This window comes from Triplophysa dalaica, chromosome 25 (assembly GCF_015846415.1).
Source record: "Triplophysa dalaica isolate WHDGS20190420 chromosome 25, ASM1584641v1, whole genome shotgun sequence".
Lineage (NCBI taxonomy): Eukaryota > Metazoa > Chordata > Actinopteri > Cypriniformes > Nemacheilidae > Triplophysa > Triplophysa dalaica.
The window spans coordinates 14,691,691-14,763,779 of NC_079566.1; the positions used below are offsets into that span (position 1 = coordinate 14,691,691).

A 72,089-nucleotide genomic window follows, 5' to 3' on the forward strand; every position below is an offset into this window, starting at 1 on the left:
TATTTTATTGCTTTTAGAAGCTGATAATAAGACAAGATCAAGAGATGTGCGATAGGCAAGTAAAAATGAGGCCAGCTTTCATATCGACTAAGAATTCATGCAAGAGTAAAAAGTGCGCTAAGAACGAGATTAATAGCCTTTAAAACAAGTTAAGAAAAGTTTTAAGATTCACAAACTTGTGAGTGAGAAGCAGAGCAGAGGCACACTATGCAGGATGCCATTTTGTAATGGTGGCAGTTGAGAGTGAATGAGTCACAGCAATAGAATATGGAGAGTGTGCGGGCGGCTGGCTGTCACCGAGGCATCTTTGAATAAAACTTCACCCCCTCAAATTCAGACGGGTGCATAGGGACCTCAAGACTACGTGCGATGTGACGTTTCCCTGTTTCGTCTTTGGGGTTTGCGACAGCAGTTTGTGGGGGTTTGTTTTGTTCTACGTGCCCAACAGAAATGAAAAAAGCTGATATATGCAGTAGCTCTTAAAACTCGCAGCAACTTTTTGCATCCTTTCTTGTAAACTACATTTCGTTACACTGTACTTGTATATGTGTAATGACAATAAGGTTGAATCTAATCTAATCTAATCTAATCGGCATGACGAAGTAAATACATCGAAATAAAGTATTGGGTGTCAAGTCTCTTTTTTTTGCTTCAACGTTAGTGTAAACTTGTGCACAACATGATTTGTGTTATCCCAGCATGATCTAAGAAATGTTTCTTAACCCTTCATTGTTCATTGTACTTTTCAAATATAAATGAAGATGATCAGACACGGACTTGCGGGTTACATTCATTCCTGCAACATATACGGAGGAGGGGAAGATATAGGGAGAGCGAATGCATATTAGCCCAGGAAGAAAAATCTGTACCGTGATGCTATGCTTTCGTCACTGGCATACGTATATATCTCTCTCCCTGTGGGCTTGTTGTTGGAGAAAGCACATAACAGATAGTCACCTCTGCACCATCATTAAAGAGCTATTTATATTCCCCGGGCGGAAATTCTCTGACCTTTCTCATTAATCGATGTGTCATTTGTGAACACAAATACCGGCAGACATATTGTGTGATGCTTTGGATGTGGATTTAAAAATAGCCGAGAAGCATGATTTGTGCATACTGTGTGTCTGGTGATGTCTTCGGGTGGCTTAGCACAGTTGTTAATGGATGTTTGGTGTCCTGTGAAATCAGTGATGCACGGTAGTTAATAATCGTTTTGGTTCTGCACTCTATAGTCATTCAATAAACCATTTGCCGCATTCAAATCAAATAATGGCATCAATCATTGGGAAAAACAAAACATCAATCAATGATTCAGGTTTTCTCAAGTGCTTAGTTTGTGAGAAAGAATGTTTAATTCAATTCTCAACTCCGGTGTTTTGTCTTGGTATGAGTTGTGGCTGAGAACAAGGACAGACACGTGGAAGGAATGAAAACAGTCTTATCCTTACTGCTAGTCATAAAAATTAAAATGTGCACATGTATCATGTTAAATCATGCCATCCGATTGCTAAAACACCTGGAATACTAAATTTGATTCTTAAATTTCAAAAGACTTAATATTTAGAAATATAAATCAATCCCTTTATACAAAATCCAATTGTTTTTGTAGTAAAGTAACAAACATAAGTCACAGTGGGGTGCACAACACTGAGGTTTATAAACTCAGCTCATCCTCCTCGTCACTTCTCTGCGCACTCCAACAAACCTCACAGTCTTTCGGCGCAAAAATAAACAGTTATTATGTGTCTTAAACATCTGTGCAATGAATGCTAATCATTATAAATGAAAAAAAAAAACAGCACGGATAGCGACATCTTTAAGTGTTTAGAAACGCGCATACTAAACTGCAAAGAGTCTCGCGCGTTTGAACATTGCGTTTCGTGCATCTCCACTGGTGTGTTTTGCGCAGAAGCACATGTCAGACAAACGCAAGCTGCGTGCTGTGTGCGCCATTGTTGGTGTGGATCTGTGCGGGAAAGCCCAGCGCTGGTTGAGGGGCACAACGTGACCTAACAAACAAGGAACCTCCGGGAACACCGTCAGTCCTGAACTATGCGCACAAGGGACCCTGCCGAGGGGAATAACGACAAGCGCCGCTTTTGAAATTTCGTGCCACACGCTTTTTTCCGCGTGCTTTTTGGAAAACGCGGATTAATTTGACTTTATTTGAACTTTTAAAAGAATATTTCTAACAATTACAGCTCAGGGGGTGCGTAACGCAATTTAATATAGTGTTTTATCGGCCGTCGAGACACTCCCTGACGCCATTCGCTCTGGTTGGGAGGCGGAGACGGGACCCCCGTTGACGTCAGTGGGCCTGTCGGTTTCCTGCAATAGAAAGTGAGAGAAGATAGAGCGAGAGAGAAGGAAAAAAACACAGACCTCTGACCGTTACAAGTTGAATTCCTTTGACAACAGTTCAGACTGCACCTGTAAGTACACAAAGTTAAGAAACAGACGCGTTTCTATGTCTTAATAAGCGCTTGGATGCGCAGCGCAGTGCGTTGTATGGACACGTGAGGTGCGTTAACGTGTCTCCTAGCGCTGTTGTTTTGGGGTACATTGTTGCAAGTACACTTATGCGCATGTTTGTGTGAGTTTGCGTTAAGCTGGTTTTGGCAAGCTGTTGCTGGGTCCGGCCCGTGTTTTGTATCTCGCCGAGAGTGCACGTCTCCAGAATGTTAATACGCGGGGTGTAAATGTTTATCAAGCGCGCAACACTGTTGCAGAGAGTCGCCGATAGCGACGGCAGGTAAGCATAAAACATCCCCGTCCGAGCGCATGACACAAACTATCGTGTATCGGATGCGCGTTGCGCTCCTTCGGCCGGTTTAAAGCGCATTTTTGTATCGAATTAGGGAAGTGTAAGTGTTTCTTCTTTCGCGTCCTGTTGCAGAGGACTCACAGGGGTTTTCCCCGGCTCCGCCCTCTTCGCGTGTTCCTAAAGGCATTAATGCGCCATTCACCTGAATTGGGCATTACAAATGTTTCGCGAGAGCGCGGTGGTCACATTTGGAGGCAAATGTAGCGTTTTGGTTCCAGTCGAAGATTTAGACACGTGGTGACTCATCGCATGCGGATCTTAGTATATGCGCGACTCATCCTATATGGGCTCTTGCGGGAGCTACCCCTGTGCCATCTTTTTTTGCCAATGCATGCCAAGCAAGCTACGTATGTGACCCATGTGACTCTTGTGCAGCAGTTTCTGTTAGACTGGTTTCGGGGTGTTTCCTAAAATCTGTAGACTGATATTTTGGACATTGTGTTTTATTGTGTACTTGGCAGACGCATTGTGCATTGACGGCATGCATTGTGGTTCGAACCCCTGACCTTGACATTGCATTGTGACCATTGCGTTACAGTAGCAGGTGTGACGTGTTGCGGCGGCAACATTGTAACGTTGTATTCGCGTTGTGGGATTGTTAAAAGTCCTGCGAGTGTGCGAGACCTGGTGCATGCGCTGTGTGTGTGCTCGAATCCACGGGGAGGTGATGTCATTGCCGTAGAGATCCACACGGAGAAATCATACACACTCGTAGTAAGTGTTATGTAATGTGGTGAGGCGAAACATTTGTGCGGAATCTGGCGCGCGGTGTGAATGGATGCATGCGGGGATGTTTGGGCGAGGCATCTTTGCAACAGAGCGGAAAAAAAACGTGTATATAGAATACAACTTAAAGGATCTTCATCTAATGTGAGGGTTTACTATACCATCATGTAATGTCAAGAAACGCATTTGCTGCTTGAGACCTGCAGTTGTAATCTATTTATCATCATACATAAACAAGTTGTTATTGTCGACCAGACCAGACTGAAGTTATTTGTCTCCGTATTAAAAAATATCAGTCTACCACTAGTCAATAGTTTCTGACATTGTGTATTGCATTTATGGTTTGTATATTTTGCACCGTTACCTTATTAGTAGTACATCATCCCACCATCCCATTTTCATCATCCCACTGTTATTAAGATTTAGAAATATGCATTTGGTAGACACTTTAGCGACTCACATTGCATTGTACATTTTGTTTCTGACTATGTGCAATCCCCTGGGATCGAACCCATAACCTTGGCATTGCTGATGCCATAGTATAACCACTGATTTATTCATCTTTTTAAATCTAGTTGCGCATCATTTGGAATTAAAGTGAGTGCCTAATTCTCTGCTTAATATGCTTGATTTGAGAATTGAGGTACAAGCATGCTGCATTCTACAGAATTGCTAATTTTTATTATTTAAAAGCATGTGCATTGTTTCCAGAAACTGTAGATCAGTGTATTTTATATCTATAATGGTACACTAAATGTGGTCATTTCATAGAGAAGCAGGTGTGTGTATTCAAGTTATGCTCATCCTTCAGTCCAGACATCAAGAATAACAGGCCATTTATGTTGATCAGATTCGCGATGAAAGCACCAGACGTGTCTTTAAAATCCTGCATCTCTGGCCGTTTCTACATAGTCTGTTTTGCATTGACTTCAGTCTGTTTGTTGTCTCCATTAGATGTGCTGTGGGTGTTCCTGCAGCTTTTCCTCACGGTGATCGGCCGCAATCCATCCAGCATCGTTCCGGATGATGTTTCTCTGAGCCAGCCGGAAAAGTCTGAAAATGCCACGTACAAAGCAAAACAACCCCAAAAATCTGAAGGGTGAGATTTGAGTGTTTTTTTTATTTGGACATGCTTTGGACCGCACTGAAAAAAGTTGTGTGGAAAGTGTCTCTCATTTCTTACAAAACATTATTAAAAATATTAGTAGGTCAACAATGCTTTTAGAAAGGGGCTAACTCTAAGTCTAACTGTTACAATTGTTTTGTAAACGTTGGTGATGACTTTTGTGACTTTGTGCGTTCGTGAGGAGAATTATATTAGTGTTATGGAATCAGTTTTGCTTGTGCTGCTTGTGATCATTTCAAAGACCTAATCAAATCAGTGGATGAACACAGTTTATGTCCTGTATTGACCTTTTTCCTGTTCAGACAGGAAGTTGAAGGTATTTCACGTCACTTTCATAGAGAGCTGAGCAGCGGTAGAGTTATGATGCACTTGCTGGTTGTCATTTACAAATAACTACAAATCATGTGTTGTTTATTTACGTTGCACGTGGTCTCTAAGGTCACGCTAAATGTTGTCTTGGATTGAGACGGGACAAAAAGTGCTGCAAGCAAGTTGGTACATGCAAGAATTGCGCTTCCATGCCTGACGTCACTGTGGAATCTTAGACATTTCCTCTGTAACAGACCCCCCCACCCCACCCGTAACCCACCACTTGAACTGTACATGTTGTGACCTATGTTCTGTCATTTCAAGAGGCATGAATATTTCCTTACGCAACCAAAGTGAGATGAAGAATCTTACAAAACCCGTCATGAATATGTCGAGGTCGTATTTGACTGCAAAAGCACAAAATTATGTTTTGCATGAAGAAACTGAAGCGTTTTAACATCAATGATTTTAAAATGTGTCATTTTTTTGAATGTTTTTAACCCCCCGCGATTTTGAATATGTGTGAAAAACGAACAAAAGGCCTATATTTTTTTATTCTTGTAAATTATGTATACATCATAAAATTATTTGCTCTTCTATAGCTTGCGCATTTAAAGTCCCCGTGAAGCGGAAGTTGTGATCGTTTTTACTTGTGTATTTTGAGGCATTTCTGAGTGAAAAGGAATTTTTTATGATAAATATAGTGGGCTTTCGTCTTTCTCTGCAATTTGATAGGATGTACAAAACCAGCAGTTTCATTTTAAAATGGAACTGGGGCAGACGGACATTTGAAGGGGAGGAGTTAAAGGATGCTCCGCCCAAGCCGTCTAACATACCTCATCTATGGATGGTCATTACAGGACCGATATGCAGAGATTATGAGGACACATCCTTTTTTTAAAGAGAATGACATACATTGGTAAACTATTTAAAATAAACGCAGCAATATTTCATGAAAAACTGGCATTGCCATTTTTTATTTCACTTGGACTTTAAATAAAAAGAATCATAAATTAATACCATATTAGTAAATTAATACTAAAAATCATAAAAAAACATCTTGATGCATTTCAGATATACAAGTTTTTTTAATTGTCATGAAAATAACCCCAGAGTACAACATGCTTAGATTTCTTTAAACAAAATAGTATATATATTCTTTATGATGTGAAATTCGACACAGGCATGTTTTCATTGAATCTTGAACAGGTTCACAGTAAGAAATGGAGGACAATAACATGTTTGGAGTATGGCTTCAGGCCATAACACATAAAAATGTCAGCATGACAATGTTTTGAAATAAAGGGAACTAATTACACCGGGAGGAGGAACTAGAGAGGATTCCCTGGTTTGTGTTGGGTCACTGTGTTTTTGATGTCATGGTTACAGAGGCGACCACTGTCTATCAGCCAGGTACACGCCCTTCCTAAAACACATGTCACAATCCCATCAGACAGTCCGAGTTTAAGAGCATAAAGCTTTTATTGTTCTCAGAGGCGGGTTACCAGGGTGTATTAACTGTAAGGTAGCGTGTTGAAAATATTGCTAAGTGTCAGGCCGTGTTTGCCATCTCGTGAGCTATGCACTGTGCAGGAACGCTTTGGTGACGCAGTTTGCGGGTAAACGGGCAGGAAGTATGGAACCTCTTCCCCCCCGCCGGGCTCAATGTTTACTTTTTTGAAACAGCTGGTCTCCAAGCACACAGACGCTCGTGCTACTGTAACCCGTATGTCACACGATTCTCAGCATTTACATAAACACAAACCACTGAAGAACGGTTTCGCAGAAACCGACAAACAGGTCACGAATGCAACACAAACGTTTGTTTTCTGCTACTGTTTTGAAGTCGACACTCATTTAAAGGGACAGTTCACCTAAAATAAACTTCTCTCATCATTTATTCACCCTCATGTCCAAACCTGCATGACTTTCTTTATATTCCCCAACACAAAAGAAGATATTTTGAAGAATGTTAGTAACCTAACTACATTGAACCCCATTGACTTCCATTGTATGAACACAAAACCACATTTCTCAAAATATGTGACTAGAATAAATGATGACAGAATTTGTATTTTTGGATGAACATTTTCTTTAACGCAATGAAAAGTCCATTTAGTTTCTGTCAACATAATGCACGGCTTGATGATTTTTTTAATTCTTGATATTTTAAAATGACGCGGACCTCTTTTCTACGGTGTGTACTGTGTAAGTTAGTGTGTGAATCATTTTGCGATGTAAATTAGCATGCGCAAAGTCGTCTACTTCCTCTAAGCCGCAGCTTTGAACACGTCAAGCTTTCCTATGAAATGCATTATCCCTTGTTTATTTGCATGCACGGACACATATTCTTATTTCACAGCCTTTAAACATGGCTTGAATGTCTTGACCACGTTGCTCTTGAACATTCCTCCAATGGAAGCGGTTGGCATAGTGATTGTAGTTGCCTAAATAGTTCCTCCGGGACGTCCTCCACTTCCCATTTGTAAAACACCTCTTAACACACTTCCTCCCGAAATAGTCGCTCCGTCTCTGTCTGAGATATTGAATCAACCTGCCGTTGGGTTAACGCGCATCTCCCAAGCGCAGGTGCTCGGCTAACTGTGTCACACTGTTGCAGCTCTGTTCATGGGAGATGACCACAGAATGCTAAAATGCAAAAGTCGTAGCAGTTGTGCGACAAAGGCGCTGATTTCGTGACCTGGAACGTCCCTGTATAACTGCTCTGGTAAATGTTTTACCCAGAATGCTCAACTAGAGTGTGCGACCCGGAAAGCCTGTTAATAATCGACTCTTGGGTTGGGTCATTGACCTTCAGAGAGTCCCGGCGTGCACAGGGTCCGATTGTGCAACCCGGCGCTGATAATCTCAGGTCTGGTGACATTGATGGATCGCTTGATTCACAGTTTGCACATATATTTATTTTGTGGCAGCGGAGGAAGACTGCTCAGAGGTTGTTCTTTTGTCGTTTCAGGGATTTAATGGAGGTCTCAGTTGTGTTTAATTTCAGTATCAACTTGGTCTTAGATGTTTCTCCTGAAATTGCATAAGGAAAATAAAAGAAACGAATGAAACTGTGGCCTACACCGCAAAAAATGACGTTCTTTCTTAGTAACTTTGTATTGTTTTCCAGTACAAATGGCTAACAATTCTTGAATCAAGATGCATTTTCTTGATGAGCAAAATGACCTAAGAAAGTAAGTCTTGTTTTTCAACAAAAAATCTGAAATTTCAGTGAATTTGTAATTAAAGCAAGATAAAATCTGCCAATGGGGTAAGAAAAATAATCTTGAATTTAGTGACAGAAAAAGGTACAGCTTAATTCAAGATTATTCTTCCTACCCCATTGGCAGATTTATTTGCTTGTTTTAATCAAAAATTCACTGAAATTAAATATTTTTCTCATCGAGAAGATGCATCTTGATTGATTAATTTTTTGACATTTGTACTGGAAAACAAGATGAAAATACAAAGTAAGAAAGTCATTTTTTTTGCTGTGTAATTGTTGAAATGAAGAGTGTGGATGTGTGAAATGAATGTTTTTTGCTAAGGTAAATTAATCTGGATAGGGTTAATTTAATGAGAAAGGTTTGAGATCTTCAATAATATTGACAGACTTGACAAATCTAAGATCACTTTGAGGCATTGTTGACATCATTTTTGAGATAAAATAGAATAAATAATTGATTTATTTTATTGAATGATGATCTGAATGATTTCGTAGCTGACAGCTCATCAGGTGGAGAAATCTTTAAAGAATTATTCTGTGTCCTCAAGGCTGTATTGAGTCGGCAAAGAAACCTCGGCCATTGGCGTGAATCTATAGAAAAACTGTTCGGGTTTATTAGGGTGTGTTTGGATGGACTTTCAAAACAAAGCAAGAAGAATCCAGCAAACATTTTTTAAATGATCGCTCTGTTAAAGTCAACATCAAGTTAAACCAGTGAGTTGGGCTGGGACTACTTTGACTTGAGCCATTGAGGAACACCCTAGCAACCGCATCGCAACACTCAGAACACAATTGTGGAGGCGAGTTTCGCATTGGCAAAAACCACACACTTATTTTCTAATTCAATATCAGAATTCAGAAGGACAGAAAGGTGATTTTTTTGGATGTTGTATTGGCTAATTTTCTTTAATGTTCTTCTCCGGTCCCAACTCTCTGCTTCCACTTACCATCAGATGTCAAAAGGTCTAGATGGGGTTAAGAGGGGTCCATGCACCCGCTGGTTTCCAGAAACTTACAGTCTTTTGTAGCACTAAACAGGAAGTTGACAGATGGTTCTGGGCTCACCTGACCTGATTTGGTACGTCATCTCAAAAAGCAACATTTTTTTTTAAGAAGCAAAACATTTGTATGACAATCAGCCATTTATTTTCCCAGTTGTCAAGAAAAATCTAAATTTTATTGATGCAATGCAAAGGCCTTTATATGATAAGATACAGTAAGTATATACTTTAGTAGAAGATGTAGGTGAACATTATATAATGAAATGCATTGAAGAGATTTAAGATTTTCGGATGAGATTTTAAATGACATTAATATAATGTTGATAATACACATCTTAATTGTTCTAAGAATTATTTATGTCGCAAACTTATTATTTTAATATGAATTATTATGAATCATTTAATTTATTTTTATTTAAGGGTGCTTAAAGTTGTGATGGAAGTTTGTTGCACGTTTGAGGATGGCAGAATTTTACCTGTTGTTTCATGTTTTACAAGTGCAAACCAGTTTTTTTTTTTTGCATTTCCGCACTTTTCCATACAGCTGTGAAACTCTCTCTTTCTCCCTCCCTCTCTCTCTCTCTCTCACTCTCTCTGTTCTTGTTCCCTGCGGCTGGGATCACCCTCCGTTTTAGCAACAGTAACTATAACAGAAGCACAGTAACAGGTTTGGCCATGTCTGATCGACTATCAGGAAACTGTGTGTGTGTATGAGAGAGAGAGGGCAAGAAATTGAACGTGAGAGGTTGTTTTTCATATGGCATAAAGAGTTTTGGTGTGGATGTCACATGCACTGGTCTCTTTTAAATGGCCTGTACTGTTTTTATTTTCATAGTTTTTTTTCCGCCTTCATCCATGGAAACGCTGACTGCTTCCAGTAATACAGCTATAAATGTTTTTCAAGAAGGAAGGGTGTCCAACACACATTGGTTTGCAGTATATTTCTTTGTTTGCTTGCTGTGGGTTTTTCTGACATCATTGGGGGCTACAGACGGGTCCTTCTGCTCTGTTATCACAAGGTTTCAATGTAGAGTCAGTTTAGGGTAATGGTCAGCATAGATACAGTTAACTTTTCATTAATCGAGATATGAGATTAAGGGGGGACTTTGTGGTAATATCTCGCATGCTTTCCACGTTTGTTCAGTCAGATGATGAGAATTTCAAATCCACGACTCAACAAAATACTTGGTGACACAATACTTGTTTTCAGTTACAAAATCAAAGTCTATGAATTTAACTTCTTAGGAGTCAACAGCTTTTGTTATTATGCCACTGTCAAAATATTTGACATTGTTCTTTTTTTTTATTTTAGAAACAATGACCAACTTTTTCAGGTGTAGGTAATATCAGGTACTGTCAAAATACATGGTTAGAAGTGTTTTGTGATGTCCTTGAAACAGGCAAATTGTTAGACAAACTGGCTTGAAAATGAAAAACAAAATTTACATTTTGGAGTTGAATTAATGTTAATATGTATAATATATTTAATGATGAAACCAATTATATAAATAACTAGATGCCGCATTAGCATCTTTTTCTATGGGCTGTTGGTACTGTTTAGGGTGTTAACAAAATATTATATGCTTTCCTACTTTAAGTCGCTTTGGATGAGCCAAATTAATAATGTAAATGTAGGTCGTCCGCCATGTTGGAACTGTGTTGCCAAGTCTGCATCTTTCTGTGAAATGGGTAACTTTGTAACTTTTGTTCTGGTTTGTTTTATCCACATGTTAGGAGTGGAAGAATATTATTGTTATAAAATTGTTATATAGCTGTCAATCTTAAAATTATTTTATTTATGAATGTAAAGTTCTGTTATTTGGACTAGGGACGTAACCTTGTGAAGAAGTATTTTGATTCGCTGATCTGGCAACCCTGCCAAGCCGGTCTGTTCCACTCAAGAGCAAGCTGACTGTGACTGATTATGAAAACATATTTGTTGTTGCGCAAACTCAAACGTTATATTTGCTACACCAACACATGGAAGAGTATCCAATTTTTCGGAAATCACAAAGCACAGCTATATCGAACTGTGAGTGGACTGTTCAAAAATGGCTGACGATTCTACGTTCCTGAAGCGCTTGATGTGGCATCTAGTTATTTATATCTATAGATGACACTACTTCCTCCTATCTTATCGATGTCAATGTTTAAAATTCTGGATCAACATACCGCTGGCTTCAAACTTTATTTCAAATATCTTAGTCGTAGACTTTGTGCTAACCCTCTCTAGAGTAGATCCCTATCAATTTTGTTTTATAGGAGATGAATCTTGGCAAAAACCATTGTAACCATGGTACATTTTTTTAAAGAAAAGTTAACTTCACTCCTGAGTTTTTGTGCTTTTCTTTGAGGCTGTTAGCTGGCCTTAAATTGCTTTGTGCCGTAGGTGTCTACACCTGAATCCATCTGAAACTTAAGCCTAGCTGCTTAATACACTCGAGCCCCCCCTCTTCCCTCCACCCCCTCGCTGTGTCTGAGCACTTTCATTCTGACTGTCTGTCAAGCTCTGACTGTGTATCTGACCGAAGTGACTAATACTGGACTAACACCACCCACCGGCTTTACTCTGAGAAGCTTCTGCAAGTGTGCGTTTGTGTGTTCGATGAGGTATATCACATGCAATGCTTTAAAAAACGCTTGTGTTTCAGTAGCTCAGTTTTTTTGAGAATTGCGTCAGCCGATGAAAAGGTTGAAAAGTTGAATATCCAGTAAGCGCATGTATGTGATAAAAACTTACACCGAATTTACTGTAAGTCGCTTTGAATAAAAGTGCCAAATGCGTTAATGTAAATACACCAGCACATTTTCAGAAAATTCATTTACACCCACGTGTGATCTCGGCCTGTATATCAGGATTAGACGACTGTGTGGTCAGGAAAAAAAAATCAGCTACATTTGGTTTGTCGCTGTTTAAATAATGACAGAAGATTGTGTATATCTTTCTGGGGTTTTCTGCATGCCTTCATTCACCGCGTTGTGTCTCAGTTTTTAAAATTCAAGTTTAAACACTGATTCAGACTAGCAAACAGAAACTGTAGTGCTTGTGGTTTTGAAGATTGCTGGTGATTTAAAAGCATTACAATTTACTTTTGTCATGTTTTAATTTCATGTGGAACATTTTTCAGTGTAAAAATTTAGGTGGGGTTAGATGTTATCCGCTTGGAACCGATTGGACCGCGAAAATTGGGCATTTGATATACCAGACTTGAACCAGTACTAAATGTGAGAGTGGAGTGTGGAGGACTTAGTCATCTTCTGAAACACAGAACACCCACTTCTGAAGAGCCTTTTAAAGTGGGACATGAAGGCTGAAGGTCAAGTTCACCTTCAAGAGCATCTCCATGTATCACGATGTTCACGCACACTCAAATATTGTCTTAACTTTTATGGTTTACTGAATTAAGTATCTTTACTATTGGCATGATATTAACAGGCTGAATAACCTATATAGCGACAGGAAAGCCTTATAAGGTCGTTGCGTGGGGCATGCGTGTTTGTGTGCGAGGTTTACACGAGTGAAGAGCTAGCTGTTGCTACGGCAACAGGAACAGCACGTATCTGTGTGCAGACTGACTGCAGAATGAGAACTACGATTTTTCTTTTTTGGGGAAAAAGGTGGATTGACTTGAACAATTGATTATATGTGGGAGAGACCCCAGAGGGGATCAGGGGATAGTGATGGAGGAAAAGAATGGGCACGAGAGAAGGAGAGAGAGAGAGAGAGGATGCAGAAGGCAGTTTGGCAGCTGTGAACATGAGCCCAAGGACCCAACATGAATCCGGTAACCTCTCATACGGAGAGTGAAGGAAAGAAAAAAGGTTTAAAGTCCCGGTTAAATAAAAAAATGACAATGCCTATTTTATAGGAAATATTGCAGCGTTTACTGTAAATAGTTTATCAATGTGGGTCATTCTCTTTTAAAATTCGTGTGCCCTCTTCCTTTCCCGTAATTACTATCCATCTTAAATTATGTGTTAGACGGCTTGGGCGGAGCATCCGTTGACTCCTCCCCTTCAATTGTCACTCTGCTGCCTGTTCCATTTGAAAATGCAATGGCTGTTTTTATACATCCAATCAAATCACAGAAAAAGACAAAAAAAATTCTCATTAGAAATTCAGTTTCACCCAGAAATGCGTCAAAATTCAGAAGCAAAAATAATCGAGACTTCTGCTTCACGGGGACTTTAAAAGAAAAAAGGATTTGATAAAAGACTTGTGAATAGATAGAAAAAAGTCAGTACACAATTAGTTGCACTCATGTCTTTGCATGACTTTCATTGTTTGGAGGAAGCAGAAGGAGATATTTTTGCAAGCCTGGCATGACGTACCTTGATATGGCATATTTGAACACAAACACAAACAAGATTTGAAAGCTGCGACGGAGTAGAAGATTATCAGTCAACTGATAATAAAAATAGAATTCCAGTCTGTTTTTGGCACACAAAGCTATCACAAAGTCTCAGATGCACAAATCGGATGGCCACATTTTTTGCGTGTTTTATGCCTCTTTTGTTATCTGGTTTTATACGAGGGTGAGTAAATTATGAAATATTTTTGGGGTGAACTGTCCCTTTAATAGCAGATTTTTCTTTGTGTGTGTGTTCTTCTATCTCACCACCAGAAAAAAATATGTTCTCCCGCGTGTGTGTTTGTGCTTTTGTATGCTTTGGAAGCGAATGAACGAAAAAGAAGATTCACGCAGCACAATGCCAGATTCACCTCATGTGTTTGCGTTTCTCTGAGAATCTTTTCATTCAGATGTTGCTGGTCCCTCATGTGACGATCATCACAGATCATTAGATTCAAATAAATTTGTGCTTTAGACAAATACTGTAGAAATGCTACTAATATTGACTCATTTTACTGCAGTGACACATGAAAGAGATTATTTATTAGTTGTGTGCAATAAAATAAGACACAAAGCAAAACATTTTTTTATATTATGTTATAATATGAATCCGTGCCCTTATGGTATACAGTAAATGGAAAAGGGCAAAGTTTATACACACACACATACTCTCTGTCTTTCACAGGAAAGTATTTGTGTGTGTTAGATTATAAAACATGACTGTTCCCATTTAAAACATAGACCTCTCTCTCTCTTTCATTCTCTGTGTCTGTCTCTCTCTGTCTCCAGCCTTGACTTTGTCCTTAAAGGGATAGACAGTTTTTGACTATTTGCTTTTATTTAATTTACTCATACTCAGATTTAGACTTCAAGCGATTGATAATTTAATGGTCTCACAAATTATTACTTGTGGAAATATGACTTCTTTATGCTATTATCCACACACAGATATTTAGAAAGGCTTCTGTTGTTTTAATGTAAATATAATTACCCCAGACTCTACCCCTAAAGGAACATTTTGCAATTTTAGAAACTGGGACATAGTTAGCGTTGAAGAGCATCTGAGTACCAAAGGAAGTTATTTTCATATTTTGCTCATATCTGGAGAATATTTGCTTCCTGAAGAGGTTCTCTAAATTCTGTTTCTCTTTTATAAGTGTGTTCGGATAGTGGTTAATAATACAAAGAATATGATTTAGCATTTAATAGCTTGTGGATGTAATCTGACTTTTGACGTGATACAGAAATAAGATAAAAGCACAGATTTTTTGCCTTTCTTTTTATTCCTCCAAAACATCTGTCATTTCTCTTCTGCTTTAAAATTTAGCTGCAATGATTTGCCACAACATATTGCGTTTGTTGTATTCTTCACCGAGGTGGAAAAACAACAACATTACAAAAAAATATATTTTTATGTCACCGAAGCCGTGTTCTTAGATGATAAATCCTCTTTCTTGTGTTCTAAATGATTTCTTCCGTTTTGTTAGTTTTCACCATATTTACAGCCCCTGCTGTGAACCATATGCCCTCTCTTTAGAGCTCCGCCTACCACAGACAAAAGTGCAAAATGATTGACAGGCAAAAAGCTTGTCTAATTGGCTAGAAGCAATTATGGTCTACGATCAGAATCTTTTTTTGTGTGTGTTTATAAAGCCTATAGGGCTGTCACAGACATGTGATTTATATTCTGTTTCAATCTGTTGCATAGATATCTGTCAGATATGAAGCAGTTTTTTATTATTTTATATATTGGGTTGTGATTAGAATGATAAAAATCAGATGATTTGAGGGGCACAAATGATTTTGATCAAAGTTTGATCATTATAATTGATTTGAGAAAATGCTCGCAATTCATGAATGGGAACGAGACGAGATTCACGGGTGAACCATTGATAAAGAGAGCGAGAGAGAGAGAGAGCGAGACAGAGAGAGAGAGAGCGAGAGGAGGCAGATTCAGCAGTGATGGGGTTAAACCATGTATGGCAAGAGCGAGTGAGGATGAATGAAAATGAGGGGGAAAAATGAAAGGCAGTCAGAGAAAGTGATTGGCAGAGAGGAATGAATGAGGACGAGATCCGTGTCGTGAAGCGGGAGACGCGATTGCGGTTTCTCTCTGTGTTTTTTTTTTTATTTGCCCTCTAGCTGAGCTTTTCTGTCTGGCGTAACGTGGGCTGTTTCTTCGGCAGCTGTTGCTATGGGAATTTCTGCGGTAGGGGAGGAGGGCTGGGGTTCGAGCATTCCTACGAATCTCCTCTTGCGGTCTTCCCTTCATTTCCCGTTTTATAGATCTACAAATTAGAAAGAAATTAGTCTGAAAGCGAGCATTTCCCGTTGTGCGGTGGCGGGACAGATCTGCATGATCTTTTTCTCTTGTTTTGATAATATTTGGAGCTATGCCAGAATAAACGCCTCACGCAGTAGCACAGGACATGTTTGATTCAGAGAATGGCAATAAATGCAAATGTTGTGGACAAAAAGTTTTTTTCTCATTTGTTTTGCATCAAACTACCATAATGCAGATAATTTTACTTTAGATTCACACATCACCTTGAAAATGGCGGATCAATATTCTCCTACAGCATTTATTACATGATCTGCTTTCAATTGCTCCAAATGTCGTTGATCCATGTATACGGACACATACACTGTAACAAAAATTGTTGAGTCAACTTTAAATAATAAGGCGACCTATCACAAGCATCTTTTTGAGTTAACTCAACAAACAGAGACTGAAATCCACCAAATTTAAAATATAATGTTTGAGTCATAAGTTGTCAAGTTTACCTAATGAACAACAGAACAAATTATTTTTTGTTGGCTGAACATATTCAGAACATATTGATTATTTATAAGCAGTGTTGGGTAAATTACTAAAATGTTTTATTCATTACTAGTTTCTTATTACATATTCAACTGTGTAATTAGATTACTGTACAAATGACTCTCTCCAAAAAGTATTTAATTACTTATTACTAGTTACTTTCTATATCTTATATCGACCTTGATTAGTTAAGTGATTCAATGTGAGACAAGAAACGACAAGAAATAAAATAAAGTTACATAAAGTAGTCATATTAACGGACTAAAGTATTACAAATGTGAGAATTATACATTAACACGTGCATTTTAAAGTTAAACTTGAATTTTAATATCAATTCCACTATTGTATACATTACACAGTATTTAGTTCAATTACATCCGAAGTAACTGTAATTAAATTACAGACAACATTAGAGTAATCCCTTACTTTACTTTTAAAGGGAAAAGTAATTTAATAACAGTAACTAATTACACCCAACACATTTTATAAGTAAACAAATGTATTTGTCTTTTACTACAATTGGACATGTTTTCTGCCTCAAACAGACCAAAACTTTGATCAAATAACAGTTTGTGTTGAGAGCATTTTTACCGGATGTGCCCATGTGTCATGCACTTACACCTCAAGATTGAACACACAAACCTCAACCCTGGTAACGATCAAAAAAGTAATTCATTAAAAATCTCAACACAACTGATATCTAACAACAAGGATATTAAAGCATAAATTAAGCCTGCAAGAAATACAACTTTTTTTTAAAGATAAACAAATAAGAAACACAGAATTGAACATGCTGCAATTCATCTGGAAACTTTTAAACTCTTACATTACAATATGGTTTGTTCAGAATATACAGTTTTGTAAGTTGGCCAAACTTTTTGATGCATTTTGGCCTGAAACTTGAGAATCTAAGTCTGGTAAACAAAATAATCTTTGTTTACTTTGTTCAGTATATGCAAAACAATAATTTGACTCCTTTAACTAAAAACTCTTTATGCTACTTATTTTTCTTTGTTGGGAGAACATTTTGCTAGTTGGTTTTTTTTATACAGTGTATGCATACTGTATGCCGTTCTAAATATATGTATTGATTTGCTTACGGATTTTATGAGTTTTCTCGGCATGTCTGTTTATGAATGTACAAGCGCTTGTTTACAGGGATAAAGTGATGAGATTATGTGTGTGTTTGTGTGCTGTGAGCGTGGGAACCGCTGGGGTTTGACTACACTACGCCTGGGGTGTGTGACTGTGTACGTCTAGGTATGGTGACTAATTGTGTGTGTGTGTTTGTGTGTTTGTGTGAATCAAGCTCATCCACCCAGAACACCTCACAGGTGTTAACCAGAGATATCCTGACAGCTGTGTTGGTGAATGTGTGCTGCATGCATTTCAAAAGCCTGCCCTAAATATCTTAAATGTAGCGTGCACGATGTCATAATATTTGTTGCATTTCTAAATTATAATCATCAGTCATTGTCAGTCCTAAAATAACCATTGAAACATGTTTTAACTAGTAAATATGCTTTTCCGCCTTTATTTGCAGTACCATTGTTTTACTATAATAACCACATGGTTTTACCATCATATTTGTTGTTGGAATTGTTACATACTATGGTACCGACCAATGCGACACAACAAACAGCTTGTTCTAATAGTTTGGTTGTGTTGCACCGCATCCAGTGTGGACAAAATGTAAAGTTATAATAGGTTATATAGCGTTGTATTTTCTTGTGTCGTGTCGTGTCGCGACATCTCTAGTTATTTTTTTACATCTCTAGTTATTATAAATATGTATAAATTTACTTTCAAAATAAGTAAAAAATGAAATCAATTCTGGGGCCCCCTTGACTACCATAATAGTTTTTCTCCTACTATGGTAGTCAATGGGGTCCCAGAACTGTTTGGTCACAAACATTCTTCCAAATATCTTTCTTTGTGTTTGGAACAATTCAAGGGTGATTAAATGATGACAGAATTTTCAATTTTGGGTGAACTATCCCTTTACATTTACGCATTTAGCAGACGCTTGGACTAAAGCAACTTACAATGCAAAGTCCTATACATTTATACATAGGTATGAGCAATCCACTGGGATTGAACCCACGACCTTACGTTGTTGACTCAATGCTCTTACCACTGAGCTATTGGAAAGCTGAACCTTTCAGGTTCTGATTGTTAACATTAGTAAATGCAGAAGCTAATACAGACTTTAAATGAACAATTTAGTTCACCAGTATTTATTCAACTTTGTTAATGTGAGTTATTGAAAAAACGTTTCATGTTATTATTTTACTGTGCAATAACTAATTTGAATTAATATTTTTATTAGTAAATGCTTAACTTAACATGAAGTAGGATTAATAGATGCTGTGTGTTGTTTATTGTTATTTCATCTTTAGCGAATGCATTAACTAATGTAAACAAATATCAATGTGTAACCATCTATACTATAATAAAACCATTGTGAATTTTTATTAGGGTATCGCTGTGACAGTCACTATTAAATATGCATGCCGTTCAGCTCAAACCGGAGCATTGATGTCTGTTTACATCTTTCAGCATGTTTATGTTTGTATATTTCTGGTGGGAGGCTGTGGCGTGTGTGGGCCGTGCGAGTCGTGTATTAATAGGTGTGTTTGAGCGGGATGTGGGCGGTAGCTCTCCACAAGTGGGTTAGGAGCTAATCTGATGCTGACAAACATTTCAGGCTCCTCGGTTGTGCACAGCTCGAGCGCTCAGCCGAGGGAATCAGTCTGCTGGCTTTTTATAGACCTTCAACTCTGTTCTGTGTCTCATTCGCTAAGAGAGGAAGTCCGTGTGGTGGTATTCAGGGCTTTCTCTGCGCTGGGATTAAAAACACGGAGAAAAGTCGCTAGTGAGAAAAGAAGGCAGGAGGAGGAGGAGACGAGAGAGAAGGAAGGAGGGTTGTGAACGGTATCTTATTCAGGAGTGAGTGAGTGAGCGAGCTATCGACACACAGCCTGGCTTTCATACGAGTGAAAGCGAAACAGAGAAAGAGTTTCTAGGCGAGGTCTGTTCGCTGTGTGTTGTGGTTATGTGGTGTGTGTGTTTGAGAGAGGACACATCCAGGTGTTCCCCAGCGGCGTTCCACACCGCTTCAGGGAAATCCATCTCATCCTGATACAGAAACACTTTCAGCGGGACAGAAAACAACCCTGTCGTCTGTGTATCAACAGTGCTCAGGTATTTTGTGTTCGAGCTTGCGATCATGTGGTGACCTGTTTTGATTCTATGTTCCTCTTTCTCTTCTTTTATATGAACCAAAATAAGTTAATTTCACGTTTGCTCTATTTTTTCTAAATTCTCTTTGCATGTGTATGTTGTAGTCTGATTATCCAAACTTATGCTCGTGTTCTTTGAAAAGTGTTGTCGGCTTACGGTCCTGTTTGTCAAGTTGTCGCTGACCTTTTAATATGTTTTAACATGTCACACAAGCTTTGCATTTGTATTTTTAAGCATCGAGTCAACTTGGTCTTATTTATGTGCAGCTATTCACGATGCACGTTGATTTTAGAAAATAATGCTGAACCACTGTTTGAATTTCATAAAATAAACAGTTCAATTTGCAGTGACTTTAAGAAACCAAAATATTTATATTTTATATATACATGTATTCATAGATTTGTATGTTAAAGGTGGATCTATTGACAGAAATGCAATGTAATATACATAACTAGAGTTGTAAAACGACCTTACATAATGAAACGTTACTTTTTAAAACATAAAATGATCTATTTCGATCTGTATACACCTTAGAATTCACCATGTGGTTTTTACAGCTCTATACGGACTGACTGCTCTACATAGCACGTTTCGTACATACGTCGTCTTTTTTTTTGAAAACGTAACGATATCTTATGTGAAATTCTTTGGACGGTGCTGCAAAAATGGCCGAGAGCGATTTCGCCATCTTTTACATTTCCTGTACCGAGGTCATGTTACGAAGTTTTGATCTTGTATTGTTCTCATGCATTCACGTGATGCGAATTCGCAGGTCAGATGATGGCTCAAGGGTGTTTACTGGCCAACACAAACTTTCCCGTAGAGTTCTTTATGATTTGCTGAGGCGAACTAGAGAAACAAATTGTCGTTTGGACCAGATTTTGTTCGAAATCATGTCGCAGTTGGTCGTTTTTCGATTTCGAATGTAGTATGCTGAGCGTTTTAAAGGGAGGGGGAGGAGCGGAGTGGAGTCAACCGTTGGTTGCAATTCGCAACCTCACCACTAGATGCTGCTAAATGACATACACTGGACCTTTAAAACGGCAATCCTCAACTTTTGCTCTTTATCGCCATCTCGGTTTAAAACTAAATTCCAGTTGACTTTATGTACTTATATTTATTTATGTTGTTGAAGGCAGTTGACATCATGCTGACATTTCCCGCAAATGGTACCCTACAGCTCAAATGATAAATATTTGTTTTATTAAAAGATTACAAATTGGGGTCAATTAAGGAGACTGTTTTGAACTCTTGTTTTTTTTTTCTTATTTAACAAAAAGTTATGGTTTGCATAATATATATGAAGAGTTTTGTTCGAAAATTAGTTTTTCAAAAATCATGTTTTTTATTATGTTATCATGTTTTATTATGTTAGTTATCTGTATTTTTTGTTATTATGACTAGAATCTAAACAAACCAACTGAGCATATTTACGAAATGGTTGCACAAATGAAAAGTTTATTATTTGTATTTTTGAAGGCATTGCATGGTTGTGTTTAATTTTCTTGTGATTGTCAGCGGTCGTTTGATGATTCCTGTAATGTAGGTCATCTCACGGTTGATCGGGACAGAAGGTCAAGAATCTCTCCTGTCTGGTGTAACAGTTCATAGTCTTAATTAGTCTAGTCTACTTTAACCCTCAGCTTCATTTTATATCCTTCATTAGTTTTCTCTTATGTACATGACTGCAAATATTTTTGTGCATGACGATCTTTAAAAGTCAGGAGCTTCACCTGGGTCGATTTAAATCTCTGTAGGAGTCACAAGGGCACAGACCCTCCTCTCCTCCGTCCCTTCGGCTAAACTAACGATGGGAGGGATGAGTCTAGAATGGATGAGGCCACGGTGGTTATGTAACAGACAGTGGGGATGTGGGTGTGTGTTTCATTTGCAAAAGAATTGAAGATTTTAAAAAGTTATGGAAGGCAATATATGCAAAAATGGTAATATAATGAAGTTATTGAAAGAGTAGCATATTTATATAATAAATGTGATAGGAGATACAAATGATGTGAGATTGAAGTGCGGAGGAGGAAACGATGGAGGATATTGGTGGATGTATCCGTACCGTCTCGCAGTGTGTGCTGCGATGTGTTACATTACATAACGCACCTCCAGCCGGGCTGTAATCTGTGCAGAAAAAAATACGGAAAGCAAACACACAGTCAGAGACGATAGTGACAGATTTCGATATTCAGATGCTCATGTTGCTCAGTCTGACGCTATAAAGAGCTGTGAAACTTGAGAAAGATGCTCGCTGAACGCTTGCACACATGCTGGTCGACTGTGAAAGTGCTGAAAAGATCACACAATCAGGCGTGTTAGCCCGTAAGAAAAAATGATGTGAGATTTCTATTTTATTTAAAGATATTTATTTTCAGCAAAATTAGGCAGAAGTCTCACAAATGTCTCCGGTGGAGTTTAAGAAGACATCTCAACCCTGTCAGCTCAGTCTGCGATCAAAAGTCAAAACTATTCAATATATTTACACATTTACCAGATTAGCTAGATTATTTCAATCTACATTTATTTTACACTTCAACAGAAATGTTGTTAAAAGTTATTCTTAGCCGCAGAAGCCATTCAGATTCCTTTCTGTCCTTTTCCTCCAGTGACGTTTATGAATTTCACAACACGCATAATCCAGGTTACCCAGCGGCAGTAAATCAATGAGAGAATCCATCAATGAGCGCTAAACAGCTCCGTCCTAATGAGCTCCGAGGGATTAACATCTTCTCTCTAAACATGACCCGTGCTGAATGCCCTCGGTTGCTCCGAAACATACGGGGTCCCCTGCCATTTAACGCTCCTCATAATTTTGCCGCTATTGACTTTTTGCCGCTATTAATCCATTTAGCGGGTAAATCATGAATTTACTTTCACATTAGTGGCGGTGGGCCGTGTTGACGGGCGCTATGTGGGAGATTAATAGATTTTGAGGGGGAGACGCTATAAGGAGAGAGAGGAGAGGTTCCGCTCATTAAATGGGTTTGTGTAAGGGCGGATAGAAGCACGGTCCTTAATCCTTTTAAAAACATTCGGACACTCTTTTTTTATGTAACTTTGAATGTGAAATGAAAGCGATAGTGTAGATGAAAGACTTTGAACTCTATGAAATTACAGGGAAAGTTCAATCCAGGATAGCATACTTTATGACATTTGCATTGTTAAAGTGAAATTATCTGTTTTGGGGTAGAATACTGGGTTCATTCTTCAAAATGCCCAAAGTTGTGTCATTTCCATAAGAGACACCCCAGCTTTCAAAAGAATGCATTGCCCTTTTTTCTCTTTTCATACGGTAATATTAATTTTTGACGTTCTTTAGCTTCCCTGGAAGTGCGATTTGAGACACCTCGGCGACATAAAGGACAGCGGTGAATGTGCTTTTGTGCCGGTGCGACACAGTCGCAATGACAGCTGCGTTGGAGAAGAACTCAACGCTTCTCTCGCACAACAGCTCTGAAAGGAGAAGACTTCAGCATTATTCAAACTCCTTTTATCACATTCACATCGATTTAGATTCATATGCAAAGAGACTCTTGAATCTGGATTCTGTGTGTGAGAGTGTTGGAGTGTAAAACAGGTGTGTTAATGCACACAATCTAACTGAAGCTGTTTGAACCCTGTTAAGCGAAATGGAGTGTGTTGGTGGTGTTTGTAAAGTTTTTTTGTGCTTAAAGTGAGGAATGTTGGATTTTGAAAATCAGAGCAATCGAGAAATTGCTTTGCAACTGCATGACAAATACCTGGCAACCACCCACAATGCCCCAGCATCATGATGATAAGTTTTATCACATGAAAAAAATAATAGTCTTTAACATGGTAAATGGTGGTAAACATTCCAGATACCTTACAATAGTAGATAATAAATACTGATATTCTATTAATACAAATATTCACATTATATGATATTTATGCATTTGGCAGACGCTTTTATCCAAAGCGACTTACAGTACAAGGCATTCAAGCTATACTTTTTATTATTTATAAGTACATTATTAGCACATGTATACAGTTTTTTTTTTTTTCATTTGATAAAACTGTTCCTGTGTGAATCTCTCAAAGCCAGCTATAGTTTTAACCCAAACCAAAATGAAAAGTTATCATTCCTTGTAGGATTTATCATTATATATAAGTACTAATATTAATAATCATAGATATGAGTGATAATAATAATTATATTAAATAGCAAATAAAATAATTAATAAGAGTATTTTTTTCATGCGGTTGCATGGAAATCACCATTTGCATTTTTTAAGAAAATCTAGTAAATCTAGTATCTTCTACTATATTTGGTCCAATTAAATCCTGCTGTTTTCATGTCTATTTGAAGAAATTGTGTATATATTTTGTAGATTCAGGCCTCTAAGCTAACATCCATTCAGTTCATTGCACGTTTGCATTTCTTGTTTTGCCACATAAAAGGCGTTTGCACGTGTGACCTTAACCAACCAATGAGGGGCTTCGGTTAAACTGTCGAAAATTCCCCAATATAAATAAATTAGCAGCTCATAAAAGTAGAGCACTGGGGATTTCCAATGTATGTTTGTTTATTTTCACACATTTATCCCTTTACATGTAGCTTAAATAACTGAGAAGTGACATTGCTGTGGCATTGTGGGACCATAAGTTCTTCTTTTTGTTGTTGTTGCAAAGAACCATGTTGTGTATACAAGGTTCTTTATATGAGGTTGTTTACCTGATTTGTAAGTTGCTTTGGATAAAAGCATCTGATAAATGACTAATTGTAAATGTAAATATTATATTAAAGGTACAGTACTTATACTTTATAGTCCCAGTCCAATAAAAATTGCAATGCCTATTTTTTCATGAAATTTTGCAGCGTTTACTGTAAATAGTTTATCAATTTGGCTCCTTCACTTTTTAAAATTCGTTTGCCCTCATAATCTTCAGTTCAAATCTGAAAATCCACTTTCTTCCTGTAATGGCTATCCATCTCAAATGACGTAAATTAGACGGTTTGGGCGGGGCCTCCCTTAACTCCTCCCCTTGAACGATCAGTCTGCTGCCAGTTCCATTTCAAAATGCAACGGCTGTTTTGTACATCCAATCAAATTGCAGAGAAAGACGAAAGCCACGACCACTATTTTCCCTATTAGAAATACCAGTTAACTCGGACATGCGTCAAAATACGCAAGTAAAAACTATGGCAACTTTTAGTACAGAAAGTGATTCTTTAAAGCACCTATCAGTATATGCTTTTCTGAACGTTTTCTAAACCTTCTTTGCGCAAATCATTCTGTAAAAGCATCAGGCGTCAAACGTTCTATGGATTCAACCGGAACCCTTTAAGTGTCTAAATCACACACGCATAATGTTTCCAGAACAATCAGGACTAAGAGTCGTTTTCTCCAAAAACAAATTTACAATCTTGTTATCTTGACTATTTATATCTGGATTATGCCGTGTCTGTTTCCAAATCATGGCCTGATTGGAAGTGACACTTATTTCCCTTGGCAGTCGTTGTGAGCATTGTCAGTGCTGTCTGGCGTGGAATACCAATCACAAAGACTGACAAAGTGTTTGTGTAGAGCAGAGTGCCTTTTTAGTGTTTTACATTTGATCAAAAGGTTCCCGGGTGAAGCTCACAAAACCATCGCAACCTAAACCAAAAGGAAAAGTGAACATTTCCTTGTAGGATTTATCATCGGGATTAAATTTTTTGTCGTGTTCCTAAAACAAATCCGAGCAGCCTGTGCTTTTCAGACAACATGAAAATGTTAAACAGATGTAGTTGTGTTTTTACGTGATTCACCCTCAACGTTGATCTTATGTACTCATGATTAATGAAAATCTTATTGATGATTGATTTTCCAGTCTGCAGAAATCCCAGCTCGGGGCTTCGAGGGTTAAACCTGCCCGAGAGAAAGAGAGAAAGCGCGGGAGAGGCGTCCGAGAAGGGCATTGGTGAAAGACGGATTGTGTGGGATTGAGCGAGGCAGAATAGGATCACAGACGCCGAGCCCCAGCGCTAACGATGACATCATCTGTTTGTTTGGTTAGGATTGGCTCAGCCTGCCCTGACAGGGATTCCCCGTCGGTTCCACAGGGACACCGCCTGACTGTGTGCGTTGGGGTGGGGTGAATGCCTATGGCGCTGATTTATTGACACAAAAGTCTCACGTTTTGTACGTTGTGTTTGTTTCTTTTAAGTGGGGAAGTATAGATTAGTATTTAGAGGAAGAACAACAAAACACTCTTTTAATTTAGGTTTCCACAAATTAAGGAACATTTTTTTAAACCAGTCAAGGACTAGTTTCATAAAAGTCACATTCCAAACAAATGTATTCACCCTTATGTTCTTCATGGAACACAACAGAAGATATTTCGAGAAATGTCTCGGAGGTTATGTAATCATACAATAGCCTTGAATGGTATGTTGTTTGGCTCTTCAAAACATTTTCTTTTGTGTCCTGCAGAAGAAAGAATGTCATACAGGTTTGAAATGACATAAAGGTGAAATGATGAAAGGATTTTTGTTTCCGTTGATTTTATTTTTAAGTCCTCTACGTGTTTTCATTTTTAATATACACACACCGTCCATCACAAAATACTTTCTAGGACAGAAAAGACTGTGAGTGACTTTATTGAATAGACGGTTGTGTGTGCGCGCTGGCCGCTGTCAAATGACAAATAGTGTTGTGAGAATGTGATGTTATGGGAGGGGACAGAGAACAGCTATTCTGCTGTCAGTCATACACACGGCAGCCTCGACTGTTAACGCACACACGTACACAGACACACACAGACAGACACACACACAGCTGTTCCAGATTGCTCTGGATCTGATTTATTATCCTGACACACTGAAGAAATGAAGTCACTTCAGAGAAGTGTCACAGATTCAAACATGCCAGCTTAGATCAAAGAATACAGGTTTGTCTTCTTTTTTTTATTCTGAAAATATAGTTTGGCCATCTGTAAGGTATTTATTTTATTTATGTTCTTAAATAATATATTTGTGAGGCTTATTGTCAGATTCGCTTTCTTAGAATATTGACTTTCTTGTTTTTACCAGATACTGTTTTTACCAGATTATGTAGAGACTCAACCTTATTTTAAAATCACAAATAATTCATCACATTCAGAAACAAAGGATTGGTGATAGTGGTATGATTCTAACCTGTTACTTATCTCATCTGGTTTACATAATATCCATTTAAAAAAGGTTTTGAAATGCTCAAGGCCTGTTTTTAAAGTCAACGAGGTTGTCTTGTCATTAGTTCAGCGTGTTTTCCTGTTTAAGTTTCTCTTTCCATAAGACACACTCTTCCTAGATCTTTCAAGAACATTGAGAGCCAGTCCCTTAACGTAATTTAAAAATCTTTAAATCTTAATTATTTTGCTAGCTCTCATTTTATACTTCTGAGATTGAGCGGTTCATTGGATGTTTCTTTTTGCTGTAACTTTGAACCATACGTAACACTCTTGTAAGTGTTTTTTTATTTTAAAGAAGACATCCAATATAATATTCTCATGTTAATACAGAACTATAACATGATACTGTAATATATGATTTATATTATTGTAAAAACATCATGAAATGTATGTACGCTTTTGTGTCTTACCAAGCTTTGAGTATTAATGAATAACACATTTCATGAAAAATGAACACAACTTCTACATAGGAAGAAATTTATCAAATGTATAAGCAAAATTTATATGTATATGTAAATATGTCCTACTGTATATAGGCCTACTGTATGCGCAACGTTGTTTTGTTTCTTGCTGGATTTCAGAAACCTATTTTGCTTTGGCTATTGTGTATTTTTAATGACATCATTTGACTCTGTTGGACCTCTAACTGTGATCCTCCCGCTGTAATTCACTGCATTCGTTTCAATTCCTCTTTTTGGAGGTGAAACAGGACGCTGCGTTTTTTGCGCAAAGACGCACGGTCAGCCAGCAAGCTTTCCCGTCTCCGGTGGTGTTCTGTCTGCCGCAAGAGCAGCTGTGAATGTTTTAGCATCGGTTCGAGAGAACACATCGTTTGTGTTTATCCTCGTCGGCTAATGAGCGAGTTAAATGATCGCCCTGTGTGGGTGAAGATGCGCAATGCGTAAAAAACGTTTCCCGTGCGTGTTCTCTCCGGTCCTTTTGTTAGTCTGTTTAGCGCTCGTGTTCATTCATTATTTAACACAACAAGTGGAAGTCTGTCAGGTAGATCAGCCATTGAATAATTAAACCTGTGTGAGAGTGAGAGAAAGAGAGAGAGAGAGAGAGAGAGAGAGAGAGACCGTGAATGAGTCGCCCCGCCCTGCATAGGCGAAGCCGCGGACATTCATTGAAGAAAGGAGAGAATTCTCTGTAGGTTGTGATTACTGAACTTAACTGACCTTCTCACAAAAACACATTTCTATACAACCAATTTAAAATAAAGATCCACTTTATTAGAAGCTTATGTAAATAGACCATTATTTAAAATTTATATAAAAATCTGTCGTTATGATTTATAATATATGCTTGAACGCATGTCTTTCCATTATGTATTGAATGTATTTTTCTTGAGTATATTAAGCAGTGCAACCACCCTAGCAACTGCATAGCAATATCCCAGTTATCAGCCCTAATACAGCTGCGGTGAGATTTTCTTGGAGAAAATATTAAAATCGAGTTAAGTAAATTATGAGCTCCCCGGTCTAATGGTCACATTGCGTGTGTGGTTGGATTAAAGGACCATAAATATAATTGTAGACCAGGAGGCGTGTGTGTGTTTGTCCTAGAGAAGCACTGGATCAGTTTTTCACCATGCGTGCCCACGCAGACTTGACAATCTGCACTGACTGTCTGCTGCTGTATCCACCCACTGCTTCCTGCGGGGGCCGTCTAACGCCACACGTGTGTGTGTTTGTGTGAGAGGAGTTGACAACAGTTGTTACTGATATGTTTGTGTTCATGGGTTAAAAATTAATACAAGTGATTTGATGCATGCAAGTGTGTGTGTGTGTGTGTGTGTGTGTGTGTGTGTGTGTGTGTGTGTGTGTGTGTGTGTGTGTGTGCAGCAGGGATATTCATGGACCGGATATTGAGAGCAGATGTATATGATTGGTATGAGGGACAAATTCATTTTCATGTCTTTCTTATTTTTAAAGTCATCTTTTGGGCTTCAATATAAGTTAAGCTCTTTTGGTCCTTCGGTTTGTGAAAACGAGAGATTTGCATTAATGTGCTTACAGTTTAATTCTATGATGTAAGGTATTACTGTGATGTCTAAATACACCTTTTAACGTATTGCAACAATATGTTAATTAACATTGCTAATTTTTTTTTAAACCCCAAGAATGCTTTGCCCCATAGAAACCCTTTTACTCCCACATAAAATACTGCAGTATATTATATTATTTACTACTGTTGTAAAATGTGAATATATTGTAGTGTTTTTGAGCTTTACCATCGCTTTTTTATAATATTATAAATATAACATTGAGGAATACTTCAGTTTATATTTAAAACTATAAAATATTACAGTATTTTTTCAGGTGGGCTTGAATTACCATGAACAAAAAAAATCCTGATGAAAGAATCAAAGTTATATTTTAATTGACAGGATGTCATAGTGTTTGTTTTTGGAAAGTGTTTTTTTTCATCAAACCAAATCATTGGAAAGCATCGAATGTCGTTTTAAAATTAAAACATGTATTTCCTCTCTGCACGGTGAATATTAATGTATTAATAAGGTTTTTTCACATTTATTGAGATGATGCTGGAGTCTTTTCTCATATGTGGCTCGGCACTTGAACTGTGTGTTTCTTTGTGTGTTTCTTCCACTTGCAATTGCTCTGCATTATTAAGAGCAGCCGCGGGCACGTCGTCAGTGCTACTGTATAATCAGAAAAACACGCTTGCACAAGATCCACTTTTTCGTGAAAGTGTTGCTGTTTCTTAACCCCCTAAAAAAACACTTCTTTAAAGAAATAGGAATTGGAGGCCGATTTCTCCCTCTGAGCACTTTTGGTTTGCGTCTGATGTTTAAGGCTTTTGGAGGAACTGCAGTGCTCCATAATTCAATGTTGTACTTCTCGCTCTTGTGTCATCTCTGGACGAGGGAGACAGGGAATTAGAGGAGAGATCGCTCATCTGAGGAAAAAGAAAAGAGGAAGTTTGGGCAGCAAGTGATGATGGAGCTCATGAAGACGGACACTTGTGTAACGGACGCTCTGTGGATGTGGTCCTGCGTGTGTGTGTTTATGTTTGTTGTGACGGTGTGTGGGCTCTCACAGTAATGAGGAGGGGAAGGTAACTGGCGTGGCTTCTGGTAAGCGGTTGCCTCGTGTGTCTCCTGCGTGCTGATTGGTTGCTTCAGGCTCGACAGAGTTTCCTGTAAAGAAACCTTGCAAATCCTGTTGTTATGGTCCTCTCTCTACTTTTAAATCAATACGCCTCTGAAATTTGCCCATTACAGGGTTTTAACCACAGGTACAGGCTCCGGGGATATGCCACGAATGATGCAAAGTGAAAGAATTAGTTTATTTGTTAACGGTAACGTAATATCTAAATTCAGACTGTTTATGGCGGGGCGTCGAGTCAAATGTGTTTATTTTTAAAAAAGGTCGCTGATAATTAAAGGCCGATGTGAATCATTTGAGCGACACATTTCTAGGTGTGAATTTTATTGGGAGGGCAGCACACGTCGGACCCCAGAGGAAGATGTAATTGCTTAGAAGTTGCTCTTTCATAGCTCATGAGATCAACCGGAGTTTTTATTTGTGTTATTATCTTAGTCTCATATGCTTCTTTTTAAATTGCTTGGAGAAATAAAAACAAACAAATGAGAGTGTAATTGTTGAAACACATGAAGACTATGGAGGTGTGAAATTAATGTTGTAGAGGTAAAATAATCTGGATTTGAGTAAATTAGAGCAATGTATTGAGATCTTCAATAATATTGACTTTTGATAAAAAGTCAGACTTGACAAATCGGATCTGAGTTCGACACATTGTTGAGATCTCTTCTGAAACTCTACTGGAGACATTCATAAGATTCTGACTCTTTTCTCCGTTTAATCTCATTGATGTCTTTGAGGAATAATACACGGTCAGAAAGGGTCACATCCAGCCACAGCACATGTTCTCAAATGAGTTTCCACTGTGTCTTTTCTCAACTCAAGTACATTTGACGTGACAAATAACACACTTAAATGTTCTGGGCGGATGTTATTTCAGTCATGCGACAAAATGCGTTTGTGTGTGTGGAAATCCCTCAATGTATTCGGCCTGATTTCTCTCCCAGCGGAACAGTGTGGGATTGGGAAATGCGGTTCTGCTTTCCGGGGAATCCTTGAGTCGATTCCATGGAAATGTATTGCACGCTCGGATGTTCATTTCAAAAGAATCATTTGTGTAAGTGCAAAAAGGCGAGAGAAAAAAAGGCAAAAGAAGAAAAGGAAATGATTTATTATGCTTTCGCTGTGACTTATCTTTACTTATTTTAGCCTCATTGTTTCTGTTTTGAACATAGTTTCGTAAACTGTGTGACAGGAGACGTCCAGGTTGCGTAATTCCCGCTGTCTGGTTTCATCACATCTAGGTCATTTACAACATGCACGGTCTGTTGAGTGTGAACATTTGACACTCATTTATCCATCCTCTGGATGTTCTACAATATCAGTTTCCAGCGCTGTGTCTTGGCGTTTGTCATGTCTGTGTTTATGCGTGCATTTTGTTTTTTATGTGTGTGTACGACTGCATGCTTCCTACACACTTAACCTTTTAACACACCTTCTGTTTGAGGTTTAGGGTCACATATGTAAATAAAACAGACAAGCAAGTCTTTTCATTAACACGGAAGCAAAACAGCATCAGAATAGTCTTGAGGTGACTCAAAGAAGAATATACAGTAAAAAACAGGAATTTATTAGAGAGTCATTGTTGTTGATTATTGACTGTGATATTAAAATGATGATGATTATTATTTCTTTGTTGAAACTAGTAACTTTGTTTTAGCACCTATTGTGTTATTGCTCCTGTATGACATAACGCATATTGCACCTTGAACTCTCTGTAAGTCGCTTTGGATAAAAACGTCTGCTTAATGACATAATGTCAATTGACTTAGTACTTTTCATTATAAATGTCATATTTCATAGGATATGTTGACGAAACAAGCTGTGAAGCATTTATGAATGTTTTAGTTTTTGCTGTTTTATGCATTAGAAAACATTACATTGTTTATAGAAATTGGTTGTACCGCACAAAAACATTTTAGTACAATTACTTAAGTTTCGAAGCTATTGTAATCCTGATTGTAATCACGTTTTTTACTAATTGTAACTGTAATCTGATTACAGTAACCACATTTTTGTATTCTGATTACTGTAATCCCGTTACATGTAATCGGTTACTCCTCAACCCTGGAAACTAACTACTGCAACCATGTGAAATCTAAACCTCATCTCAAATCTCAACCTCCTCCACACACAAAAGATCTGCTGCCAGCAACCAAAAGATCGGTTCGCTTTTGTAGTTTGGACAAATTAGAGAGAATGTTTACAGAATTTTTTTGTTTATTTAATTCATGTGACCGTGAGATCTCTGCTGTATCCAAAACCTTGAGGGTCCCATGTGTTATTCGAGATTTCACAGTTGGGGGTGTAAGCATCCCCTGAAAGCGTCTCCGGCTCTTAACATTACTTCACCAAAATATGGAAATGGGCTCAGGGTGTCATTTGGAAGCGAGCCCTGGTGTGCAGTAAGCACCAGATGGCCTTCACCAGACAGCATGCGGTGTAGTTTTTAATAACCCTACTCTCAAATGTTCATTAAAAATTTTGCGAATAAATGCCACCCACTTAAATGCAGATATTTATGCCCGCAATGCCGTGTTTGCGTCGGCCATTAAAACCAGATCTCTGATGAAATTACACATCCGTTAGCCTCTTTGTTGTTTGTGCACGCTCCTCCGTAGCGAGGCTGACCAATGTTTTCCTTAAAGGAAGAATCTGCTTCAATGTGTCTTGTCATTGTAAACCAGGGAAATCAGTCTCTCTGCAACTCCGTTTTCCAGATTTTCTTGTGAACCTTTCCACTGCATCTGTTTTTTTTTCTGTTTGTAAGGAAAATCTGGTGGAGGACAGAACGATTGATGCGTGGAGAGATGGCCGATCAGTCCCATCCTCCTTTACCGTGTGCTTCTTCGATAAAAACGGGTGTGATCGCTTCATTTTGTTTCTGTCACCCGAGTATTTCACAAAACAGAAGTGGGTCACATCTAGGGATCATTTGCAAATTGAGAGCACCCGCAGAGAGGAAAAGAGGAAGAGCTGTTCCCAAGAGGAGATTCTTTGCATGAGCTTTATGACTTGCAGCTTTTCTGAAATGTTTCGCTTCTTCTTTCAGTATTAATTTGTCATGAGATTCATTTCTGGTTAGGTCATCTGACTGCAATGTTTTGCGGTTGAATCTTAAACCTAGATTGGAGAACCCTGCACATAAACATTGTGTGGTATTTATAGACGTAGACAAAAATACAAATGAAACTTCAACAATAAACAAAAACAATAAGCGCAACGCATTTATAAAGGTCACATGTGACCAAAACATTTGCTAACTTTCCTCCGTCTTTCCATCAAATGTATCTCGCACTTGTTGTTTTTCATGATGAAGTGTGCTTGATTTCAGTCTATGCTGTGTTTTGTACATTTTTAAAAGCACACAGTCAAAAAGTCCTGAAAAAAAAAAAAAAAAAGTACTGCCAGAATATTACCAGTACATTTTCTTTATAGAGGCTTTATTCTTTATAGTCAATTCAGAGAACTTGTCCTAGCCAAAAACCCGAACTCTCTGATGTAATCAACCACAGGCTTTTAAGGTGTTTAAGAACCCATCTGATGCTGGGAATTCTGGGATGGTCCTTAAAGAGTGTGGCTGGATGGTAAACCTATTTGCAGTTCATTAAGTAATGCTTGTCATCTGATCTCACACATCCCGGACGGCCCATCGATTGCTCAGAACAGAAGGAGAGGTTCTGGACTTGTGGTTAGATCAGAGGCCGGAGAGTTCAAATCTGTAAGCGAGGTTGGTCCAGAAATAGGCTGGTGACGGTGTTATAATTGGGGATGGCAGTGGTGAACTCCGGAGGTGATGAAATGATACGGACTGACATGACAAGCGCTCCCATTTTTAAAGTTTAGATTAGCTCTCCAGAGATAAGGAGCATTTGACGTTTTTTTTTCCGGTTCCATTTCTGGAGGCGTTTACATGAAGGACAATAATAAACATTCAATGGAGGATTTTGGCACTAATGGCTACCAATGGTTTCATTTCTGCCTGTATTTTAGTGGATATTTTGGTGATTGATAACATGAAAATTCCGTTTTCGTGTTAGCGATCTTAAATACTAGCAGACCTGGGGTTTACTTTCATTGTTGTACTCCATGATGCACGATATCATTGCAGATTTTTTTCATTTTTATGGAAACAAAGTAAATCATACAACTATGTATGTCACTTCAAAGTAGACTACTAAAGTGTTTCTGTCCGTCGCTTGTGTGAATGAGGTTTCGTTGGCACTTTGTGAAGATCTTTTACTGTTAGTGATGTTTTGTGTGTGCTTTTTGCAATTTTGAGTGTTTGTTCATTTTGGGTGTGTCTTTGGATAACATATGTGTTAAGCTTTAATTCGACACTTAAAGGGACAGTTCACCCAAAAATTCATGTCTTACCCTCATGTCATGTCAAACCTGTTTGACTTTCTTTCCTCATGTGGAACACAAAAGAGGATATTTTGAAAAATGCTGATCTCCAAAATACATTGAACTCCATTGACTTCCACTGTATTTTCACAAAACCTTGCTCAAAATATATTTATTGTATTCCTCATGAATGACATACCGGTGAATAAATTGTGACAGAATCTTTTATTTGTTGGTTATTTATCCTTTTAACGTGCACATTCATGTGTATTTATTATATAATGTGTTGTATAACATATTGAGTTTGCAGAAAGAGAGAGAGGGAGGGGGAGGCAGATTTGTTGAGTTAATGATGGGTGTGTCTTTGGCTCATTCATCATGACATAACATGCAGCGACCGGGCTCCCATCGCAGTTCCACCCGTTTCCGCTTGCATTAAAAACTGCAGTCTGTTCCAGGGATTCATTCCCATTTCTCCAATATGACTCAAACATCTCCTATGAATTTCCCTGCGGCCGCGGCTTTTCCCCACTTACAGCGAGCAAGGATTCTTTCCGTTACTTGTTATGGATCTTGCTTCACAGGGAGCCGTTTGTTTCAAGAGTGTTTGCTGATGTTTCGTAATGGGCTTTTGTGGTCTGACAGACCGCATTGGTGTGTTGTGATGTTGGCTGCTCTGACTGTGTGTGCGTGTGTAGGGAGAAGATGATTGCTTCTCATTCAACACATCATACAGTGGATGTACATGTACACACACTGCACAAACTCCCTCATTTTAGGCTTATATAATCAATAAAAAAGGGACAGTCATTTCAAACCTACATGACTCTTTTTTTTTCACAACACAAAAGAAGATATTTTGAAGATAACCACTGAGGCATTTCTCAAAATATCTTCTTTTTTGTTCCACTGAAGAGAAGAGTCTCATGACATTACATGACATGGGTCAATAAAAGTTCACAGAACATTTATTTTCGGACGAACTATCCCTTTAAGTTCTGTTATCTGATATATTGTCGGTGCGTGTGTGTCTTCCACACAAAAAGCACAGGAATGTGAAAAACACGGTCGGAAATAACCCATAGAAAGATTATGAATGGGAAGTTTTATTATATGATTCTGTAATACCCAGAATGCTTGATTTTGATTGGTTAGCCACCGCATTCTGCAGTAAACCCTTTGTTTAATGTCACTGGTATCATTTCTCTTTTTCTCGTATCATAATCTGAATTTGTATCGATCCCATCGATTATATTGATTTTGATAATTTTTTTGTATTTTGCAATTCAGAATCAACTCAGAATCATTCTGTAATTAATCATCAATTGTGGTTATTCTTAATTATTAATATTAATAATAGTAATATTATTTATCTAACGTGAAACTCTTCCTCTGTTTCAGACAAAATAGAAGAGGCACAGAAGGAGCTTAAAGACCCCAAAGCTGCACACAAAGGTATGAATCATCTCTAAACTAACACAATATCACCGTTCCTTTCAAATGCATCTTACACAATAGGGTACCCCATCCTTCTTCATATCAGAACATTTAGTACCTGTGCTATTTCTCTCTCTCACTCTCTCTCTCTGTCTGTCTCTTAGAGATGAAAGTGTGTCTGTGGCTTCACGCACAGGGTATCTTTGTTCAGCCGTGTATCATTCTCTCCGTTCATTACCGTGATCAGGTTGTCCAGGCAGAGGCTGTAGATTCAGGCCGGTGAGGATGTTTTTAATGAGAACAGGGTTTTGCTCGGCCTCTGCGCATTCACCCGTGTCACAAACCGGTAATGATGTCGCATCAAAGCCAAATGAAATCGGATAAAAGCACAGGGTGAAGCTTTTTGTGACAATATTTTCACAAAACATAAAACACATTCTGCGGGATGATCGTAATAAACAGCGAAGTAACGAATATTTGGGAAATGTGTATAGTCACGTGATCTTTCCAAAAAGGCTATAAATAAACACAGTGCATCACAGTCATTGTTTAGAAATCGCTGTCGGTGTTTTGCAGACATAACTTAACATCATTCATTTAGTTTAGTGTCTTTGAGCTGTCATGTGGTCGTTTTTGTCGTAGCGACAAGGGAAGAGTGACTGTAAAAACTGCAGTGTGACGTAAAAAGTTTAGTCTAGGGGACAGTCTAGTTTTGTGTGATCGAGAATTTTACATTATCCAGACCCCCCAGCATTTGTAAGAATGATTCCTGGCCTGAGATCAGCAGCTTAAGGGAGCTGACACAAATCCAATTTTCCCAGCCCATAACCGTGTCGTTTTCCGTGGAAACTTGCGGAACGGGGCCATGTTGGACACCAGCTCCATTACCGGTGGAAAAGTGGTACCCGTGGAGAGCGAAATCAAATGCTGTTTTGCTTTCCACCTGGTTAATACTCACTGTGTGCCAGTGCATTACACCAGTGACTCCAGGTTCTTTTGGAAATGTCTTCATTTGGCTTCTCAAACCCAAAACCGTCTGCCACATCCTCTTATGAAAGTGGTTGCCTGGTCTGGCAGTGTGGTGAGGGTACGCTTTGTGTCCCGGGGACTCCCGGAGGTTCCGGTACTTCATCATTTCGCTTGTGGTCGTCACATTCATTCTGCTGTGCTTGCACTCAAATTAAACTCGCCACATTGTATAGCGCGGCGGTTTGCAAGTCTTATACCTAACCACAAACACACAGGGACGCCATTTAAAGGCCATGATTAACATTTAGTGTACACGGTTGTAGTTGTTTTGACACTTATAAAAAGTTCGTGGACCTGGCAATTTTTGCCAATGTTATTGTATTAACATCACGGATTAGTATTGTAAAGTTAAAGTAACCCATATATGGTATAACTTGCATGTGTTCAGTTTATCCTGCCGTGCTTTCCCCTGTGTACATGTTGGGAAGGGTTACTGTGACACCAGAAGGCAACAGGTCTGAGAATACATGCGCCCCTTCCCGAAATACACCAGGAGGTGATGTCACCGGCCATGTTCGTCTTAATCCCTGAATCCGTTAAAAGCAGTTAATAAACTCAGTGGGTCGGTGTCCTCACATCCTCTTTCTCCTTTCTTTAGAAACTTGTAAGGAAGTTTGTCAATCGGTGTATAACAGTGACACATACAAGAAATGAACCTCTTGGTGACATCTTAACAGGCTTTTTTTCTGGGGAGTTCCTTCGCCATCCAGGAAAAACGATGAGGGCATAGATGTAATGCTAACCGCTTCTCTCCGCCAACCAGTGCCAAGCAAAGCAAGCGAGCAAGGAAGGGAAACCCTAATAAGTGCAGGGCTGCCACAGATGTTCGGGCTTGGTAACTTGTTTGTAACCATTTGGCGTCGGACAGACAAAGAACCTTCAGTGTTACTGGAAGACCACAGGGAATCCAAACACGGCAAATGCGGAAAACTCTGCCCATCTATGCGTACTTGTGAACAAGTTTCAGTTGTGTTTCGCTCTACAGCAGGCTTCCTTCACCACATTAAGAGTAATTCGATTTCTGCCTGATGTTGACTTAGGTGCCCAGGTATTATTGCCCCGAGTATCTGGGACATTCTCAATGACGGGATGGATTGAATTAATTCACACAAGCTCATTCATACACGTAACTCTCTCTTACCATTTTTCTCTGAATGCTTACAGTAGCACAGATAACACAATTGCAATGAATGAGATGTATAAGAGCAAGCGAGGGAGGGTGTAACGAGAGGGAGAGAGAGAGTGGGTTTTGTACATAATGATGCGTGGGCCTCGGTAGCAGCTCAGGAGATCTTCTAGATTCCAAAACAGTCTTGTCTTTGTGCTGGCTGTCAGAGGCACTGGTACAGCTGATAGTTAACTGGTTTTGCTGAGCGGAAGATTTTTCTTGTTATATGGAGCTTTTTTATCTACATAATGATGCATCAAACTCAGTTGCTTAGGTAGGTATTACCTAATAATATTACCAAGCGTTTTTCTGCTGTTGATTCATTTCGCAATGACATGTTTTTACATTTGTTTTTATTCCTGTTTTAGTAATTCATGATTTCAATTTGTTTTGCGAGGATCAGTATTCTAATAAAATTATGGAAAAATGAGGAGGCAACAGACAACGGGCATTTGATTTGAAGAGTGTGTCAGGAAAGCGCAGGGGCAATTTATGCTTTGAAGGATAACATAAACGCCACCTTTGTTAATCAAGTATTTTATGAAGTCGCACACTTTAGCTTTACCAAGTTTTTTTGTTTTATCAAGACTCTGAAATGAGGTCTTGAATGTCAGTAATCATTTATTAAATCTAAAAAAATTACCTGTTAATTTTTACATGTAAAATGGATATTATTATATTTGTAAAAATAATCCAATCAAGAATAACTGTAGTTTTATTTTATCTTTGTCAATGGAATTGCATCTTAATTTATTTGACTCATAAGTGCTAAGAGTGATGTAATCGTGGACTGGGTTTATTTTATTTGATATTTGTAAAAATTGAAAGCCATCTAGTTACTTAACCTTGAATGTTTGGGATTTGTTTTATAATTTGTAACTAAACACATTAAAGATATGCCAATAAAATACACTCACCTAAAGGATTATTAGGAACACCATACTAATACTGTGTTTGACCCCCTTTCGCCTTCAGAACGCCTTAATTCTACGTGGCATTGATTCAACAAGGTGCTGAAAGCATTCTTTAGAAATATTGGCCCATATTGATAGGATAGCATCTTGCAGTTGATGGAGATTTTTGGGATGCACAAAGCTCCCATTCCACCACATCCCAAAGATGCTCTATTGGGTTGAGATCTGGTGACTGTCGGGGCCATTTTAGTACAGTGAACTCATTGTCATGCTCAAGAAACCAATTTGAAATGATTGGAGCTTTGTGACATGGTGCATTATCCTGCTGGAAGTAGACATCAGAGGATGGGTACATGGTGGTCATAAAGGGATGGACATGGTCAGAAACAATGCTCAGGTAGACCCTGGCATTTTAACGATGCCCAGAAAACATCCCCCACACCATTACACCACCACCATAATTGCATTAATGAGAAGTTGAACAGGTGTTCCTAATAATCCTTTAGGTGAGTGTATATTGTCATAATGAAATTAATTAAATTCGTCAACAGATGAATTACAGGAAATAATTATACTGAATGTAGTTTTGATTGTTCATAACTATTATTGTTTTCATACAGACAGTGATGAAAATGGTGGCAGAAATTCTGAAGGAATCAAAGGATTAAAAAGGAAAAAAGTTGTCGTGCAAAACCAACTGAAGAAAATACCCAAGTCTCCTGTCAAGAAGCAATCCCAGGCCAAGAAATCAATTTCTTCTTCATCAAAGGAAGCCACAACCTCTTCTTCCTTAACCAGAAGTCCACCACACGGTTTGATTGAGCCTCAAGATCTTGAAGATGCTCTGCAAAGCACATCAGTAGCTAGAGCAGTAAAAGTGGAGTCTTCCACCTCAGAGCCCCAGGCTCTCAGCCACGAGGATCCTTCTGAAAGACCTGTACTCAACTCATCTCCCTCTCACACAAGTGCCCCGCTCGAAGTACTGCTCAAAGCTATGGAGCCAGATTTCAATACATTGACAGAAAGGAAGAACACCAGTCCAATAGGACATCTTGGAAAATCAGTTTCCATTCCGGTTACTTATTCAGACTATGCCATGGCAATGCCCGCTGTCAATTTTAACATCCAGTCACAACCCACATTTGTGCCACATTTCAGTGCAGCAAAACAACATTTCTACAGCAATATGGCATCTACAGGACAACGCACAACACACCAGTATGTCAACGTGTCGGGAAACCATCAGCAAGATAGACCAGGATTCCAGAAAAGCTACAGTGTGGGTCCTTCACTTACCTTGAGCCATGCACCAGTTCCTTCGGGTTCTGGTGGTTTACCTCAGAGCCAGCCACCTGTTGTACAAACATGCCAGTCGCTGTCTGCCACAGTCCCCAGCTCAATTCAAGTCCCAGTCATGCCAGGGGTCAACCCTGTTCAGATGGCAACGGTTGTAAACTTTGGAACGAGTCAAGTATCTGATAATTTGGCTAAAGAGCAAAAACCGAAAAAGCAAGGGAAGTACGTCTGCGAATACTGCAATAGAGCCTGTGCTAAACCAAGTGTGCTCCTTAAACACATACGGTCCCACACAGGAGAAAGACCATACCCATGTGTGACATGTGGGTTTTCATTTAAGACAAAGAGCAACCTGTACAAGCACAAAAAGTCTCACGCACATGCAATCAAACTAGGTCTTGAAAAAGACACTGGAAGCGGATCCCTCTCCCAAGAGTCAGAAAAAGGACTTGTAACACATTCTGATGCGGAAGAAAGCGAAAACAGCGATGAGGAGGGCAGTGCAGGTGATTTAGACCCAGATTCTTCGCAGGGTAGTTTGGCTACTTTATCTGAGAGCAGTTTGCAGAGTGCATGTATAATACCAGGCAGCCATGGAGAGATCGAGAATACAGTTGTGTTTGAAACTCTGAAACCATTGGTCTCTCAGAGAGGGTGTGAACCAAAAGTCACTGCTCCTCTACCAAAAGTGGTTGTCCACCCCGTTAACGTTTCACCCTTACGTGCAGACAGCCCAATAGTTACAGATTCTGCACATGAACATGCCACTGCCCAGAGGCAAAGGGATTTCCAGTCCGCAAACCTAAGGTCCAATGTAATGGTCCTATCCTCACTGAAAGAAGTGGACTGTACAAATCCTCTACAGGACTCCGTAAGTGAGGATGAAGATCAGCATTGTAAATCACCTGTGGGAGGCAGCCATGCCCAGTTACAGAGGCAACAAGCAACTGATTTCTCTCAGCAACCACAAGGCAAGTGCCTACTAAGTCCTCGGAGTCTTGGAAGCACTGACTCTGGCTACTTTTCACGTTCTGAGAGTGCTGACCAAGCTATGAGTCCTCCAAGCCCATTTGTCAAGATCACCCCACCAGCAGAAACTGACATAACAAAAACCCCACAAGTTCCTACTTCCCCAGTTGTGGCAACTGTCATGCATGTAGCAACAATTGAGAAGCCTCGGGTTTCATCAGGACAAATGCGTCCTCCGTTGGAAACCAAAGCTCTGTCTCTTGAGGAACGCATCTCAAAACTAATCTCGGACAATGAGGCTGTTGTGGATGACAAGCAATTAGATAGTGTCAAACCTAGACGGACTTCTCTTTCTCGAAGGGGTAGCATAGATTCCCCTAAATCTTACATTTTCAAAGACTCTTTTCAGTTTGATTTAAAACCACAAGTGAGAAGATCTAGTTCCAACTCCGACATACCAAAATCTCCTTTTACACCCACAGATAAATCTAAGCCAGTATTTCTTCTTTCTGTACCATCTCAGTATCCAGCTATGGACTGTTTACCAATTACAAGAAGTAATTCAATGCCTACAACACCTGGCCAGTCAGCTCTTCTTCCCAATGTTACACCTCAGCCTCATCCACTAAGGATCTGTCATTCATTTGACGAAAAGATTAGCTCACTAAACGATGATGTATTCTCTTCAGCTCCTCATACTCCCAATCCGGCTGTACATAGTCGTACTTTAGTCAGGCAGATAGCAGTTGAGGATTCATCCACAAATGATGGCCACGTGCTTATATCTGTTCAATCCATGGACGACAGCTATCATGGACCAAGTATTACACAAGAGCTGCGAAGTAAGTCATTTGAACATGCAACTGAAAGAAACCGAAAGCCCCAGCAAAGTAAAGGGACAATGTACGAATGTGAAACCTGCCGTAACCGTTACAGAAAGCTGGAAAACTTTGAAAATCACAAGAAGTTTTATTGTTCTGAACTGCATGGTCCCAAGAACAAGCCTATGCAAACGAGAGATGTTGAGCCGGATGTGTTTGGACGTGGTGTTCACCAACCAATGTTAAACAGAAATGCAGTAATAACTGGCGTTGTCGAGCAACCAGTTATGGTTAGAAAGAGAAGGAAAATTAAAAGTGTCGGAGACGATGATGACCAGTCTCCAACTGAGACCACACCTCCATGTTCAAGAAGTTTTGATTCCTGCCAAATGTCCACAGGTTCACTGGGCAGATCGTATTCCCACCCAGCACAGTCTATAAATAACCCTGCAGCTTTAGGTCAAATACAAACCATTGGAAGAGTTCCTGAACCACAGGAGTCAAGACTATCTCCAATACGTGAGGCCCAGATCAGCACACCAAATAAAGATAGAGGAGATCTCCAGAGACAAGGAAGTGGAACTTCAGTTATTCGACATACAAACTCCCTCAGCCGACCCAATTCTTTTGAAACATCAGAGTCCATTGAGAGATCATCTCCTGTCGATCCTGGTGAAAGGGATGTAAAAAGCTCTACAAATTGCCATACAGAGGCTTTAGTATGTCCATCTACACAAAGCTACCATGACAGAATGTCAACACCCAAATGTGCCAGCCAAACAAGTGAGCATCATGTTAGGCAAACCTTTCCCATTGCTGGTGAAAGTTCCACACCTGTACAACAATCGCGACTTGTACGGCAGAACAACATACAAGTCCCTGAAATTCTAGTTACAGAGGAACCAGACAGAGATCATGAAAGTCAAACTGTAGAATCAACAGAGAAACCTGTAGAAACTTTCAACTGGCCTCAGAGGAGTGAGAGCTTGTCCAAATTGCCAACAGAAAAACTCCCCCCAAAGAAGAAGCGCATAAGACTTGCCCAAATGGAACAATCTTCTGGCGATTCTAGCTTTGAGTCAAGTCTCTCTCGTAGCCTTAGTAGAGACAGTAGCTTGTCAAGGTGCTCAAGTATTTCAGCCTCTTTTGACAGAGATGATCCACCAAGGTCTGACAGCCCGTCCAGAGTTGAAAGTGTTGGGAAGCCGCCAGAAGCTCAAGGGCTCCCTGTAGCAAACAACACTCTTGGAGTGCCAGGCGTGATGAGACGAGCTACCTCAGAGCAGATCAGCTGCACTCAGTCATCAGTGGAAATATCTTGTGATTACCGTAGCAAATCATTTGACTGCAGCATGTCACCTTGCAGATCTTTGTCACCAATGCAGACTTTCATGCTAAAAACTGCACATAGTCCCCCAACTACCCAGGTCCCTCTCATTGAAAGAAGAAGGGGGCCTTTGGTACGTCAGATGTCTTTGAAAATTGCCCCAGACCCTCAACTGACAGTAAAACAAACAGTCTCCATTCAAAGAGGGCCCTTCACAAATGAATCATCTTGCTCCCAATCTAGACCAGTATGTGGGAACACATCCACTCATGTTCAGCCCTTTGTTTTGCATTCTGGAGAGGCACCAAAAAAGAAATATGAGCAAATGGTTCAAAGCATCAACCTTGGAATTCAAATCCTACAACCCCAAGTTTATGGCCTTCCACATCCATGGCATCAGACGTCAAGGGTTGGGGCATGCCAGGTGCAACCTCTGGTCCATATGGTAGCTGGTCGAACAGACATTCAAAAGAGCTCTGATGACAACAATAACAATAGCTTTGTACCTAAATATCAGCTGAATTGCCTGGTGCAGAAAACAGGCCAAACGTATTCCTTAGCAGGTTTGCAAGGCAAACAGATTACTTTGCCAGTGTGTACAATACCAATGGCTAATGAAATTAAAGTCTCCCAGTCAAATGATGGAATACAAAACATCTATGCAGCACAACCAGGCTATCAGGCTGTTCTGCCAGTTGGTATTCAAGGTGATCCTGCCTCTCAAACAACTACAGTAGCTTCATCTGTACCACAGATCCTAATTACACACGACCACACGCTAGCACCTGCTTCTGTGGCTTCTAAGGTGAACTTTCCTTCAGTGCATGTCGTGAACAGTGATTCAAAGATTAGAACTGACATCCAAACTTACAGGCAAGCGGGATCTGTCGCTATCCAGACAAAGAACAACATCAACACCACTGAACTGAAACAGACAACTGAGCAAACCATCTTATCTCTTGGTTCCCTACATTGTACTCAAAAGCTAGCATCAGTAAATCTATGCCCGCAGGAGGCCACTGCCTCAAGCAAGCGAATGCTCTCCCCTGCCAACAGCCTGGACATTGCTATGGAAAAGACACAGAAGCGGGCTAAAGATGAGCATGGAGCTGTATGTCTCACTGACGGTAGATCTTTAAATTACCTGAACTCAAAGATGTCCGAAATGACCAGACAGAGGAAATTAATGCTGGTCAGACAGGTCTGCACCACAGAACCTGTGGACAGCCCAATAGAGACAGATGCACCAGAACAACTGCCAGAGACTTCAGAAGCAGAAAAGACATCAGTCCCTCAGACACCAACACCAGAGATCAATGAACAGGAGGTTAAAAGCAGAACACCTACCACAACAGCACAGGCTGTTCAATGTTCTGGTTCACGTTCTTCACCTGGAGCTCAAAACTACACCATTCCAGAGAATTCGTCTTTGAAGCAACAAGAAAAAGCTGAGGAGAAGCGGTGGTCTCAATCGAAATCTCCTCTGAGGCCTTCTACGTTTCACGGACAAGTGAAGTTAGCTTCTTCTGTGTCCGTTGTCAACACAAGAGACAGTCATCGCCTGTCTTTCCCCAGTCTTAAAACAGCCACAACCTTCACCTGGTGTTTTCTAATGAAAAGAAAACCTCTCCACATTCAGCAGACTGACCAGAAGATTTCTGCCTATTCTGCCTGGGCGGTAAACCCCAACAATCCTAATCCATTGGGCCTTCCCACGAAAGTGGTAATGTCCTTGTTTGACTCCAAACAGACATCTAAGAAAATAAACTACACCCAAGCCAAAACAACAACTTTGAAGTCTGACATCTTGACCTACTCTGGGAAGTTAAAAGACATCTTGCCAAAAGTAAGCATTTCAAAAAATTTGATGCTGCTTTAACAATTAACAAGATGTTTTGTTAGATTATTTGCTATTTCACTTTACTAATGCATTTGGTGTAGTGCATAACTGATTAATTAAGTGCATTTGTATTATTTTAGGTTTTAATCCAGCAACGATCCGTGCCAAATGACAATAGTAGAAAAATGAAACCAGAGACGCTACCAACTAATGATTCAGATCGAGAGTCTTCCAAATCTGAACCTCAACGAGTGAAGATCTTTGACGGAGGGCAAGTAATTCTCTACAATATTTTTCACAATGTCCTCTTCCAAGACGAAATGGTGTCTTGATGTGTTATTTTGTGGTATATTTTCAGTTACAAATCGAACGAGGATTACGTTTATGTCAGGGGGCGTGGAAGAGGAAAATACATCTGTGAGGAGTGTGGAATCCGTTGCAAGAAACCGAGCATGCTGCGGAAACATATTCGGACCCATTCTGACATCCGTCCGTTTCACTGCACGCAATGCAACTTCTCCTTTAAGACTAAGGGTGGGTTCTTTTTTTTCCAATTGACTATTATGACTAAGCTACATTTAAAAGATTTAAAAAATGCAAGTTTGGTCTTATTCAAGTATATGAATAAGCTATTTATGAAAATTTAACTTATGTTATGTAAAACGTCTTTTTCACAACAACATGATATGTCATGGGACAGGTGGGTTTTGCTAAGATTATTTAAAAAATGACACCAGAACAAATGATTGTAACAGATTTTTGACTATTGTTGGGCATAAAACAAAAAAAATGCTAATTACTTACCCGCTATGCTATTCCAAACCAGAATGACAATAGAATTTTTAATGGCCCACGTCAAATTTAATATGTAAAATGTATATGTAGTTGTTTCTCTTAAAATATTTATGAATTGGGAAGAGGGCATGATACATACCCACCTCGTTTATTGTACGCCTGTGGTTCCTTTGCTTTCCATTTGGGTGAATACTTCCAAAAAAAAATGTTTTCCATTTTTTTAAGTGAAATGTATTATCGTTTTATAACATTTAGGTTTTCGAGATAATTTCCAACCATCTATTTCTCTGTATACATTTTTTTCTCACCTTCTTTTTTTGAAGAATGTGCCTGTTAAAAAGAGCCGGTATGATTCATTGCAGTTGAACTTCCCACGCTGTACTGCAGAACAGCACACAGTGTCAGACCAGCCCACGTTCCTTTAAGAACTTCTTTATCAGTTACTCACCCATTACATAGAACCAGTGCCCGAGAACATAGCACGCTTATGTAAACCACTCCCGTGCCCAGCATCCGCCTCCCACCTGTGTGACCTCTCTGTTCTTCCTCATCCACACAGGGAACCTTACCAAACACATGAAGTCCAAAGCCCACAGTAAGAAGTGCATGGAGATGGGTGTTGCGGTTGGAATTATAGAAGATCAGGATGCCGAAGACTTGGGTATGTTTCTAAGCATTAACAACAAATTATTTTATCAAAATTGAAGTCGACACACACTTCACTCCAGAAGATTTCTGTTTATACCATTATTATTTTTGTAACAACCAGACTAACCAGACTAGCCATTTGCATGGTTTTGCAAATATTAGCGCTATCTGTTAAACGTTTATTGTCCCTGGTTGAATTCTTTTTAAATGATGATCAATAGCAACGCCACAGTCTAATTAGAGATTCTAAATGCGGTCTTTTTCCTAGTTAACTCTTGGTGCATGTGGGCGGCATACACAGTGTTTACTGCGAGGAAATTGCAGTATCTAATTTTAGTGATAAAGAGATGGTAGAGAGAGAAAGATAGAGAGAGAGGGGGAATAGGAAAAGCTGTGAGCTTTCTCTGGTCTCAATTACTGAGAGCATATTTGTTTTCCTCTCACACACTTCCACACAAGCTGTCAAGGCTGTACTCGTGGTCCGAGGTGAAAATGTCTTTCCTATATAATGTGAGGGTTGTTTTAAGTCAGAGAATCATTCATGTTTTGCTACGTTTCAGCATTAAGACAATTGCTAACTAACATGATCAGTATGATGGACTGCAATGTCTACCGTTTGCCATATTTAGTGTTTGTTTTCTGTCAGTGTTTTTTACAGTGTTTTTCTGTCCGTTCTTTACAATGTCATATCTATAGAGATTTTTGTAGTATGCCACTCCATTAGATGTACAAGTTTTGTTCATGAAGCTGCTATTTGTCCACAGGTGATCGAGGAAGAGCAGAAAGTGCTGACAGACAGGACTCAGACGGTGATGACTCTGACGGCCCGGATGATGAAGATAACGACGGGGAGGAAGAAGATGAGGAGGACAGCCAGGCCGAGTCAGGCCTTTCTGCAACCCCATCCGTTTCTGCAAGTCCTCAGCATTTTCCTGCTAACCAAGCCGACATCGCTCCCAGCTCTCTGCTGGCCCAGATGTCCATCAGCCTGAACCCAACCCCTGCTCCCCAACCTCCAGCTTCAGACTCCCAGACTTCAGACACAGAGTCTGTGGCTATGACGAGTCCTGTTTCACTAGTCAGACAGATGTCAATCTCTGCATCTTGTTCCAGCCCCGGTCCTAGTCTGACGTCTTTCTCTTCCTACCCCGTCCCTGCCTCTGAGACCCATGCTTCCGACACCGACTCTGTGCACATGATGAGCCCGATTTCGCCTTGCAGGCAGATGTCCATCGACTACCCTGATTTTGACGTTCCCCCTAGTCCCCCTGTGCCAGGCAAGGGCACCAAATTTGCCCAGGTGAGACCCGTGTCCTCGCTGTCATTGTCTTTCCCGTCGTGCATCCCTTCCTCTCTACATGTACATCTCACCCCATACCAGTATCCAACCCCATATTCATTCCAATGCCTTGAGTCTCGCATGCCTGGTACGTCAGCAAAGCTGCTTTGAATGCATGAAAAGGTGAATTGAATGTTTTCCCCACATTAGGTCTGCTATTTCAGGCTTCGTTCATGTTGCTTGGCAGTTTTTTTTTACAAAGTAATCATTTCAATATTCTTTAACAGGATGGAGTTGCCAGCACCTCGTCCCAGCCTGCAAGCGAGTGCAACGCCAATGTTGACCGTGGTACTCAGACCTCCTCTGATCCTCTTCAGGGACCCATGCACTTTCCAAACACGGGTCTGATCCACGAGTCCAGAGTTGGAACCACTACTCACCTCTTCAGCCACCTGCCTTTGCACTCCCAGCAGCCACCACGTTACCCCTACAGCATGGTACCTGTAGGTGGCATTCAGCTCGTTCCTGCCGGTTTGGCAGCTTACTCCACATTTTTACCTATTCAAGCCGGGCCAGTCCAGCTAACCATCCCCGCCCTCAGCGTCATCCACAGGCAGTCCTGCAGCCCTCTTCCAGCCCCCAACACCTCTCCGCGGCCCGAGGGTTCCCCGAGCCATCCGCTGGTAGTTCAGGAGCCAGTTAACAGCGTCTTGCCTTGTTTCCCATTGGGACAAGTCACAGGGCTCCAGACGCTTGGTTCTCCCCAGACTACCCTGCACCCTATGGGTTTAGAGACCTTAAGTGTGTTGGGTCTATCCAACTCGACCCAGCTGGTTCCTCAACCGCTAAATGCCACCCTGGGCGTGCAGGTGTTGGCAGCCAGCCCCGCCCCTCAGATCAGCACAGCTTCTCCGGCACAGATCCCTAGCCTGCAGATCCTCAACATTGCCCTTCCAGCCCTAATACCGTCCCTCAGCCCCCTCTCAGCTTTAAGCCCACTTCCAGCAACCCAGGACATGCCACACAGCCCTGAGGGTGTAGCATCTGCACCTCGACCAGCCAAGGTTGCAGAATCACCACCACCACCTATACCCTCAGCCAGTCCTCCAACAGCCAGTCCACAAGTGAAAAATGTGAAGCCATCCAGAGATGAAACGCAGGTTTCTCTGAGCAGCCCCAGCAGTGGATCTGTAGACACGGGGTGTACAGAGAAGACTATAGCCATGGTGAAAAAAACAATGCATGCTCATTCACCCCCCTCATCCACTAATGAGAGAAGCTCGGATCTTCCTCAGAAGGCAACAGCAGGTGGGGCTAGCCAAGCGATACCACGGCAACCCGTCTCTAGACAACCAGTGACTATTGATGATAACGAAGCCTCCAGTGAGGACGAGGACAGACTTGTCATAGCTACCTGAGAGTTCCAATAAAAACTCTTTTTCTTCTGTCTATGAATCTGTATTATCTCTCTCTTCTCCCTCTTTTGTAAAACTTTGTCACTTTGTAAAACTGAAACACTTAAAAAGGTTTGCAGCTCTGGCAACCTTCTAAAAAAAGCACATTTTCTGACAGTCATATTGTACGTGCAATCATAAACAATGACCAATTATGTTATTTTGTACTTTTTTTGTCAGCACCAGACCGTTTTCTTTTCTTTTTTTGTACATGTTGTATAGACAATTGTGCCTTTTGGAGTTTCTTGTTTAGAAACCTGTACATAATATCTTATAAACCTAGTAGTCACCTATTATGTTAGATGAAACTGAAGGTAAAGAATGGAGTAAATACTGTTTTTAGTTAAAAAAGCATTTTACGTCTATCATAAATTTATGGGGAAATAAATGTTGTATTGATGTACAATATATGAACATTTCTATGGCTTTTGGGGGGGAACTGTTCCTGTGCACAGATGTTGTGGTCAAGTATTTATTATATTCCACCTGGTGCCCATGTTGAACTCCATCAATCCATAGGTATGAGTAAAATGGTGGCTTTACATTTGCTGTATATCTATACTATCGAGAGTATCAGTAAAACCTTGTTTACAAGTGCACAAACGTCTCCTTGATTTTTTTTCTCATAGTTGTTTTTCCAAGCAGTGTAATTAGCTGTGGGATGTGGTCTTTTTTCTCTTTTAATCAGGGCTTACACTCAGGACACTCAAAGACACGAGAATTATTCAACAGCTCACATCAGTAATGAGGGTCTTGGAGAGGCCAGAAACGACGTCACCAATCAGCTCCTTTACGAGGTTTTATTGACTTCGTCTTCGTCCTCGTCTCAAGAGGTGCCGAGCAAAAGCTCTCATTACAGACCAAGAGTGACTCATTCAATCGACAGTATTTGCATCCCGACGCAGTCCCTGTGCGACTGTGACTAAACGTCGCCGCCTACCGGATGGTTCGCGCCACTGCCGCCGTGCGGCGCGCATCATTCAGGGAGGTAGGGGAGGAGGATGTTGCTTGGTTACCCGGCCCACAGAAGATTATGAGAGTGGGTGAGAATATCTGAAAACATCTCCGAACATTTCGTCCAAACGCTGTATATTTTGTGAAAGAAGACCATTAGATACAAGTCGTGCGTAATGCACTGTTTTGATGCATAAATGCTCATATAATTAAATTAAACTTGAAATTACTTTTAAAGTCAAGTTGATTGTTCTTAAAAAACAGTGTGCAGAGTAAAAGCATGTATGGGAAGCTTCCGCCAGTGTAAGAAAAAATAAAAACGGTAATTGCGACTTTATTTCACAATTGTTTACAAATCGCATTTCCTGTTTTTCTGTGACATCCATTTGATGGCGCGCCTTTACGCAGTCAGCACTTGGACGCGACTAGGCCTAACTGCTTTTCGTCAACAGAGCTGTGGATTATATCTTGCGGCAACGAGGTTTTATTACAATGATTTGAATTTGATTAAAAACCGTCTTGTGAAAAAAAAACTGTGACTAGATCCAACCAAGTAGTTTGAGTTTGTTAACTTGTATCTGTACAGCTGAAAGCGCCAATCTTACGCCGTGGATCGTGTTGCTCTTATCAAGGGAAATTCAGGTACCCTGAAAGACAAAGCTATTTAAATCTGGAGCTAATTATGATGCTGTTTGAACACTTGGTTACTTGTTAAACCTCGGTCAACACAAAATTACCATGCATTGATTAACATGTGATCACGGTTACTACACTTTAATAAGAAACATGGTTAATTTTCATAAGGGATATGATGTTAACATGAGTGACTTAAAATGTGATAGTTAAAAACGGCACCAAAAGCATGTTTCTGTAATCATAAAATAATTATTTGGTTAACTGGGTTAAATGCGTATTGCCATGGCTTCCTTACATAAATCTAGGTTAATAATGCCAATTTAGACACAATAGCCTGCCATTCTCAGTTTATATGTTTCATTTTCAATAAAACATCATTGCAGAATGAAAGACCTAATTCTATTTCTCAGGGAGATGAATCTGCCGGAGTCCACTTTACAAAGACTGCAGGACAACGCGGGAATACTGAAACAAACAAAATGAATCAGGTCTTTTTAGGTTAAAATGACAGTTTGCCCGGAAATGACAATTCCAGTGATCCACTGAAGCTCACACGAAAGACAGAGCCTGAGACTGAGAGTGATGAGAGAGAGACTCCTGAAGGTTACCCATAAAGAGTAACAGATCTAGTTAACTAGAAAAAAAACTTCAGAAGTCATAGTTCTCGGTTTATATTAAGATAAAATGAAAAACATGTTAAATTGATCCTGATAAACTCAGCCAAACAAACATTTAGATTTACCAGTTATGTTCACCAGTGACGGTTCATCTTCTCAAACTGGCACACACAAATGTATACAAGCATAATATTCATATTTACATACGTATTAACAGTTGAAATGCTGGTTAGACGTAACGTTTCAAGAATGTAAGATTAACACTAAATAATAACTTAAATTTCAGTTAAGTGTTCACACAGAGCAAGTGTGTAGCATCAGAACTCAATGTCCTATTAAAGGCTTTCATAATCCATTGCTGTTTGATACAGTATAAATCAGAATCCAGGAAAAACATAAAAGTCTATCTATAGAGTATTTGTTTGGACTGCCAATGTGCAGTCTGGCTTTGAACATGATTTAACTCTTTGTTACTGATGATTCTAAGATAAGTTTTACTCAGAAAAGCTTTAATGTTTACTGGCTGTGAGCTATAATGACAGGTGGAACATGGAAAGAGCTCGCTCACATCTCCTCTAGGATTTACCAAAATTTTTGAATTGTTTGAAATCAATCATCCTTATAGATTGCCTGATATATGTTTGAACACTGAAAGTGCTCTTATATGTAGATTGATGCCAGTGTGCTTCTGCTAATGACTGATGAACAGTTGAGTTGCTATTGCCATCCTATAGAGACAGGCTGGCAGTGACGGGACATTGTAGGAGGCAGGAAAGTGAACCCACTTACAGGAGGTCAAAGCTATTTGAGCACATCAAGTCAAAATTACACAAAAGACAAAACAACGAATCATTTCGAAACTGATCACCTACCAAAAAGGATGTTCGGAGACAAAGAAAAGTGGAGATTGGATGGATGCACCATGAAGGAGAAGGCTTTGTTCAAAAAAAGGATGTGGAACAAGAATGCTTAGTGTGCAGAGAGACTGGAAGAAAAATAGCTGATTGAAGCAGCGATTCGTTTATTTCTCCCAAATGGGAAAATTCAGATGGCAGCATTTCTGATTTTGAAGTAGATCAAAAGCATTTTCAGGAAATGTCATGAGATGCGACAGTACGGTGGCAAATGCATGTATGATACATCAACACACAGATTCAGACACAGCGGAGGACACAAACAATCAGGATCAGAGTCTCCCAACTCCTTCCAGCACAATACTTCAATCTTCAGATGCCATGGGTTTTATTTTTGTGGAAAGCACTGGATTAAGTGATGTGTCACTATCTTCTACACTCCATGGAGGATCTGAATTTTACCTACGACCTGAATGTTTCTTTTCAGAGTTCCTCATCAGCCTTAACATATGTCAGTGATGTAATGGCAATATTCACCGAAGACATCATTTGGTTAGATGAAAAACATTAGAGGACACGTTGCCTCTAAACCCACACTGCAAAAAAGCACATTCTTGCTCAGTATTTTTCTCTTGCTTTCCAGTACAAATGGCAAAAAAATCTAAGTAAGAAAATAAGTCTTGTTTTTACACAAAAATATGAAATTTCAGCGAATTTGTGCTTAAAACAAGAATTCAAGTTTCTTTTTCTAAGCGCATTGGCTGTATTTTTGGTCTAAAGACAAGACAGGTGCATTATGTTCATCAAGATTCTTGATTCAAAACATTTGCACTGGAAAACAAGACGAAAATACTAAGAAAGTCAATTTTTGCAGTGCAGAACCATGTTTGCCACACACAAAAAATTCTTGTTGTTCACCGTGGACAGATTCTTTCAGAATTTATTGCACATTTCTGTGAAGAAATCCTTAGAAGTCAAGCTGCTTCTCTCAGATGGGCAGTATGAGATGGCTCAGGATGCTGGTGGAATTTTCAGAATTCTGTCATGAATTTTATGAACGGTGCACACTTGGCAACAGCTTTAAAGTGTTCTTTCTCCGGCATGATTTTGGAAAGGAAAAGTGGGAAAGCGTTGGCCGAATAATATATTTTGGCTGAAGGAAATAAAAGTATCTTCCAATAAAACTTGCACTGGTTATCTTGAGCAAGCAATACAAGGATCAGTAAGACGTTATCTGATCAACAACTTCCGCGAGTTGCTGTCTTAGAATGCTGCAGAACAGACTTCTACAATGTCAACCAAGAGGAATTGCTAGACATCATGGTCAACTACAGTTGTCGGAGAGTGCAGAAATCATTGAGCACATTAGACAAGACCTGGCACACAAGACTCTCATTCAAAAGCCTGCCTATGTTCTCGAACAATGGGCAAAGTTTCATGAACCTCTAAGCAAGGACCTTGATGAAATCGAAGCAGTAAATGAGGCACTACAGCCAACGGTGAAAACAATTGATTTCACTGACCTTAAAGGCTTTGAAAGAAGACCTGTGGCACATACCTGTGGCTGTTCTCTGAGGCTTTCAGTGCACTTTGATAGCTATCCTGATTTTAGATCAGAAATGAACAAAATTCTTGAGAGCAATTTGTGGGTCATGGAGATCATTTAGAGGCTTATCAGTTTGATATTATAAAAACTCCTCGCTTAAAAAGTTGGTTATGTTGACTGTAAATCAGGCTTTAAATTGTTTTAAAGGTTTAAATCTTTATATACTTCATGCACGGTTGGACGTTCCATTAGTTGTGGACCTTTACATACTAACACTTGAATTGTTATTCATACATTGAATTGTTTGCATTGAAGATGGAGGGCAAAATACAAAACCCAAACAATTGGTCAATAAATAATGTACGGTTTCAGTTTTTTTTAACTCATATTCATATATTCAAAATTAAATACTAGTAATTTGTTTTATTACTAATTATGATTATTATAACATTTTTGGATAACTTTAAAGGAATATTTCAGTTGAATCACCCCTCTGAGAGCATGATTGTTTCCAAGGCACTAATTGTTAAATAGCTTGTCTATGGGCATCCAATTGATAACTAAATTATCTTCTCTTATTTACTCTTATTTAAATATTATTTTAAATTTGATGTAAAGTAAAAGTCAGTAAAACGTCAGTTCAACATCAGTCCTCTCATTTAAATGACAAAATATAGATTCATAGCATAACAAATAAAAATATGTTTTTGCCAACTATATTTTTGATTAGGTACGACGCTATACGCCTCTTTATGAATACATCAAACATTTTTAATAAGAATAGCAAGAAATTCAGGCAGAATTCCCATTTAAAATGTAAAGATATAAAGTCGCAATTCTGGAATATAAAGTAATATTTCTGAAATATACGGGTGGTTTCTCGGACAGGGATTAGACTATTCTTAGACTAAAAAGTGTGGTGCTGTCCAAACTGAAAACAGCTTGCACTGACATATTTAAAAATACATCAGTGCGTTTGTGCGGTTTCAAAATGAACAGAATATTTAGTTTTGTCAGATTTTGTCTGATTAAACAAAGGCCTAAAATAATCCCAGTTCGGGAAGCCACTTAATAAAGTTATAATATTGAGAAATAAAGTCAGACTTCCGAATAAAATGGTGCAATTCTGATAAATAAATTCCCTGTTCTGAGAAATAAAGTCTAAATTCTGAGAAATATAGCAAATCACAATTCCGGGAAATAATATCAAAATCCTTAGATATGGGGCAATTTCCTGGACAGGATTTGCCTAGTCCAAGACTACTTAAAATGTTAGCGCAGTCTTGATCGAAAACAACTTGCACTTGCATATCTTTAAATATATCTGTGCGATTGTTTTGTCTCAAGATGCACACGATAATGTTTGTTTGTACAGTATGTTTTTTAAAACGCCTCAAATATCCAAATTTAGCTAAAGCCTAGTCCTGTTTGCTAATCCCTGTCCGGGATACCGCCCCGTGAAGTCACAATTACCGTTTAGATTTTTTCTTACACTAGCGGAAACAAGCTTCCATACATACGTGCCATCATAAAGACCTGTATGTACAGGTAAGGCTTAGTCCTGTCTGTGAGGTGATGTCCAGGGTTTTTTTCACTGTTAGGACAGCAATCGTGCCACCCTTGCCTTAGGAAATCAAAGCCGTTGAACAGAACAGCATTTTTCAATAATTATCCCTAATGCAGCATCTCTATTCATCAGCTCCTCTAATAGATTGCCTTTGTTGTCCTAAACCTCCGTCTTAGATTGAACAAGCATGAACAGGCAACGCGTACAGAACCTTTGTGCTGTAATATTCAATAAAGCTTGTTCAGACTATTTTAGAGCAGGCAGGGGATATAGAGCTCGATTATAGTTGTAAGACTTTCCATTTTATGGACAGACACAGCTGGAGGCAAAAGATTTTATACTTGATATAGGCCACAACCTCGATACTGAAACTCAAAAAAAAAAAAAGCTTTAACTTAGAACCTTATTTCATTGTGCATTTGCTACTTTTATTATAAAACAATAATTGTAAAAAAATAATATGCTCTATTAACAGTTTTTCTCGATTGCCAACTCACAAACAAAATGAGACATTTCTCAAAACACTTTCACTTCCTTTAGTTATTTCTGCAAAACCTCATACAAAAACGTCATTACTTTGCAAAGGTTTAACCATGTTATCAGTCAACAAATAAATACCATTATGAACTGAAGTGTCAGGATGTAAACACAAATAGCACACATTTATCCATCAGTAAGCATCCAGCAACAAAACTGATGACACCATTCAGATTTTTCAGGATCATATAAATAGGAGCACAAGTGACGATGCATCCTAGAATCATCTATAGGGCTTCATACTGCTTACTGTAAACACACCGTATAATTACAGCACAGAGTAAGATAAATTTATATGAGAAAAATGTCACCATTCTGTAACCAGTAAACTGTAGCACATGTACACCCTCAAATGTGTGACTGTCAAGTTTACAAATTTTTAATTGTATCCTTTTTTACATGTTCCTTATTTTTGCGGAACTCAGAGACAACTACTTACAGTAAAGTAAATCTTCTATATATACACTTTTATGAAACTGGGACAAAGGTGCAGAGAATGCCATATTTGCATATGTATTGCCTCCTATTAACAAATTGCTTTATTGTTTCCTTTATCTTCTCTGTAAGTCGCTTGGATAAAGGCGTCTGCCAAATGCTTAAATGTAAATGTTATTTGTGCAGTTATACTGATTTATGTTACATGATCAAGTTCATTTTGTTTTTTGATCTTTTCTTGTCCTGCAAGATCGTCTACTTCATCTACTTTCATCTAAGATTACTTTACAGTAGTGCAGTTTTTCCTAAACCAATTTTTTTTGGCATTTTGCTCTATCTGCACTCTTTTGTGTTGTATATATTGTAACAAAAACTGAGCTGTCAAATTATTCTTGAATCTCAATAAGACCTGTTACTAACCTCATTTTAGTATTTCTAGCACTATTTCAATTATTGGTACTAAATTGATATGGGTACTTTTTAGTTGATAAAAGTATACGTATGGGCTATGTGTAACATCAGTAAACTTGGAGTGCACAACTTTCGCAAACTAAATTGAGTTTCGAGAAAAGGAGGCATCACTTCAAGAAATGTGTTTAAGCAATCAAGAAAAACTATACGTGCATTAAGGATTATATAAAAACGTGTGCTAATGTTTATCAGTTTCTCAAATTAACTTTTGCCGAATTTCCCATTCAGTGACATATTACTAGAAAAATTTCCCAAGACGACTACAAAATCACATTTCTTCGTGGCTTCCCTTACAAAAAGAAGTGTTGAGTTTTATTTTACATAAAGCTTTATTTGGTTAACTTAGGGGTTCTTAAAAAACATTGAACACCATTTTAGTATTTCTAGCACTATTTCAATACTTAGGACTAAATTGGTAGGCTACTTTTTTAGTTTATAAAAGTGTACTTTTATGTTTAATGTACTTTTAAGTATGGGCTAGGTGTAGCATCAGTAAACTTGGAGTGCACAAGTTTATTTACAATTACATTGTTTTAATACTGGAGAAAAAATAGAATGAACGCATAGGCCTACGTATTTATAGTTTAAAAGAACACTTGAATAAACTTTTGAGAAGAGATACACGAACTCCCTTTACTATGTTGACTTTACTCCTTTTGTTTGGGTTTCGCAAAGGTATGTGTTGTTGGTCTGGTATCATTTGTAGAACAAAGTCTTTGTAAAGTTTATATTCGAGCGTCCTCTACTGGGCTGTATTGAAACTATCATCTCTTGAAAGTCAATGCTTAGCATAAAAACTTGGCACGGACCTGCCGCCCGGCGTCTCCATCCCACTGGAATCTCAGGAATACAAAGTCCTTATCTCGCGCCACATGTTGCTTGTCGGTGACTATTAACAAACAGCATTGTGTTCGCGTGGGCGCGCGGGAGGGGGTGGAGAGCGCGTGTATATAAGCGTTCGTGAACAAGCGTATGCGCAATGAGACTCAAGCGAGCGCAACACTGAAGTGATGCAGGTGTGCATGTAAAAGAAACTGCAAGTGAAAACTTCAAACTTGGCTGCTGTGCACTGAAGATTCCTTGTAGCTGTTTGCGAATTTATTGGATTATCATTATTTGGGATTTGGATAAGATTCTGTAAAATGGATTTGAGGATTATTTTCCCAGTGTTGTCCATGCTGTCTTCTGGAATTTTTGACTTCGGTATGTACAAAAAGAAATCTGTATAGACGATATGGCTCATCAATTTGTAAAAGAGTTGAAGATGTAATGTATCAATATCAACCAGACGAGTATTAAGTGTACTTTGTTACTTTTCAATGCGTTAAGGGTAAATATTTTGGATAGTTTTAATGCGCATGTGGAAACATGTTGAGCATCAATGTCATTGTTAATTGCGCGTGACAAAAACCTTTTCAAGTTTCAATTGTAAAATCAGTCACGCAGATTATAAAGAAAACCACCGAAACGTTGTTAATGTAACACAACTTTCTGATTACAGCTACCGCGGCATCTTTGAATCAAATAACAGCATCTGGCACATCAGTCTCTGCGCGCCACACCAGAACCAAACGATGCTCCTGCGCAAGTTTTATGGATAAAGAGTGCGTTTACTTCTGCCACCTGGACATCATTTGGGTCAACACACCAGAGTAAGTATTTCACTTATTACAGCTTTCATTAAGTCAACCTTAACAAACATAACATTCTTAACAAAAACTTTATTTAGAAATTCGTTTTTCGTGTAAGTGTCCCCCGTGGCATAACATTGTTATCTAATGACATTTGCATTTTATTTTCTCCAGGCGAATCGTGTCTTATGGACTTGGAAACGCTCCACGCAAGAAGCGCGCAGTCACAGAACCTGTTGTGCCCAAGTCACGCTGTAAATGTGCTGATAGCAAAGACAAAACATGCACTTCATTCTGTCAGCCAAACAACTTGTTACGGTAAGCACTCGGTGTATGCCAATAACGTAAACGTCAGCAAAACGAAAGATATTTATTTCAAGGACACAAGATATAGTGGTTTACATATGTGGGACCTTCTACTGTACCTGGGAGAAATTAAATAATAATGTACAAGGAATTAAAGTTATACTGGATGGCATGACAAACTTGCTGAAACAGGTTTCTATTTGTGGACTTGAGTGCCTCATGTCTCATGTGAACTTTCTCTCTTAGGTACAAAACAGAGTCAGACATGGCCATCCCTGCCGCCCAGGGCCACCATTGTGCCGGTCAGGAATGCAAACACAACCTGGCAGACGTACAAAACATCATTAAACGGTAAGGAAAACTGCACGCATTTTTAAAAGATGGCACACATTTGAGAAGTAATTGGAAGCTTTAATTACAAGCTTTTGTAAGATTGATGTCTCCTTTAAATGATGGAGCTATTTCATACTTCACAGTACATTGAACCCCCCGAGGTTGATAAAAAACCTGCTGGGCTGTGTTGATTTAATGATGTTTTCGGAGTTTTGCATGAATTTCTTTGCTCTTTGCATGAATCCAGTATAAATTGTGGAACCTCAAAGTCAAATTACCCGAAGGCGACCATGACTTTAACGTACTTATTTACACAATTATATAGTTACTGTGAGGAAAAGTGCACACATATATCCAAACTTTATCTACGGATATGACCACACGCTTGTTTGCATCAACAGGGCTAGAGCTTGCACATTTACATAATATTTTATGGCATGTGGAAAAAAGATAAGAAAAGGCGAAATGGTTGTACGAAAGAAACTGAAAATTGATTTGTGGGTCAGCATAGCCATATATATTGACTTCTTATTTTTTTAAGCTTTTTATGTAGCTACAAGTAAAGATTTCATATGATGTCCAGTTCTTGAAGAAAACTAATTTAGATGCAGTGTTAATTGTGATATTGACCGCATTGTTTTATTTGTCTACAGGGTTAAATCCACACACCACATTAGTGTTGCTCTCTCGAGGGTGAGAGCCACCAAGAAGATCCAGCTTCTTCTGGAAAAATGGGCGGTGAGGCTGCGGCACAGGGCGGCTGACAACTACTCCTCCTAGAGACCAACTTTTGCTTATAAACTTTGCAGATTCACTCTAGGAAAAAGGATCTATCTAGAGAATCTCCTCCTCTCCACTCCTTTCATCACGTCACGTACATTTTGTCAATGTGATGTGTTGGAATACCTGCAAATATTCGTCCTGGATGCAGGTGTTCGCATGCGGTCTCCACCCCAGGAGTGAGTCAGCACCGGGGCACAGAACTCTGTGGGAGTCACGGAGAAATTAAACCTTTAAGAGGAACTGTTGACTGAAACGTACCAAACCTCAAAGTGTCAAGATCAGTTATCGCGTGGAATAGGACTCGAGGAATGTTTAAGACTTGAGCACATCTAAAGACTCGGAGAAGAAGAAAAGTCTTGCACATGTTGAAAATGTCCAAAGGAACAAACCCAGCTGTGGAATCAGAGACTGATGGACCCCACACACCCTGAATATATAACACCCGATCAGATGTGTTGAGAACATACTGGAAATAAACTAGTAAACACTACAAGTCTTACATTTTAGTGAAAGAAAAGTTCTGGTGTAAAATTAGATCTTGTTCTTTCTCATCAATTCACTTTATACACTGTACAACAATGAAGCTCTGAAATTGTACCAATGGTTAAATATTTATCTTAAAATAAGCCATATTGGCTTTTGTCAATGTTATTTCTGTGAAATTATATTATTTAAGTGCCATTATTGTGGTAAACATTATAATAATAATAAATATTAAGCATTATTTAAACGTATTGTTTTAGGATTTTTTGTTTCATCATCTTAGTTGCTCCATCCAGGTTATACTTGAACTATTTGTGAGGTTTCACACAGCACAGCTGTAATAAGTATCAGTGTCGGTTGATATTTTGTATTATTTAAAATATACGAGATAAAGTGGCATAAAACATTATACACGTTAATGAAGGCAGATCAACATGAGAAACACGTCCTACAACTTGAATCCTCAAACCTATCAAGTAAATCAAAGCCTCAGATTATGTCTGTACAAAATCCACAAGTGTATATTTTCAAAGTCAAATTAATTTGTACTTTCATTCTATAGCACTGAGACAAAAGATTTAAAGAAATTCATATTTTAGTGAAGTCACAGGCAGACAGGTAAAGATATTATTTTTTAAGACACCTGTAATGAACATTAGAATAAATTCAGCATCACAGAATGTCAGGGTTTGGACTGACAGGTGTCGATCTACTATATAAAGCTTTATTAACACCTTTAAAAACCTATACATGCATACATATGGATATGCAGAAAGGAACAAAAAAGAAACCTAAAACAAATATGAACAAAGTGTGGGCTGGTCTTAAATAAACAGATACAGATCTTGTCTTGACTGTTTCGTTAGATAAAAATAAAACAAGATCATCCTGATTCTGTGTTCATGAAACAGTTGGTGTTAATTTACATTTTTATAAAAAAGTTCATTAAACTCCACTCCACCCATGCTGCATTCCTGCATCACAAGAGGCTTCAAACACGTAAACACACAAACGTAACAAAATACAACCCGCAGGGAATTTCCCATAGATGCTCAAGGTTAACCAAATTGTAGCCATCCTTTGTTCATATATGGAGAAAATATGATTGGATGGCCTTTGTAAAGTGAAGCACAAAAGGCATCTGGCGTCCAGAGCTGTGTTCTTTAGGTTCTGGGTCTCCCTGGGACCGGCTGTAAGTCATTCGAGTTAGTATTGCCCCGAGCACAAATACTAAACTATTACGACACGAGGAATCTCCTCGAACCGACAGGCATTCAGCACCGATGCCACAAACAATGGAAGATGCATTGGGATGGTCGGACACACCTTGAGTTCTGACGTCTCTGCGTGATGCCGGGGGTCACCGCCCTGAGCTGCACACACATACATGTTTGTTTCACTATAGTGACAACATCTCATAGATTTCCATTGTATATATATCAGGCTAATGATATAAACTTGGTCCTGACCCAACCCCTAAAGTGAACCCCGTGCACGTTGATACATTTGAATAACAAACACCATCATGAACATTCAGAAACATTTAGCCTGGTTTCACTATATTATCATCAATGACTTTTCTTTTCACACTGTAACTCAAACAAAGGATCTATTGTACAGCCATTCCATTGGTATATGTCTGATAACGATTCTTCAGATCTTTAACAGCGATGGATGATGGCTGTCCCAGCGTAGACTCTTCTCTCATCATCTCAATACCACCCAGCACACGCCTACTGCGCCCTTATCATGAGAGTTGACGGAAGAGATCAACGCTGGTTAAATGGGTGACGACCCAAGATTCAAATCATCTGCTTTGTACACCCACAAATGATTTTGTCTTTGGTCCAGACAGCTGATAAATACCTGAACTATGAGAGTGTGAGATGAACTCAGACAGGTGAACTGACTCTCTATCAGACGGGACACCTGGTGTGGAATGATGAAACATTGGCTCTGACTCAAAACCTTATGATCCGTCTACACAGAATTTTAAGCATTGTGTGCATGCTCTCGATGTCTAAAAGAAGTCAATCCCAGAATGCATTGCAACAAGTCTGATGAAACGAGTCATTCAAGATGATGTGAGAAATAGACGGAGTAAACATCGACAGATATTTAATTCTACACTTAACTGAAAAGTGACAAAATTGGATGAAATGTATATTGTTTTTGGTTCAATATTTATTTGTGATGTTTTATGAGTTGCATGTCCTTGGCTTATGGACCGGTTTACATCAAACACTTGTGAGTTGAGTTTGGTCTTGTATGATCTCTATGTAGTGTTCCAAATCAGTCACTTCTTAGGTTACATGGCATATAAGATGCTATGTTTTGACACATAGCCCTTTATCTAAAAGCAGCTAAAGACCCCCTCTCTTCAGAGGGCAATTGACGACTCAAGTTATTATTTTACTATTTTAACATACTTTTCTCTGTAAACTCTATGTACCTGAGAGTTTGCGTTACTGGCACATCTTGTGTATTTTGATTTACAAATCGCTTGTTGTTTTCCCCAGCTCTAAGTCGCTTTGAATGAAAAAATGTAAATGAATAAAAGCGTCTGACAAATGAAAAAAACTCAATGACTAATAGCCTCTGACGAATGAAAAAAAGAAATGAAATACAGCGTCTGAAGAACATTTTTTTAGTGATTAAAAGCGTCTGACGAATGAAAAAAATGATGAATAAAAGCTTCTACCGAAAGAAAAAATAACACAATAAAAGCGTCTGGCGAATGAAAAAAAGTAAATGAATAAAAGCGTCTGACGAACAATTTTTTTAATGAATCTAAGCGTTTGACGAATAAAACATCGTAACTGAATAAAAGCGTCTGACGAACAATTTTTTTATTGATTAAAAGCGTCTGACGAATAAAAAATCGTTAATGAATCAAAGCGTCTGACGAATAAAAATTCGTTAATGAATCAAAGCGTCTGACGAATAAAAAATCGTTAATAAATCAAAGCGTCTGACGAATTAAAAAACGTAACTGAATAAAAGCGTCTGACGAACAATTTTTTTAATGAATCAAAGCGTTTGACGAATAAAACATCGTAACTGAATAAAAGCGTCTGACGAACAATTTTTTTATTGATTAAAAGCGTCTGACGAATAAAAAATCGTTAATGAATCAAAGCGTCTGACGAATAAAAATTCGTTAATGAATCAAAGCGTCTGACGAATAAAAAATCGTTAATAAATCAAAGCGTCTGACGAATTAAAAAACGTAACTGAATAAAAGCGTCTGACGAACAATTTTTTTAATGAATCAAAGCGTTTGACGAATAAAACATCGTAACTGAATAAAAGCGTCTGACGAACAATTTTTTTATTGATTAAAAGCGTCTGACGAATAAAAAATCGTTAATGAATCAAAGCGTCTGACGAATAAAAATTCGTTAATGAATCAAAGCGTCTGACGAATAAAAAATCGTTAATAAATCAAAGCGTCTGACGAATGAAAAAACGTAACTGAATAAAAGCGTCTGACGAACAATTTTTTTAATGATTAAAAGCGTCTGACGAATACAAACTCGTAACTGAATAGGCTAAAAGCGTCCGACGAAAGAAAAAAAAGCGTCTGACGAATGAAAAAAAGTAAATGAATAAAAGCGTCTGACGAACATTTGTTTTAATGATTAAAAGCGTCTGACGAACAATTTTTTTCTGACGACTAAAAAATCGTAACTGAATAAAAGCGTCCGACGAAAGAAAAAAAGCGTCTGACGAATGAAAAAAACGTAAATGAATATAACCGTATGAGAAATGAAAAAAGGTCAATGTAAAGAGCCTGTTACAGAAATCTGCAGTTTTATTTTCATTTACACACACGCATGCGCACACATCTCAACGCCTCCGGATATCTCCATCAACTACAAAACAACCACTGAAAGCTTTTAAGGAAGATCCCCAAAACATTCTCCGAATTCTTTTTTGACAGACGGCAATTTGAGAAAGTCTAATGAGCTCTGATTTACGATCTCTTCTGCGCTTATCTTATAGCTCGCCAAGTTACATCAGAACAGATAAACTGCTACTGTATAAATGCTGAAATCTAAAGCGACCAATTAAAGGTGTAACAGAGATTAATACGTGAATTAAAACAAAAGAAGTTGGTCACAGAATGACACGAGATATTCTTCAAGAATAAAAGTAGAACTGGACTTCAGGAATCGATGGAAAAGTGAGAAGAGGTTTTTTACTTACCTGATCAGAGCAGTCAGGGTGAAAAATAAGCAGGACCTGTGACTTCATCTAAACGGAACGATAGAGAAAGTTACACTTGTATAGCGTTAACATGAAAGAATGAAAGACAAACTGATTCGGTGCATATATCAATACACGTGAACACAAAACACCATCAAAAGCATATCATAACAATCAAAATAATTATCGTACACACAATAGATATTTTATTCATAACACGTTATGTGAAGGTCAAAAGTGCATGTGATGTGTTTGGGTGAGTCACACATGAAAGATGTTGTTTGACAGTTTACAACTATTTACCTATACGTCTTGCAAAACAATTCAATGTCAATGTGTCAGAGGCACAATACGCGCAGCTTGTTCAAGAGATATGACGTGACGTCATGTTTTATTAATAATAATCCTTGAAGCACGCAGAGAGACAAACACTGGTATTCAAACAATTCCTTTATTTGGAAACCACTGTTTATAAATACTCTTAACTTTTTCTTTATGAAGCCAATGTTGATGATATGTCAGAAAAACTAGATAAATCAGGATATATATAGCCTGCTTTGTTTGCCAACAATAAAACGTAGAATACTGTGGAGATTAGATATAAATGTTTACTGGAGTTGCTGCAGTTTATCTGTGGAGTTTTTCAGAAGTGAGAACATTGTGCACCCGCTCGGCCAGGTGCTGAAAGACAATGTCAATTCATAACCAGAGTTCATTACTAGAGCCTTTACGCAAAATGAAGTGATACTGAACTAAATAAGCACAGTAATAAAACACATCTTTAATGAAAAATACAAAGAGTAACTTGCAGCGCTGTAAATGATATTCTGTGAATGATCATGATACGAGAGATCAGCGTGTGAGGTGGCATGCGTGCGAATGGGCTGTGGTCATGAACTCATCTAGTCTTTCAGATAACGCTGTATTCCCTGACTGTGACATTTAACCACAAAACATAAAAACCAGAAACAGGTGCTTCAGGCGTCCTGCATGTTAACTATATAATGTAGCTGAAAATAGAAAAGGGCTCCGAGCGCATTTCAGCTCACTGCATCATCAAAGCATCCTGACACGGAACGCAAAGACTTCTGGGTATTCTAGTGCAGTGTTTACCAACCTTTTACATCTTATATAATATACCCCATCACACAACCATCCCTGTGTATATAAAAAGTTGACGGTGCACTTTAGATATGAGCCCACATAATTTAGATGATTGAACAAATAATTGATTGATTAATTGGTCGGCAAAGTTTAACCGATTAATTGGCAATTAAACCGCTAAAACACAAATGCATTCTGTAAACAAGTGAGGAAAAACTGCATATAAATCACCTTTTTAGTCAAGTGACGCTTAACGTTTGTACATTATGTTTTTCATATCATCCTTGTTCTTCTGAAACCTTGTATGTCCAAATTTGCTGTTTTTCAGAAAAGGGAAAAAACACGTTTTATTTATTAATACTTTTTATTGATTTTATACTGTGTTGTCAAAGTTGATCAACACTTTTAAAAACGTTTAATGGGTTAGATATTTGCAAAATAATGATTTATGACAAAAAATTAAATCATATAATAGGGAAATGTGAGGTTTCAGCAATATGAATTTTGCATTATTAAATGATTAATCGATTTATTTATACCTTTACGATAGCATCATTCATAACAATTAACATTCATAAAGCATCCAGCACATTCAGATTTGAGATGCAGATTTGCGTGAGGTACTAAACAGGTCTGTTTTAAGAGGTCTCACTAGGAGTGTCCTGACAAACACGGCTCTGAGATCAACTGGAAAAAAGATCCACATTTTTTCCCATGATGCCACAAAACTAGACATTGTTTCCATGTTTGAACTCCTGACAGCCTAATAAGGTTCTCGTAAGCCGAGGACACACATTCTTTCATGGGATTTTCTTCCAAAACAAATTCCAGCCATTTTTTTCCATGCACCCATCATTCTCACCTACTGTAACTGAAGCCCACTTGACACTGCATACCACACTAATAGACTGAACAAAAACAAAAGACATGGGGAACACTATCCGGAGAGAAAGGGTTTCTCCTCAATGCTGAAATCAACTGACCTCTTTTTCAACATACTTGAACACTAGACATCATTACAGACATCTTGCATGATGTTAAATCCTGACACTGTCAAATCCTGGAGTAGTTACTGGTTGAATTACCTAATGATTAATGCAAACCTGAGGTGAATTACTTATGACCGCAACTACGCTTACAAAAAGTGTGTTATTAGTACACTTATTTGAAGCTAAAAATAAGAAAGTAATCTTTTAGTGTATCTCACTTTTTTAGAAAAAGAATTAAACCTACAGTAGGTATCCTTGACTAATACTGTGAGTACTTAAACTATAAGCATGTTGTTAAGTTTGTGTGAAGAAAATTAGTAGGTTTTGGTGTATTTTCATAAATTTATATGTATACTTCTATAAACTGACCAACCGAGTCTCAAGTAGTTTTGAAATAGTACACAACTGATAATATATTTCTAATACAACATCATTAGTATACTTACAGAGTATACTTAAAAACAAATAAAAATATCTTGAAGTAGGCCTATACTCTTTTATGGAAGGGTAGCACAACATGCGTTTGTTAAAAATGCTTCAGATTTAACACACTTGTTGTTTCTAAAACATTTTTATTTGAATGCTCTATATGTTTGTCAAACTCAGTTTTGAGTCTAACACTTACACTAAAATCTGATCTGTTTATCCCATAAGGATATTAATCCAGTCCCTGCTCGTGTCAATGAAATCATGCAATCTAATATATTTGCCATTAGGTTTCTACCTGACTGAAAAACATTATAGTTTCAGAGCCAGTCTCTGATCCAGAAGCTGCACATTTGGTGTAGGTGTCAACGTAACCCAACAACATGTCATTTCAGACACAATATGAAGAGCTAGTAGGTTTTCTTACATATGAGAACAGTCGGATCTTAATACTATCTCATGACACCAAAACATTAACGTCACACCATGTTCTTGCAAAAAAGAAAATGAAGCACAGAAGAAAGAAAACGTTTCCCTTATGCAGTGTTGTCTTCACCTAAAGTCCTCATGATTCTCTCAGTCCATAGAAGCCCAGGTATATTCATACGTGATTTATCTCAGCATTCATCTGGAAAATGCCAACCTGTATCACATAACACAAACAAATGAAACTTTCCGTAAATAAGAGCAGGGGAATTTAGGAAATTGCTGGACTTTCTGTATCTGGTAGTTTGACCAAACTCCAGCAGAAAAGAGTCAATGAGAAACAGACACCTGCTCTTTCAGTTACATTATCATGTCTGTTGAACTCTTGCCCTTTGACCTTTCATGACATCAACTTGATTTATGACAGGACTCCGTATCAATCCAATACTGACGCTATTTAGAGAGTGGAGAGACGCTTTCAGAATAATTTGAAATTGCTAAACTGAAGCTATGTAAAAAATTGAATGAAAATAAAAAAATGAGTTAAAATGACTCATAATCCCAGTTTGATTGTAACATTTAAGGCTGCAAATGTAAATTTAGTAGTGAAAAACAACATTACAACGCATACTGTATACAAAGACAAGAATGGAAAACCACAAACATATTTCGACATGCTTTAGAATCATTTTGTAGACTAAACACTTGATTTGAGATAAAAAATACAACTTGTCATCACGTAAAGCCACGACAACAATCAGCACCCTGACTAACCTCAGGTACTAGAATCATGTTATACGTGATGACAAACATAGCCTATCACAGTCTGTTTCATAACAGTTTTACACAAGTAGCCACGGCATTGACCCAAGTTATGATGAAGCAGGTGTTTAAATAAAGTTGAGTCTTAAGGAATCCTGTCTGGCAGTCTGACGTAAATTAAAGTCTAATTGGGATTGTGTATAAAAAGCTTAAAATAAGAGGTCATAGTAAAAAAGTAAGAGAAACATCGACTGACAGAGTGACCTGTAATGCTGGGTTCACACCAAATGCAAAATAAGCGATATGAGCAGGATTACATACAAAGTCAATGCATAGGCATGTATAGGTGTGAACTCCATCAATTTTCGTCTTCCACGAAGGTTGTAAATATTTGTCAGATCGCGTCACAATTAACAAACTTTTCCGACAAGTTATAAAGAGCATGTTCGCACTTGGTGTGAACCCAGCATAAGTGTGACCTGGAGTAAAACATTACAGAACAACTTTATGGAATAGTACAAAATATTGCTATGATCTTAAAATAAAGAAAAATGATTCATTCAGCACCAAGAAATACGACCAGCTTAATCCAACCAAGGACCAGCACATGACCAGTTTAAACAAGCACAAACCAGCATCAAAACATACCAAACCAGCAAATGTTGTTTTTTTCAACAGGGTAGTGATAATATTTTCCTGAATATTATGCTCATAAGAATGCAGTTCTTACACTTTTTAGTTAATGATAATTGATGTTAGAATAGAATAAAGTGTTTTAACACTAATGTCACGTCTACAGAACTAATGGCTTAAGGTTACGGTGAACGACATCTGTCTCTGGGTACATGTGATAAAGTACAGTGAAAAAACGCAGGCTGTCTGAGACTCACATGTGGATGTTTTGGTTACGATACTGATGTCACGGCTCTGAATCAGTCTCTCCATCAGAACACCGAGACCGTTCTCTGACAGCTTGAATCAGGTCAAATCACAGGCCAAGAGGATGAAAAACATAAAATACCTGTCTGTCATTTACACCGCACTCTCTCTGACAAAAAGAAATAACTCGCATTCCAAATTGTTATTGAGTCGAAGACATGAAATGAAGTGCACTGTAAAACTAATTAGTTGACATAACAAATACCAGCGAAGCGCCTGCTTTGGAAAATTCATCAATCACGTGTCATTCCAAACTTATAAGACTCTCTTCTTTTGGAGCACAAAAAGAGGATTTTGAAGAATTATACATGTCAAACAAACACACCAAATAATTTTGACCTGACAACTTGTGCACAAGCTTTCTTTAGAAAAAGTCAAATCGTCATATCGTTTGATTTTGAACTTTAATGTGGCAAATGTGAGAACTGCCAGTGTGTGTTTTTGGAATTGATGTGGTTTTGACTTTACACATAAACACACATTCCCCGTGTCAGGATACAAAGCAGACCTTCACCTTCTGTGACTGAACTGCAATGGAATTGTGGGTGGCTGAAGACACATGTCACCGCACAACAGGTTTGCTGAACCCTTACCAGTAGGGTTTCAAATGTTTGAATTAGAAACGGTTCTATATTTTGGTAAGGGAAATTATAAAATGAGAATATTTTCACTAAGAAAAAGGCAATATGCGTCAATATAATTTAAATAAGAATATATAAGGAACTATTTTATGAATTGCTTTACAGATTTTTACTTTTATGGAAAAATATTAAACAAATATATTGTATATTTTGGGGTTAATCACATTTTCGGAAAGTTCTCAAAGGAAAATCTTTGATCTTGGTGAAGACACATTTAACTTGATGTTTTTACACCTAAGCCATTAATTCATCTTTCTTTTGACATTGAAGACGGGTTCCACAGATATGACCAGCGTTAAGTAATATATACTTTTTTATTAAGTACTAGTAAACATGTAAGTGTACGATTTCAATACTTAATAATAATAGCACACTTAAATATACTTCTGTTGTAAGGGATGTTTATTTATCAGTGGCATTATTCACTTTAAACAGGTTTTATTAGTAAAAGAATAAATCAGAGTAAATCTGCTGTTCTTTCCAGCAATGTTATACCAAAACAATGAAAAATGCTTTAATAAAAAAGCATTTAGTTTGTTTTGCAAGATCTAACACATGCAGGATGTTACCATTACATTTTCTTAGCACAATAAAACTAAACCAATTAAATCAAATCATATAATATCAATAATTTCCATAAATTAATGAAGACAAATGCTTGATGAAAAATTTAAAACAACAGAAGCACAATTAAACTTAAGTGTGAATGTCAGGGTGCTGTGTTTTGTGTGCTTGCATGCACTCGTTGTTTAAAGTTTGTTTAAGGAAGCGTGCTGGCAATGTCTACACTGACATCCTGTCGTCTGCTGTCCACAATAGTTTTCGTCTGTGCCACAATTGTTCGAAATAAATATTTTACAACACCATCACCATCAGCTTGTTTGACAAAGGGACTCACAAATGCAGTTTATAGGTGATCTATGTGACATCTCACACAAATGGAATCCAGACTACAGGAGGATTGGGAATTCCACGACAATAAGCTTGACGCATTTCACTGAGCGCCAGGAATCTACTGTATGACGTTATTGGATAGTTCATGCAATTCCTTAATAAACAACCTTGGTTACTCACAAAAATGGTGGTGTATTAATGTCATTTATAAAAGATACCAAGCACAACAAATATATAGAGAACTAGACACTTCCCCCTACTGTTCAGAAAGAGAATTACACAAAGAGTCCTTTTTATTGAAAGGTTTTCCTTGAGATAGGCCTACTGGTGATGTAACGTGTTTACTTCCACACAAGCACTCTTTGGCTGTTTTGTGGACGATAACACCACTGATCCGTATATTTTCCTCCCAGATTAAGCTGGAATGCAGAGCTAAAGGAACAGGGCCAAAAGTGTCTAATGAAAATGACTGAACAGAATGAAGTCTTTATCATTCCGTTCACTGCTGTTTGCTCAAGTGACAAACTGCATCCTGTCTGAAACGTGTCGCTCTCTCGCTGTCAGACCTCAGCATCCGAAGCAGACTGTAGTCTGGCCTGTATCACGCGCTTATCACACGCCTCAAATCCTGAAATTCACATCTTAACGCCGCAGTTTCCCCTTCAGCTCTCCAAACCCAAAGGACACGGCTCTTAGATGACTTCTGCAATCTCTTTAACTTTCCCTGCATGTCATGTTAAGTGTTAACAGAATGGTTCTCTGAAAAGTGAAAAAAATCATTTTCCTCATTTACTTATTCCGAAAGTGCATGACTTTCTTCTGCAGAACACAAAGGAAGGCATGTTCAAGAATGCTACTAATACAAATTTCAAATGCGTTGAACAACTAATGATTTAGGGGTCTCCCTTTCATCTCTCTCTTGATCTGTTCATCAGTAATCAATCTTTGCTTAAGCTGAAATAATGAAGGACTCAGATGGACAAGAGAAAAGACATGCACAAAACACCCTGGCCTCGGTCTCTCAGTTTATCTCTCTGGCATGTTTGCTATTTAAGCCTCAACGTTTCATGTCAGAATTCTTGCGCCCTTTTGTCCGGAGGGGCAATTCTACTAGAATCATAACAAACAGCTTTCAGGGGCTCTTTACAGGGGCATCAGCGAGGGATGAGCGCTCATGAGCGATGGATGCGGGTGAGAGAGAGCTCATTAGCTGACCTGTAGAGAAGCGGGTGGCTGTCGGTGTTAGTTCAGGGTGAACTCGTATATCTATACAGATATGTGTCT

At 38.7% G+C, this 72,089-nt stretch overlaps 2 protein-coding genes across 4 annotated transcripts; both read left to right on the forward strand.

Moving 5' to 3' along the window:
- The first annotated feature begins 2,328 nt into the window (after window positions 1–2,328).
- Window positions 2,329–49,859, forward strand: hivep1 (HIVEP zinc finger 1). 3 transcript variants are annotated; one of them, XM_056741000.1, is made up of 9 exons: window positions 2,329–2,435; window positions 4,508–4,652; window positions 35,687–35,740; window positions 39,454–45,092; window positions 45,227–45,357; window positions 45,445–45,620; window positions 46,441–46,542; window positions 47,294–47,829; window positions 48,096–49,859. In XM_056741000.1, the coding sequence occupies exons 2-9, from the start codon at window positions 4,613–4,615 to the stop codon at window positions 49,224–49,226; spliced, it is 7,809 nt and encodes a 2,602-aa protein (XP_056596978.1). In that variant the 5' UTR covers window positions 2,329–2,435; window positions 4,508–4,612; the 3' UTR covers window positions 49,227–49,859. The 3 variants fall into 3 exon arrangements, with proteins under 3 accessions (XP_056596978.1, XP_056596981.1, XP_056596979.1); XM_056741003.1 differs by having other exon boundaries at window positions 47,294–47,991; window positions 48,096–48,229; XM_056741001.1 differs by lacking the exon at window positions 2,329–2,435 and adding an exon at window positions 2,616–2,755.
- An 8,016-nt stretch (window positions 49,860–57,875) lies between these two features.
- On the forward strand, window positions 57,876–60,656 carry edn1 (endothelin 1). Its single transcript, XM_056741546.1, has 5 exons — window positions 57,876–58,082; window positions 58,381–58,531; window positions 58,685–58,828; window positions 59,063–59,167; window positions 59,803–60,656. Exons 1-5 carry the CDS (start codon window positions 58,022–58,024, stop codon window positions 59,927–59,929), a joined length of 588 nt encoding a protein of 195 aa, XP_056597524.1. The 5' UTR covers window positions 57,876–58,021; the 3' UTR covers window positions 59,930–60,656.
- Window positions 60,657–72,089: the final 11,433 nt, after the last annotated feature.

What these genes read in the sequence shown, in the direction of transcription:
- hivep1 (XM_056741000.1), top strand. Translation starts at nt 4,613, where the DNA reads ATGCCACGTACAAAGCAAAACAACCCCAAAAATCTGAAGG. An exon ending in CCCCAAAGCTGCACACAAAG is followed by an intron (nt 35,741 to 39,453) that starts GTATGAATCATC and finishes GTTTTCATACAG; the next exon opens with ACAGTGATGAAAATGGTGGC. An exon ending in TAAAAGACATCTTGCCAAAA is followed by an intron (nt 45,093 to 45,226) that starts GTAAGCATTTCA and finishes GTATTATTTTAG; the next exon opens with GTTTTAATCCAGCAACGATC.
- edn1 (XM_056741546.1), top strand. Translation starts at nt 58,022, where the DNA reads ATGGATTTGAGGATTATTTTCCCAGTGTTGTCCATGCTGTCTTCTGGA. An exon ending in ATTTGGGTCAACACACCAGA is followed by an intron (nt 58,532 to 58,684) that starts GTAAGTATTTCA and finishes TATTTTCTCCAG; the next exon opens with GCGAATCGTGTCTTATGGAC. An exon ending in GTACAAAACATCATTAAACG is followed by an intron (nt 59,168 to 59,802) that starts GTAAGGAAAACT and finishes ATTTGTCTACAG; the next exon opens with GGTTAAATCCACACACCACA.